At 34.3% G+C, this 56,205-nt stretch overlaps 7 protein-coding genes across 8 annotated transcripts; 4 read left to right on the forward strand and 3 right to left on the reverse strand.

Annotated features, from left to right (window-relative positions):
* Positions 1 to 523: 523 nt before the first annotated feature.
* Positions 524 to 28,943, reverse strand: LOC125822773 (pyridoxal kinase). 2 transcript variants are annotated; one of them, XM_049502230.1, is made up of 14 exons: positions 28,935 to 28,943; positions 12,268 to 12,334; positions 12,080 to 12,185; positions 9,493 to 9,586; positions 9,263 to 9,367; positions 8,758 to 8,841; positions 8,380 to 8,453; positions 7,601 to 7,665; positions 5,330 to 5,393; positions 3,434 to 3,499; positions 2,535 to 2,591; positions 1,480 to 1,524; positions 1,342 to 1,395; positions 524 to 886 (listed from the first exon to the last, which is right to left on the reverse strand). In XM_049502230.1, exons 2-14 carry the CDS (start codon positions 12,330 to 12,332, stop codon positions 746 to 748), a joined length of 1,020 nt encoding a protein of 339 aa, XP_049358187.1. In that variant the 5' UTR covers positions 12,333 to 12,334; positions 28,935 to 28,943; the 3' UTR covers positions 524 to 745. The 2 variants fall into 2 exon arrangements, with proteins under 2 accessions (XP_049358187.1, XP_049358188.1); XM_049502231.1 differs by lacking the exon at positions 28,935 to 28,943 and having other exon boundaries at positions 12,080 to 12,176; positions 12,265 to 12,331.
* LOC125822779 (7-deoxyloganetic acid glucosyltransferase-like) lies at positions 18,331 to 20,111 on the forward strand. Its single transcript, XM_049502236.1, has 2 exons — positions 18,331 to 18,865; positions 19,121 to 20,111. Exons 1-2 carry the CDS (start codon positions 18,364 to 18,366, stop codon positions 20,074 to 20,076), a joined length of 1,458 nt encoding a protein of 485 aa, XP_049358193.1. The 5' UTR covers positions 18,331 to 18,363; the 3' UTR covers positions 20,077 to 20,111.
* On the forward strand, positions 23,296 to 23,982 carry LOC125822777 (uncharacterized protein At1g66480-like). The gene has a single exon (XM_049502234.1). It carries the CDS (start codon positions 23,314 to 23,316, stop codon positions 23,806 to 23,808), a length of 495 nt encoding a protein of 164 aa, XP_049358191.1. The 5' UTR covers positions 23,296 to 23,313; the 3' UTR covers positions 23,809 to 23,982.
* On the forward strand, positions 25,732 to 27,877 carry LOC125822060 (7-deoxyloganetic acid glucosyltransferase-like). Its single transcript, XM_049501432.1, has 4 exons — positions 25,732 to 26,239; positions 26,327 to 27,269; positions 27,595 to 27,754; positions 27,866 to 27,877. Exons 1-4 carry the CDS (start codon positions 25,732 to 25,734, stop codon positions 27,875 to 27,877), a joined length of 1,623 nt encoding a protein of 540 aa, XP_049357389.1.
* A 1,806-nt stretch (positions 28,944 to 30,749) lies between the features above and the next one.
* Positions 30,750 to 31,074, reverse strand: LOC125822778 (uncharacterized). The gene is made up of 2 exons (XM_049502235.1): positions 31,016 to 31,074; positions 30,750 to 30,921 (listed from the first exon to the last, which is right to left on the reverse strand). The coding sequence occupies exons 1-2, from the start codon at positions 31,072 to 31,074 to the stop codon at positions 30,750 to 30,752; spliced, it is 231 nt and encodes a 76-aa protein (XP_049358192.1).
* A 1,864-nt stretch (positions 31,075 to 32,938) lies between these two features.
* Positions 32,939 to 33,385, forward strand: LOC125822061 (classical arabinogalactan protein 9-like). The gene has a single exon (XM_049501433.1). The coding sequence runs from the start codon at positions 32,939 to 32,941 to the stop codon at positions 33,383 to 33,385; it is 447 nt and encodes a 148-aa protein (XP_049357390.1).
* A 994-nt stretch (positions 33,386 to 34,379) lies between these two features.
* LOC125822770 (protease Do-like 7) lies at positions 34,380 to 55,088 on the reverse strand. The gene is made up of 24 exons (XM_049502226.1): positions 54,608 to 55,088; positions 54,420 to 54,490; positions 53,394 to 53,528; positions 52,801 to 52,859; positions 51,976 to 52,012; positions 51,304 to 51,429; positions 50,153 to 50,242; positions 49,203 to 49,268; positions 49,068 to 49,124; positions 48,916 to 48,981; positions 48,389 to 48,496; positions 47,129 to 47,209; positions 46,146 to 46,195; positions 45,788 to 45,953; positions 44,518 to 45,018; positions 41,794 to 41,976; positions 41,613 to 41,718; positions 39,009 to 39,179; positions 38,829 to 38,908; positions 38,498 to 38,725; positions 37,696 to 37,911; positions 37,393 to 37,550; positions 36,815 to 36,926; positions 34,380 to 34,873 (listed from the first exon to the last, which is right to left on the reverse strand). The coding sequence occupies exons 1-24, from the start codon at positions 54,894 to 54,896 to the stop codon at positions 34,697 to 34,699; spliced, it is 3,333 nt and encodes a 1,110-aa protein (XP_049358183.1). The 5' UTR covers positions 54,897 to 55,088; the 3' UTR covers positions 34,380 to 34,696.
* Between the last annotated feature and the right edge of the window lie 1,117 nt (positions 55,089 to 56,205).

Genomic DNA, 56,205 nt, shown 5'->3' on the forward strand with positions numbered 1-56,205 from the left:
CAGGTATTTCATACCTGACACACCTCATTTGGGAGATCCTTACCCAAGACCTAGTACTCCAATTTTCAACGTTTTCTCAAATTTCACCATTTTTACTTCCAAACACCCACTTAGATAAGAAAGCTCAGGTAGAGTCGTCTCAACTTGTGTGTAATTGTGCTGAACTCCACTTAATGAGAGAGGTTCTACTCGACCTGTTTGAGTGTGCCAAAGTGGAAGGTCTACACTCTACCCCAAACTAGGCGACTTTGGTGGTCTTCTCTACTTTCTAATGGAGTGATGGTCGATGTTGATCAAACCCACCATAACATGGGAAATGATTGTGTACTCGTGCCTCAGTTCGTTGATCCAAGAGCCTACAAGAACGGAGCAAGGTATCTATATAATTAAAAAAATACCAAAACATGTCCCTGTAATTTTTCTTTCAATTTTTAGGTAAGATAATGTATACAAGTGTTGCCCCTTTCAAGTTTTGCGAAGCACAGAATAGCCAAAAAGATAAAGCACAAACAAATGAAGGAGAAAGGGAATAGCAAAATGAATATAACGATTGCCATACCCTCTTTTCCCAGAATGCTCTTCTCAGTACTATCTGTTGCTATCTAATTATAAGTTAATGGGGGATATGACCGTCTCAGCAACAAGAGCTAAATGGTCCACTCTATTTATATTGTGTACAAATGAAACTGTTTCATTCTACTGAGACTATCCTAAAGGAATAAATAGACCAGACCACAACAGAATCTTAGTTGTATCTTTTAGCTCTATATTTAACTTCTGGGTTGCGGATGTCATCCAGGCTCTGGATCAACCGAATTTCCAAACTGCTTGATTGGCAGTCATAGCCAGCCTTTTGATAATCTGCTAGTGTTCTCAATAAAAGTGCCTGCATCAAGCAACAAAATTGGTTGATTTAAGAAAAAGAGCAAGCAACTAATGTTCGTCACAAGCATGAAAATTCTGGACAGTTGAATGTGCACTGTGTACACTACCCAAATTTTGACTAAATACTACTACGTTGCATCAAAATCCAAAAAAATAATAATTAGAAAACACATTATAATTGTTCTTGGCACAAGTCAAGACAAGCCGCTGTTTTAACCTTCAAGTATAAAAAAGCATGTGCCTATATTTTTGTTCAGTCCGGCAGGATGCTCATGGCTGTTTACAACAAGCTCCTGGATATTAGCATAGGTTTATGAAACAAACTCCCAAATCATGACAATGCAATCAAACTAGTTGGATGCTGTCATAATAACCTATTCAACATGCTGATTCAGTTTCCACGTTCAAGACATTACATGAGTGGATGTACACAAACAACAGGTTGCACACTAGTACCTGTACACTTGAGACAGCAAGCTCTGCCGCTTTGTCGAGGTCATTGGGATATTTCTGTATGAGATAAAAAATTAAGATCAGAGCAGATTATTGTGGAAAATAAAGCTCAGACTTTGTCTTAAGTGAGTCAAACATTACATTGCTCCATCCAAGCAACAAAGCAGTCGTTAAATCCCCCGTTCCCTGCAAGCATGCAATGTATATTGAGTAAATTTACCAGGGCTAATATGTATTGAGAAACTGATACAGGTGAATGAGCATTAAACTAAGAACCCAAAAACAATTTCTGGGATTTCTACATTGTTGTAAAAAGTGCACACCCACCAGCCTTGTCATTCAATATGAAAATTGAGTGGTATCCTGATACCATTTAATAAATAGGAATAATCCTTGTATAACTAATTAGCAGGATTTATCATGTTGGACACCAACAGAATAAGATGTATCTAATAACTAGATGCATAGCTGCCGGTGCCAGCTCTCTTTCCCTTCCTCCCTCTTAGACGGAGCTCACATCGCCCAATAACTAAAAGAACAAGCATTGAACTCCTAAACAATGAAAGAATGCTTGGAAAAACTAAAGTTTCATACATAGGATTTTTGACAAATTAAGAAGTTGGAAGTGTGGAGTTACTAATTGTATACATGGATTATGTACGGGCTTCCGAGAGAATTACGTTCTACCCATTGTTTAGAGGTGTTGGGTTGGATGCGCATATCTTTCACATCATGACAGAATTGGAACGTCCCTTCTGCACCCCTAAGTACGCATTAAAATTCACTTGTGAAGTGTAAGACCAAGTTACATGTGCAAGAGGATATTGAGTAACACATCATCCCACATAAATTGTCTAGACTTCAAAGGAGTTTATAAGAGTCTTGGCCGCTCCAATGATTGACTCAAATTTTTGGATTGGATGCTCAGATTTTTGCAAAGTAACAAATGTCGTTTCAATGTTTCTCCATGGACCTTACCCCACAAGAGAAAAATGATAAACATGTTGATGACATTACTTGTAATCTATGTGGGAATGTTTCTCTTTGAACCCCAGAAAAGGAAAATCTTTATAACCTGTATCAATTATAACAGCAAAGCACTAATTTATGCGATACAATAATTTCGAGGAAATCGAAGCAAAAAAATTTCCTTCCAAAGTCAAACTTCTTTAATTATCTAGTTGCAAGACACATACCGTGAAATATGCAGGAATTTTTGGTATCACAATCTTGAATTGCTCAGGAGATTGACCCTGTCAAATTAGATATCCGTATCATGGAACTTTTTAGTGAAAATAACACTGAGTGGCGGAATCATTCCTAAATAAAAACAGAACAGTGATGCTTAAAACTCAGAATTAACCAGTTTCGTGGGAGTAATAGTAGGGATAAACTAACTGCATCACAATCTTAAGAAAGTTCACATGCGAATTTCATTTCCAGTTTGCATGACGTCATAGAAAGGATGAAATGCTGACCAGATGATAAATCGAAATCCAATGTGAAATATTCCATTCAATCCCAATTTTAATTCGATTAGTTGGTATTACTCTGTCCATCCATTTTTACTTGTCAAGTATTGACTTGACACACCCCTTAAGGAGCAATAAATAGAATGACAATTTTACTATATCCCCTTTGGCTATAAGAAATTCAATGCTTTGATAAATGCATTGTGAAATGACTATAGTTAATAATAAGGGTAAATTAGGAACTGAGTGATAAATTATCTCTTGGTTTTCTAAACTGGACGAGTAAAAATGGACATATATTTTTAGTACAAGTGGATAAGTAAAAGTGAATGCAGTGAGTACTAGCCACTAGGAGGGGAAAGTTGAACTCTGAGAGTTTTAGTTATTATTTGGGAAACAATGTAGAATCACATGTCAACTTTGCTGTTGGATAAGACAATAGAGGAAAAACTGTATTGAGAGAAATAAAATTGGATCCACTAGACCTTTGCTTTAAAAATGTACTAAAATCTGCTCATTTAAGGAAATGACACTATTTTTTTGGGACTTACCATAAAATGAAAGTAGTACTACACTCTAGGAAAGTACCCGATATCAAAATGATAGACAATCATGACATTTACCTTTTCTTTCTGGTGACTGCCAATAAGGAGAAGAGTGCCATCAATGTTTATGCTAGTAATAACAACCTGACATGACATAGAGCACAAAGACCTGAATGATACAATACATGCAAAACAAAAAGCATAAAGGCCTGAACGATATTATAGAAAAATGCAATACTACAGCATCTAAATTCATTTTATCTTTTAATGAAAAAATGGGAATAAATTTTCCCTATTTTTCCCCTTCATATTAATTCCATTTTCTTAATATAAAGAATGTTTAAACATGCAACTAACAGTGGACAGTCACCTAGGCAACAGCACTAGCATAGTACTATGATTGATTTACCCTTTGATAATGTCATCAACAGTTAACTAAAGATAAGATATACAAAATACATAGAACTACAATGAATCAGTCAACTCCTCCTCAGTCCCTAAAAAGTTGGAGGAGGCTATATGCATCATCTATATCTATTGCGCTCTATTTAGGCCCATTTCATTCCACAAACAGAATATATATTGCACTCTATTTAGATTCACTTGTCTTTAGGAAAATATATATTTAGATTCACTTGAACTAAGTTGAACTTCTGTGACTAGCGTATCCACATAAAAGATAACAAAATGTATAATTGTAGCACTCCAGCATAAAACTAGCTTTATCCAACACTCAGAGCTGCTGATTGTTCCTTTTCTTCTCTTTTAAAAACCAATCACTACTTTTATCTGACACCAAAATGCTTTTTTCTAGAACTTCGTAATTTTTCATGTTTGAGTTAGAGACTATGAGCACCATACCAGATAAGAGAATAGTCAAGTTTAAATGAGTGACAATTGAGCATGAGCTCCAGGAAAAAATGATTAGAGCCACAAGCTGCTTAAGTAACAGCCCTTAAGGCTCATCAACCTCTTTCAGGTAATGCCACTTCCCCCTTCTGCCTTGGGAAGGAACAATTGAGATTAAGCATAACAAAAAGTGAACCCATCCTACACAAGTTCCAAGGTAATCCAAATTCAAAATTGAAGAAAAGACATAGTGGGTACTCAAAATGTGAAGATGGAATTGTGTAGGAGGCATTTTCACACACTCATGGAAAGCTTCAGAAAGAGACAAAAAGACAGGGGAAGGGAAAGTTATTTAAATGATCAAAAGCTAACATGCTTCAGAAACAAAAAATGTTTCAATTTTCATTTGTCAGTTGCTGAGGAGAATAGAGCGGTTGACCCAAAAACCACTTCAAAATTATCAGCCAAGACATATAAGGACTGAATCTTGATTCCAATTGAAGTTAATTTTTGTGGGACGATAAGTTCAGCAATCCTCTAGACCATATATTCAGCATTGACAGAGTTTTGAGTTTAGGAGCAAATTCTTACAGGAAGTCAACATCAGATATATGTTCATCTTTTACTACACAAGGTTCCCTACAAGAAGACTCCCATGAAGTGCTCCAAAATCAATAATCCAAGGCAAAGCATGATTTACTTGGTTAGATGATTCTCACTGGCAATGTGCCTTGAGGTTAAGGAGCACCTCAGGGTGCGTCATAGTGATTAATGAAATGGGTAAAAAAACATGAGAAACTAGGGGTTCAAATCTTAGTGGAGAGTAAAATAACACTGGGTGATTCTCCCCATCTTTCAAAACCTTGCTTGGCAGATTTACCTGGTACCTGTGTTGGTGGGAGGCAGCAGGTACCTGGTGGAATAGTAGAGGTGCACAAGTTATCCGAATACCACCATTGGGGAAAAAAAGTGCACTACGGTTAAGGAGAAGCGCTAAGGAGAAAAAGTAATTGCAAAAGTTAGATAAACAACGGGAAAACTTTCCTGCGAAATGTTCTTGCTATAAATATGACTGCATTAGAAAGCTTTCTAAGAGTATTTAGATCTCTAAGTACGTCAGGATACCTTTGATGGCCCAGCAGCATGAAGAATGTTGCAAGCTTCTTGCCCATCTTTTTCAGAAGTGATACTGTCAACAACAAAAAAAAAAAAAAACTTCCTTAGAAGGCAGAAGTATTACAAGAAAATAAATGAAAAGCACTAGATTAAGAGCCTGTTTGGATGGGCTTTTAAGCTGGTCAAACTGGCTTAAAAGCCAGTTTTTGACTTATTAGAGTGTTTGGCAATTATCAAAATGACTTATTTTAAGTCAAAAATGACTTATTTTAAGCTAAAAGCTAAAAGCTAGGGGGGGGGAGCTTTTTTTTTTTAAACTTAAAAGCACTTTTAAGTTAACCAAGTATATTACCTTTTTGCCCTTAATTCTTTTATACAATTTCCAAGTTGCCCATATTGAATTATTATTATTATTATATTATTATTATTATTATTATTCTTATTATATTATTATTATTATTATTATATTCTTATTATTATTATTATAATAATTATTACTACTATTACTACTATTACTACTATTACTATTACTAACTATTACTATTACTATTACTATTACTATTACTATTATTATTAAATTATTATTATTATTATAATTATTATTATTATTATTATTATTATTATTACTATTATTATTATTATTATTATGTGTATTATTATTATAATTATTATTATTATTATTATTACTATTACTATTATTATTATTATTATTATGTGTATTATTATTATAATAATTATTATTACTATTACTATTACTATTATTATTATTATTATGTGTATTATTACTATTACTATTACTATTATTATTATTTTATTATTATTATTATAATAATTATTATTACTATTACTATTACTATTATTATTATTATTATGTGTATTATTACTATTACTATTACTATTATTATTATTATTATTATTATTTTATTATTATTATTATAATAATAATTATAATTATAATAATAATAAATATTATTATTATTATTATTATTATATTATTATTATTATTATTATTACTATTACTATTACTATTATTGTTTTATTATTTTATTATTTTATTATTATTATTATTATTACTATTACTATTACTATTATTATTTTATTATTATTATTATTATTTTATTATTTTATTATTATTATTATTTTATTATTATTAGTATTATTATTATTATTATTTTATTATTATTATTTCTGAAATATGAATTTATATTCCTCTTATAAGGTGGTAAAGAAATATGTGAATGATAGAAAAATATTATTACTTATGGATGTAAAATATAAATTAATTTTTTTTTCAAGTATAAAAACCTTAAATTAATCAACTTTTTATCATGTTAACAGCTTAAAGGGTATTTCAGACATTTTGATAAAAAAAAGTGTTTACCAGCACTTATTTGCCAAACACATCAACAACTTTTTTTTCAACTGCAGCACTTTTATCCAAACACATAACTACTTATTTTAAAAATAAGTTCCAGCACTTTAAAAAGTTACTTTTTAAAAGTTACTTTTTTTAAGTCAATCCAAACGGGCTCTAAGTCCCCATTTGGATAAGCTTATAAAAAGTAACTTATACATCAAAAGCTAAAAGCCATAATTAGGGGATACCGTACTTTTGACTTATTTTATAACTTTTCTGGCCTAAAGATGAGTGCTTAAAAGCACTTTTTTACTTTTCCAAACGCCTCTAAAACTAAAAAAGTGTTTAAAAGCCAAAAGCACCTAAAAATAAGTTAATTCAAACACTTCCTAAGTCATTCTTCTCTATTTCGCAAAATGAAGTTTCACTCTTCTTTAACAACATCCAATAACATTATAAAACTAACAATAGTCAATTGTAACTAGTAAGAGTCAGGATAATACTGATATTAGTCGTCAAAAGTTTCTAACTATATGATAAGATTAAGAAGAAAGACAAAATCAACTGTGTTTCCATATAACATGCGCATTCACAAGAAAAGATACATTATTTAAGCAAGCTTCAAGTTAAAGCTTCCAAAACCTTTAAATACCTGAGGCATCGCATGAACGGTCTAGTAAGTAAGTAGATTAACCAGCAAATAGCTATTTCAAATAAAAGAGGAACCTTTCACATTTTACACACCTATAACTCTATAATCAACACTTTTTGACATACTCCCACACCCCCACCTCACCCAAACAAATGTCATTCCACTTGAGAATCAAGTCTACCATCATAAGACTACGTGTCTTCATTCAGCTAAAATACCCTGAAAATGCTATTTTCCTCTAGGGATAAGTAACGGCCCCTAGAAATGTTACCTGGACCCAGTCAACTGCTCTGCTTCAAACTGGTTAGGCGTCAGCACTGAAGCAACAGGGACAACCTAGTTAAAGAAACACAACAAATTAAACAACATCACTAAATGCTCCAATGCAGCCATTATTCAGTAACCAATTCATTATTTGGAGCCACTCTCACGTTCCGATCCTTAATGCATGTATATAATTGGATCTAAGTTGGCCTGTCTAGTCAAAAAATTAAAAGAAGAAAAGGAGGATTTTTCACATCCATAACAAGTTTTATAATCAACGTTCACCAACCCAATGCAAGTAAGAAAATTCCATAATGATACAAAATATAAATGTCAAAAGATCCACAAACTCAAAATAGTGCTATAAAACATTTTTGTTAAACAGGCAGTCTGGTGCACTAAGCTCCCGCTATGCGCAGGGTTCGGAGAAGGGTTGGACCACAAGGGTCTATTGTCCACTATAAGACATTAAATAAAGAAAACGCATTGCCTTTGCAAGTAAGATAGTCATATAATGTTATGGGCAATATACTGTCACGAGATACATAAACACAAATCAGTGCAAACGAAAATATTAATAATAAGACAGGCTCAGTCCCTTAACATGCTGAAGTTATCACAACAAAGCAGCTAGGAGCATACTGAGTGACTGAGCAGTAAAATGTTTGGGTCCTCATCCATTTCTAACCCAGGTCGATCAAAACAATGTTTATGGATGGATCCTTCTAACTGGTAGTTACGACTTATTCACATTGATGTTGTTTTAATAAAATTAAAAAGAATTACCTTCTCACGGTATACCATCACCAGCTCTGGAGGAACATATAGCTTACCTTCATCACCCATCACAGGATCACAAACTGTCGAAGAAAACTTAATTATACAGAGAATTGGGGGGGACAAACATGAAAGATATCTGTACAACTACATACATCTAGAAAGAGAAGCAATTTGGTACAACAGCCTAGTTAGTATCTATCTAAAATAGCATTACACCTCACCAGCAATTATAACATTGAAACTCACCTTCTCCTAAGCCGTAAGATAGTGGCAATGAAATAAGGAGACACTTGACTACATGAGGAAAACTGTAAATGCAGCAATTTGGAAAGAATTTATCTTCCTAAATGCAACAGAAAAATATGCTCCTGGGGAAATACTCACCAAATTTAAGTTTGGGGTTGACAGACCGAAGCTTATCAACGACTTTCAGTACTGTGTTCAAGAAGGAGACTGAACCAATATAACCTACAAGTGTTGGTCAATATAAGCATCTGAGCCCAACAATGCATTCCATACAAACAAAGAGGGAAAACAATGAGAAAAAGAAAAAAAAAAACCTGTTAATAGAAAAGAAGAAGGATCAAATTGAAAAGTAGTCTGAATTCTTATAATGGCAAATAAATGCAGCCCAAAATACAAGACGGATAATTGGATTGACACAAGACATAGCAGGTAACTAGTCTATGCAAGGTAACCAAAACTCTTTTTGTAATTTCATTTTATAAGTACTGGAAGCTGTAAATGGAGGAGCAGAAGACATTTTTTTAACTGCTAAATATGAAAGTTTGTTGACATTGTAAGTTCTGGTATCAGAGCCTTCAAGCATAAGCATGAATGTATGTCAAGAAAAACATTATGGAACAGGATATTTACTCATTCAAAGTACCTGTCAGCAGATGAGTATAATATAATAGACCATTGGCTTCAAGACCTTCTATTAATTCCCACAACTGCTCTCCATTTAAAACCTGGCCCTTAAAGGTTGGGTATCCTGCAGAGTTCTCGAGCTAATTAACCACAACATAATCCAGTTCACATGATTTTACAGGTTAACAGATGACCTCGCACCGTATTTCAGGCATCAGATTCTTGAATGAAGTGATATAAGCAGCTTGCCTGTGTGATTTGAGAACTGTACAGAATTGATTGGGTCCACATCATAGCCCAACAGTTGGAGGGGGAATACTGCTGACTTGTTGCCCACATATCCCTAAGTAAAAAGCAAAATTTGGAAAATAACCTCCTGATCAAATATTAATATACACAATAATGTGTGAGGAACACCAAAAGAGTATCAATAATCTAACATCATAAACTCATAGTCAATAGTATTTTTATTTTTATTTTTGACAAAGATTTCATAGTCAATAGTTAAAAGATCAAGGTTTTCTATCCTTCCCTTCCTTTCTTTTTTTACTGATAAGGTAAAGTTTTGATGATAAGTACTACAACAATTATACAAGAGATCAAGGTTTCTATTCTTCTGTGAGCATCATTTCAATTTAAAAAATCAACCACCATGCAGGTGGTTAATTAACACCTTGCAAGATATGGAGCTAAATGGATGTCAGCTCAAACTCCTAGAATGACCAAATGACTCCTAAAGTCATATAGCTGTAAACATGCTGACATTTGAATTAGTGGAGAATCAAATACATTCTGGGAACTGCTTACTCAGTGCTTGAGCAAAAACACTTAACGAAATACCAAAATCATACTTATCACTAAGAATGAAATAGAAAGAGATTCCATGTCAAATGAAGAATGATACAGAAGGAGATTTCATGTCAAATGATTCTTTTTGATGAACTCACTTTATTGTGGCAGAGATGAGGAATTTTACTGGTTTAGAGTTTATGTTATGTTGTACTATGTAACCAATTACATTCAAATTCTAGCAATGCAGAGACTTTCCTTACATCTATAAATACATCTAAAAATACACCCTAAGAACGGTTTTAACTTTTAACTGAACTTTTGACCAAGGAAGCATGGAGGAGCATAGAAAAGAGCATAGGAACCCCGGAATTCACTACTGCCCATCACGATTTGATTCAATACAGATCGGATTAATCATTGATTGTATTGTTTCCTCATTCTGCTTCTTCTATGTTCTTTCCTATTATTATGGAGTAGCTTGCTGTAGGGTTTTGACAGACATGGTGTATTCATAAATTATTGTGGATTTTAATTCTCATTTTTATGCTTGAACTCGATATTGGGGTTGAATTAAATTATGGCTTTGTTCATTATTTTATTTAATCGAAAGAGGAATGAATTAGTGAATATCTCTGCACTAACTTGATTAATTTGATTTATTATTTCTTTCAAGTAACTTAAAGAGCTTGTTGAAATCGTTGATTGAACCAAGAGGAAAAAATATTTGAAAGACATTTTTTCCTAAGATTAAACCTTACCCGTGTTTGTGCATATCTAAATTCAATGTGCTTTAATTAGTTTCTCATTTAAAGTTTAGATTTAATACAAAGAAAAATTTCAACCTTAAGACTACTCTAATTAACTATCGAATTCGTGAGAATCGATAGGACTAAACGTGTATATTGAACAAAATCACATCCAAATTATTGTCTTGCACCTGTAGTAATCATTGCTCTTGTGATCACTAGTCTTAATTTACATTATTAGTCGTTAATCGTAGTTTTCAACCACAATAAATTCAAGTTTCTATCCCCTGAATAATTGTTAGCAAGTTGTTTGATTTATTATTAGAACCAATCCATGTTGATACAATGTTAATACTATCCTATCCTTGGCTAGCAAAGCGTTCGGTTTATACTATGATTTTGCGCTCATCAGGTAACAATCTTAATCATGTATACTTATCAAGACAAATAGTAGATACATATTCACATTGAAACTTTTAGTTCACATAGCATGCACTGTACAAAATTAAGTAATCATCTCAAGTGCAGAAGATATCAGGAAGTACAAAAATTGGCCTCACGACTGGTAGCATGTGCTGCAATGCAAGCTATGATACTCGTGCAGGACATACTTCAACACTCAGTACTTGCACAGACAGGTATTTGTACAAAACAAGCGGGGGCAGATCTAAGAGGGGGCAAACCCTCGCCCTCTCGGCAAAAAATTACATTACATATAAGGTGTGTTTCAAAATTTTAGTGCATATGTATAGATTTTAAAATCCCCTCAATACAAGACTAAAGGTTGACTCAGTGGTTTAGAAGGTCAAAAATCACCATGAGGTTCCAAGTTCAAATAGCAGGACACTACTTTCTTTCTTTTTCGAACCCTTAAGTGAAAATCCTGAATACTACCAGTCTACCACTGAAAACAAGGTGGAAGTTTCTATCAGCAGGGGCGGAGCCAGCAGTATGTGATGAACCCCTTCGGCGGAAAATATTACTATTTATACATGGTTAAAAAAAAAAATTATGTATATACAGTAGATGTTGAACCCCCTTCGATTAGTTCGTATGTGTACTTCTTCATATTTTGAACCCCTTATTAAAAATACTAGCTCCGTCATTGTCTATCCGTATCCTAAACTATTTCACCTATTTAAAGAGCTGCTAACTATAATTAGTCTACATAGCACATTAGCTAGTTGTTCAAACTCTCGTGTCATAAAATCTGAGCAAATGCTAGTCTACTCACTCCAACTAAAATTGGGATCGAGGGGGCACTTATTGATGACCAAGCCAGGAAAAAACAGGGGTACCTGAACAGTATGCGACTGAATGCTGAGGACACGACCGGTATCCGATGGAATTGCTAACGCCAGGATCGGTGGTTGGGCCATGTGCAATTGCTTCAAGCACTTGGTTCTGCAAAATTACTTCAATTACTCCCAAAAATAATCACCCACACTACTAGTAATATACATACATAAAAGATGAGGAACTTCACCTGAAATTCGACAAGCTTCGGATTGAACTGGATCCAATTCGAGCGATGAGTGGAGAAACAAACATATATTATATAGAAGATTAAGCTTTGAAATTCAATGATGTTAGCATTAAATTAATACTGTATTATAGTCTCCAAACCCTGCAAAAATAGTGATCAAAAGTCTTTTTTGGGATTAAAATATTGCGACTTGGAGATTTGATATTAGGTAGATTCTCTGACTCAGTCTGTTAGGTGAGTCATGAGTGTGTTTAATTTGAGATAGAGATTACTAACGAATCAAATATATTTTAGGGTTGCGGTATATATAGGAAGTTGGAAATGAGAGGTTGCGTACGGTCTACGAAATTAGCCAACTCCATAATTTCTACTATGGTAAAAATTAATTTTGTCACAAGCGTTTTATATTAATCAGAGGATGACACAATTTTTTTCTTAATCAGAGGTCTTATGAATTTGAGTCATAGTTGAAAGTAGCACTTCTTATTAAATAATTTCCATGGCGTACGGTATTTAATTTGGGATTCTCAAATTTTGGGTTCAATAATTAGGTAATTGGTAGTTAAAAATAGATACCAAATATCAAAATTTAAAATTTCGATTCAGTAATCCGTAAATTAAACTTTGATTTGGTACAGTGTTTAGTGAATCGAAATTCCGTAAATTAAACTTCGATTTGGTACAGTGTTTAGTAATACTATATTGAAGTTATAGCCAATTGTATTACAAAGTTGATATTATTTCTCCAATTAATTCTATCTTTTATGTAGAGCCGTCAATATGGGCTAGGCATGTTGGGCCGGCCTGGCCTAACTGGCTTTTTAGCCCGGCCTAAATAAGTCTGCTGATTTGTAGGGCTTGCGAAATATAGGTAGGGCAAACCTGTGGGCCAATAAAAATTAATTAAAAAATATAATATAATATTAAAATTTAAAATAAAGAGATCCAAACTCAAAATCTATTTAAAGTTTTTTAGGAAATCACTAAGTATAGAAGTTGCATCCACCATGAAAATGTCCAAACACTTGTTGCTACTCGAAACTGGTTACATGGTTTTTCTCAAACTGGTAATATATTTTTGTGTACATTTAAATATTATAATTCTCAATTTAGTTATTTTTTAATATTTAACTAATTGAAACCGCATATAAATTGCAAATGACAATGAAGATGTTAAGACAACCTTCCCACAAGTTGATTTAGATATGCTTGATGAAGATGATCATGAAGTATTAGATACGTCATAGGTTTTATAAAGTGTTAGATACGCCATAAGTTTCATGATTTTTTAAGGAGTTTATTTTTTACTTTTTTATGGTTGGAATATTGTCATATTTTTTGTGCTTTATTGTGATAATTGCAAAACAGTTAGGTTAATATTTCTATTTAGATATTTATACTTTTACTTGAAAAAAAACTTAATAAATATTATAAAGATAATTTTATTTGTGGATTTGATTAACAAGTAGTAACATTAACACCATGTAATATTGTTTTGTCGATTTTTATGATAATATTTTTAAATTATAATTTATAATTTAATTTAATAATTATAAAAATATATAATGTTTAAAAAAGTGGGCTGGCTCGGCAAGCTTGTAGCCCACGTACTTGTGGATTAGGCCGACCGTTTTCTAGCCCACACCAAAAATGGGCTAGCCTGGCCTGACCCGTAAAATTTCAAAGCCTGTATGGGTTAGCCCGGATGGAGTGGGCTAGCCCATATTGACAACTCTACTTTTATGTGGAGACACGGTATAATAAAAAATCAACAAGTAAGAAAAGCAAATTAATATAACTAAAAGACATATGTGTTTGATTGTTTATGTTTATTCTTTAAGTTTCTTTTTGGACTTGTATTAATAAGCAATGAACATGTTAATATATGACATTCATTAAGTAAATAATTCGGTGAAATACCAAATATCAAGTGGTACTAATATCTCATACCAAACTCAAACTTAAATATCATAATTCTAAAATTTCTCTCAAATACCATACCAAATATCGAATTATAAAAAAAATTAATTTGGTTCGATAATTTAGTTTTCGGTACTTTATGCTCATCCCCATGCGCCATGAATCAAAATTAACCGGACCAAACATCGAATGAAAACTAAAAATAAAAAATAAATACATGCATTCCTATTTTACGAATGAAACGTATGTATATTTTATTATGAGAAAATCAAAAGTAGGTGACCAAATATGGTATACAATAGTATTAGAATTAATATACTGTTTTTTTTTAAAAAGGCTAAAGTATTATTATTCCCTGAACTTGAAGTTTTTTATTCGGTGTACACCTAAACTATATTCCGTTTTAATTACCTCTCGAACTTGTTTATTCTTCCATCACGTACACCTTTTTTATCCACCTGCTCCTATTGTGACTACACGCGCAACAGCTGGCAAAAGTGGTGATGTGAATTTCCACCTGGATAAATAATAGCCACCTGGATAAATTAATATGGCAAAAAATAAATATCAAACATTCATTGTTTAAAAGTTATTTTTGAATAAGGACTGATTTCGCGGAACTCCTTTTGGATTAGGGTTTTTCTAGACGTGAAGTTGGTCGATTAAATTTCAAATTTGTCTGAAATTTTTACCAAGTAAGTGTTAATCTTTGTTTCCTTTACTTTTCATTTACATTTTGCCCTATTTTTCGTTTAAAATATGCCAAATATTAAAGAAAAATGGAGATTTTATGTTTGTTTTTTTACCGTTGTAGCTTTATGATGCGGCAAAAAATCACTTCCTCACGCGCCTAGTAGAGTGTGTTGTCAATTTCTACACCAGGTGGACAATAAAGGTGTACGTGATGGAGGAATAAACAAGTTCGGGGGGGGGGAGGGTAATTAAAACGGAATATAGTTTAGGTGTACACCGAATAAAAAGTTTCAAGTTCAGGGGGGTAATAAATACTTTAGCCTTTAAAAAATGAGCAACTTTCACATATAGCAAACACAAAATTCATATTTGTATGTTATAGCAAAGTTTGCATAATTGCGTTCCATAACAAACATGCTATGACTAGGCTATTTCACTATACATATATACAAATGAAGCAACTTTATAATTAGCTAGCTCCTCTTCAGATTTGTATAATTTCCCTGGCAGACCATTTGTATAAATTGTTGTCGGCCTTTCGTTTGTATAAATCGTTGAGAGTCTCTCAATTTAATTTTATGTGTTTAAATATCTGTATAAAATTTGAATTTGTATACAATGAATCGAAATAAAACGTTTGTATATCAAATATTGTTCTCTCTCGCGCTTTATACAAACATAAATTATACATTGTATTTTGTATAATATGTGTTTGTATAAAGCGAGAAAGAGAGAAAGACAAAAGAAAACTGGACAGGGGAATATTTGTATTGTATAGTTATAAGTGTATAGGACAAAAATATATGTATTTGCATGTGTATATACAATTTTCTCTCGCTTTATACAAACAGAAACACAATTTATACATTTTTGTTTATTTAAAGCGAGAGAGGCGAGCGAGAGAGGGAGAGTAGCGAGCGAGAGAGGGAGAGTGGCGAGCGAGAGTTTGAGGGAGAGAGGCGACTGACAAACAATTTGCTACAGGGCACAATTAAATCAAAGTGTGGTTATACCATTTAATTTGAATTAATAGTTTGCAATTATGTATAATTTTCCCAAAAAATTTAAGATCTAATGGGCCATTTTATCATCGAAAAGAAAGAGAACGTACACGTACAACCCAAAATAAAACAAGGGAAAATTGTATATAATAATAAATTAATAATTCAAATTAAATGTCATAATCACAGTTTATTTAATTGTACCCATAGCAAACTGTTGCTATTTTGCCTCTCTCCCTGGTGAATTTCGCTCGCCACTCTCGGTAGTCTCTCCCTCGCCTCTCTCGCATTTATACAAATGCAAATGTATAAAATGCGTTTGTATTTGTATAAAGCGAAAGAAAATTATATATATACATATATTTTCGTTCCCCTCTCTCTTATCCCAGATCTCGCTCGCCACCTCAGTCGCCTCTCTCACTTTATACAAACAAAAATGTATATTGCGTTTGTGTTTGTATAAAGCGAAATAAAATTGTATATACAAATACAAATATATATATTTTCGTCCTATACACTTATGATTATACAAATAGAGATCTTCCCCTGCCCAGATTATACAATTGCTTCTTTTGTATATATGTGTAGCGAAATATACACATTAATAGTCATAGCAAACATAAAGTTTGATATGGAGTGCAATTATGAAAACTATAGCTATATCATACAAATATGATTTTTGTGTTTGCTATATGTGAAAGTTGCTCGATAAACAAATATCAAACAAAAGAAAAGAAAAGAAAAGAAAACACAGTCAAATTAAGAATTAATATACTCTGTATTAAATGAGACTATTACGTTTGGTCAAATTTTGAGGGGTTAAAACGTGCTAATTTTAAAAAAGTGAAGTGTTTAAGCAATTTATAAAGAGAAAAAATAAGTGTTTTTCAGAATAGTAAAAACTGTTTTTTTTTTTTTCAAAAATTTAAAAAGTAGTTTTTTTTTAAAAAAAATGCTTGATTTAGAAACAATTTAAAAAAGTTTGGTCAAAGATTAATTTCTACTCAAAAGTACTTTTTAAAAATTATTGATCAAATACAAATTACTTATTATCAAAGATATTTTCTTTTAAAAAACATTTTTCAAAATAAATTAGTTTTAGAAATTTGATCAAATAAATCATAGAGTTTTACTCAATAAGAAAAGATTTTGCAATGTTTCAAAATTATCCATATGATAAATGAAATATTAAATACAAAAGTATGCAGTTGTTGACTTTTTGCCAAATAAATGAGACCTAACATGACAGAGTATTAATAATGTCACAAGCGAAGCTACAAGTCTGGATACAAGGTTCAGCTAAACATAATAATTTTTGCTCAAATAATGTGTAGTCTATTTGTATTGAAAAGTTTATTAAATATATCCAAACATTAAATTTAAAATGCAATTATTAATTCTTGATGAAAATTCCATATATAGCAAACACAAAAATCATATTTGTATGCTATAGCTATAGTTTGCATAATTGCGCTCCATAACAAACATAAATATGTATATTTCGCTATACATATACAAAAGAAAACAATTGTATAATTTCACTAGACATATACAAAAGAAAACAATTGTATAATCTGCTTTAATATACATATACAAAAGATCAATTGTATAATCTGTGTTTGTATAAAGCGAGAAAGACAAAAGAAATCTGGGCAGAGGAAGATCGTATTTGTATAATCATAAGTGTATAGGACGAAAATATATGCATTTGTATTTGTATATATAATTTTTTCTCGCTTTATACAAACACAAACACAAACACAATGTATACATTTGTGTTTGTATAAAGTGAGAGAGACGAGTGAACGAGCGAGATGTGGGAGAGTGGCGAGTGAGATGTGGGAGAGTGGCGAGCGAGATGTGGGAGAGTGGCGAGCGAGATCTGGGAGAGGGGAATGAAAATATATGTATATATACAATTTTCTCTCGCTTTATACAAACACAAACGCATTTTATACATTTGCGTTTGTATAAAAAGCGAGAGAGGGGAGGGAGAGAACGAGAGTGGCGAGCGAGATTCACCAGGAGAGAGGCGAAATAACAACAGTATGCTATGAAATATAATTAAATCAAAATATATTTATAGTATTTAATTTGAATTAATAATTTGCTATTATATATAATTTTTCCTAGATAGTATCGCTAAAATGTACGCTAAGCATTTCTTCTCCACTAAAGTGACCCGAATCTAAGCGTAACCCTAACTCCCAACTCGTTACAGTCTCCTCACACAATTGAAACGAAAAAAGGAAAAGGTAAAAGGTAAGTATTTCTCGAAATGCTCCTTTCTTTTTCTTGGTAAAAAAAAAAGGTAAGGTAAAAGTAAGTGGCATTAATGAATTGAAGTAGAAAGAAGGTCCATCTATTGGGTGAGCATCTTTGAGAAATCTTTTTTGTGTCGTCATTGTTAAAAAGAGAACTTATTATTAGTAGCAAAAGAAGAAATATATCTATCTGTCTATCTTATCTCCCACTCGTAGTAATGGAGCATCACAACACAATAGAAGCAAAAATGTGTCCTCATGTGCTCCTCTTCCCTCTTCCAATACAAAGCCCTATCAACTCCATGCTTCAACTTGCCGAGCTTTTTTGCCTCGCCGGTTTACAAGTTACTTTCCTTAACACTAATCACAATCAACAGCTTCTCTACCGTCATACCAACGTCGAATCTAGATTCAGGCAATATCCTAAATTTCAATTCCGGACAATTTCCGATGGTCTTCCCGACGATCATCCCCGCTCCTTTCCTATGTTTGAAGACCTTATTAATTCCTTGCAAGCTGTGGCAGAGCCTTTTCTTAGAGATATATTAACAGAGTCCGGTGTCACGTGTGTTATACCTGATGGATTATTTTATTATGCAGTGGATATTTGTAATGAGGTTGGAGTTTCTGTTATTTCCTTTGATACTATTAGTCCTTGTTGCCTCTGGGTTTACCTCTGTTTCCCCAAACTCATTCAAACTGGAGATATTCCCTTCAAAGGTACTTTTCATTTTCGGAAAAAACTTCATCTTCTATTTTTGCAACTTGAAAATTTTGTCAAGATAACAGATATTTAAAAATACATTTTCAAAATTTAGAGTTTAGTATTACATCTAGTATGTTTCACTAGCTAGCTTCTTCCAAGTAGAAAACATCAACGAAACAATTTCATTTTACTTAGATGAATTTTTGCTATTTTATTTGGAGTTATGTTACTGATCATCTAACAAGCAAAAATTTACCTATGTTGTTAAGGAAATGATGATTTGGACATGTTGATAGAAAATGTACCTGGCATGGAAGATCTTCTCCGGCGTCGCGATTTTCCATTCTATCGCCTCACAAATTGTGCAACGGACCTCTATTGCCAACTTGCTCTCAAGGAAATCCAAAGTATACCTCGATCCCATGGACTCATATTAAATACATTTGAAGATTTGGACGGTCCATTACTATCTCACATTCGCTCTCATTGTCCACAAACGTATGCGGTTGGGCCGCTACACTTGCAACTCAAAACTAGGCTTGCTGATAAAAGAATGTCCTCTTCAAATAGTTTGTGGGAAGAAGATCACAGTTCAATTCAATGGCTTGATGCACAGCCCATAGAATCAGTAATCTATGTAAGTTTTGGAAGTCTTGCAACTTTGACAAAGGAGGAAATGTTGGAGTTTTGGCATGGGTTAGTAAATAGTGGAATCAGATTTTTGTGGGTCATGAGGTCCGACTTATTGAGGGAAGAGGAGTTTAGCCACCAATTTGTGAAGGAGCTAGCGGCCGGTTGCAAAGAAAGAGCCTACATAGTGAGTTGGGCTCCACAAGAGAAAGTACTATCCCATCCAGCTATTGGTGGATTTTTAACTCACAGTGGATGGAACTCGACCATGGAAAGTATTGTTGAAAGAAAGCCTATGATCTGTTGGGCTGTTTATGTGGACCAACGAGTCACTAGTAGATTTGTGGGTGAGGTGTGGAAAATTGGGTTGGACATGAAAGACATTTGTGATAGAGACAATATTGAGAAGGTGGTGAAAGATTTGATGGTAACAAATAAGGAGAAGTTGAAGAAATCGGTTGACAAGTTATCTATGTTGGCAGAAATTAGTGTTGGAGAAGGAGGTTCATCGTACAATGCTTTTGAATATCTGGTCGATGACATTAAAAAGTTAGGCAGAAGAGACAAGGATATCAATCCTAACTGCATAGGATAAACAGGGTAATGCTACCAATCATTATTTTGTAGACAAAGATTATATTATTTTCTTCTTCTTTTAGCGGATACTATAAGTTATTCATACAGGTACACTTGATGAGATAAAGCCCGCGTTAGCATGGGTCGAGCTCAATGTTAAGTGTATAAAATTGTATGTTTGGCCTTTTAAATAGGTTCCTCTTTAAAAATTGAAGTCATGTCCGACTTAATTTTTCGTGCTCAAGTATAAACTAGTATTTGATAGAAAGACTAGGCAGTCTCTTCATTGTCTTTCTCCTTTCCATGTTATTCCATCTTGGTAGTGATGCAAATACACTTCGTTTTGCGACAAAACAAGCTGGTCATAGATCTAGTCCACTTCACACACTTCTAAAATGTTATGTCCAACTTTATGACTGACTGGTTTGTTCTTAATTCTCAGCTATCCTAGTTTCCAGATTCCCTGTGATCTCTATAAATCTGGAAATCTCTCCCTGGGCTTTGATTTTGCAGTCCAAATCAGAGACCAAAAATCTACTTCTCCTGCCATCTCCAACTTTAATAAATGCATGTTTGGGAGAATACCTCTCACCCTTTGCTATTCTTGTTTCAATAGACTCATTCCAAGGGATGTGATCGTTTAAACTAGTCCCTTTATCCTGTTGTTGTCTGTTCTCTCAGAAACATCAATTTGGAATTGCAAAATTCCATGACTGCTTCTTGTCTGGTGTCTCAGTTTTGTGCCTGCCAAAATACCTCCTCCCTATCTTGGCCTTAGTTTCCATGCTGTAAGATGAATTAACTTCCCTCATCCAGAGAACCTTGTAACCAATTGTTCACTTTTGCTGGAACTTCAAATATTAAGAGATCACTGTGGTTTGGAATGGCTCTAACACACTGTTTATCAAGGCCAGCCTGCCTACCTCCAGAGGATAGATACCGCGTTTTCCATGTGGCTTAGCCTTCTTTTAAAAAGAAAAATCCACTACTTGATATTCATTGTAGTTGTTCTTTTATGTTTTGCTCCTAATAGCATTCCTAGCTTTGATTTAGGTATTATGCCTTAGGATTCCTGCTGCTGAATGTTTACTAAAGTTCACAGAGACATAGAATTGAGAAACTTATTAATTCCGATGCCCTCATTGACAAACAGTCGACAAGTGTATACATCATACCTTAAATTTCTATTATTCAACATGCTTTTCTATCCATTCATGAACAAATGTTTGAGCAATTAGCTTAACTTTCCTATTTATTTTGAAATCTAGATATTGTGAGTATGCATATTGGTTTTTGGGAATGTTGAGTTGTAATTGACAACAAATCTAGCATATACCTCCAGATGTTCATGCCCTTTCTCCTTACCAATGTATAAAGTGAGATGTATGCAGACTTTATCACTATCCTTGTAACTTCATTTTTTTTAAATCATGACATGAAAATCATTTATAACCTCAGCTAAGCATTAATAAAATGTGGATCTTCGAATATGCTCCAGGATATTCTAATCAATTCGTAATCACTTAATTTAAGACTTAAATATGAAAAATTAATTGAGATGTGCGTAAACTTATCCAACATTGTTATTGTTTAAAAAATATAATTATATGAAATAAGGAGCATTAGCTAGACTTCAGAACATGAAAAAGACTTAAAACGTTTTCAATGAGATCTTGAATACTTAAACGTATAAGAATTTTCCAAACATCACCACAAACGTCAGCCCATATCTTAAGACTAATTATAAGATCGTATTAACACCTTTTTATAGTATAGATTAATAAAGCGGAGTTGAACATGCCCATTCGCCTTATTTAGAGAGTTAATTTAGTCAAAGTCTAGCTATAAAATATCAAATCTTGAACACTCTTAACGAAATTGCAGACTTTGTCATTGAATACAGTGACTAATTGTGAAAAGTTTGTTTTGCTTTTTTTCTCCTTTGGCCTCACCGTATAAGTAACATCAATTGATACTTTCATTTAAATAGCAATTGCAAGTGTAACCGAAAAATCTTATCCTCCTCGGACCTTTTCTATGAATAAACAACATATTAAATTTTAAATTCTTTGTGACAGAAGCAAACATTTCCTTAATCAACACACAAAATTAAGGATTACGACTTTGAATTTAGAAACGCTCTGCTGTCGACGTCCAGATTAGCAATTTGGTTGGGACTTAATGATAATCTTAAACGTAAGGCCGTTTATACTTAAGTTATATATACAAACAATTTATTTAACATTGAGTATATAACATGTTATTTACTTATATATATTTTTTACGTTATCAAATAATGTTTACTATATACAGTTGCCAATTTTACAAGTAAACTAAATTAGAATTAAAACTCTATACATATAATATTAAGTCTTCCCATAAATCATAATCATACCACGCCAAAAAAGCATAGTCCCACTAGCCTTAGATTATCACAAACAAAAGAAAACTCAACTCCCCATTGCCCCTCCAATATGTCAATATTTTACAACAAAAAAAAGTCGGCTTTCATTTCTTTTCTTGCTTTCTAATCAGAGAGCCAGATAGAATTTTGTCGTGATGGAATTGAATAACTTCTTTCCCACTTCGTCTTTTACAAAAATATTTATCTTCCCATCGTAAGGTACAATCATCACACACACACAGTACAACACCAATTGTTTGGTACATAGGATAACGGTGAAATATTTCAAGATTAAATTTATAACGCATGATTTTGTGTGATAAATTAGTTCAAAAAATATAATTTTAAAAGAATTTGATCCACATATATCAAACGATCCCTTTATAGAATTATAGAAAAATCATATCATGGATTTAGTGGAAACGTTAAATAATTCATGGCGGGTCCATATTTGAATTGATAGGTTCAATTTTAGGGATGACTGTTGAATATTTAAACTAGGTATATAGTTCAATATTACTTTAATATTTATTTTAAAATCCTGAACACCCTTTGCGTTTTTATCATTAACTATAACAAATAACACACCCAATGAAATCTGACAAATACGGTCTGAAGACCATATCTCAAATTATTTTTAAAATTAGAGTTTTCAAATTTTAATATTTGAAATTCAGTTTAACCGGTTAATCATACACTAGATAGGGCACTAAATAAAAGCTTTTCTAGTACATTTCCACAAATTCACACGCACACGCACTAACAAAAAAGTTAGTTCGTGGTCCATATAATTATACCAAAATATAAGTGGAGGAACCATAGTACCAAAAAAAAAAAAAGAAGAGAAATAGAATGGGTAACAACATAGGAGGAAGTACGAAGAAGACAAAGGTGATGAAGATTAACGGCGAAATCCTTAAACTGAAGACACCAATAACAACGTCAGAGGTAGTTAAAGACTACCCAGGTCATGTTTTATTGGAATCAGAAGCAGTGAAGAAATTTGGGATTAGAGCTAAGCCATTAGAGGCAGAACAAGAGCTGAAGCCGAGCAAAATATATTTTCTTGTAGAATTGCCTCTGTTTCCTAAAGAAGAAATTACTAGTAATAAGGTTACAAGAAGGGTGAAATCTGATGTTCATATGAACGCACAAGATCGGCTGGAGTGCCTTATGTTAAGCCGGAGATCGGCTTCGGATTTGTCGATTTCGAAGCCGAGTAATGGAGCTGTTGTTCAGCTGAAGATGAAGCTGCCCAGAAGTGTAGTACAAAAGTTGATTGAAGAAAGCAGAGATGAAGCAGAGGTTGCTGAGAAAATTATGGATCTTTGTATGCACAATTCCTAAAACTTACGTACTAGTTTTTTTTGCATCTTTTTTGTTTGGTCGTCAATTACTATAAACAATAGGCTCAAAATCTAATTTCAAGAATTGCATATAGTTTTACAGAAACTTGTGCTTGTTTGCTGTTTATTTGCTGTTAGTATTGTTATAATTAGTAGTATTGATTTTCTTTGTTCACTCTTTTTTTTGTTTGTTTATTTAACATTTTTATTCTGTGTTAATGGATAGATTAGTGGTTTAGCTGAGGATTGAGATCATTTGAGACCATTCGTCAAGGATGACAAATATTCTTGTAGCACTTATCCATCCCACTTCTATTTTGTTTTTTTCTCTCCCTCCAAATTTATTTGATTCCACTACGTTAATTTTGTCTTTCGTTTTGGCCGTTATCATGGGATAAAAGGTATGTGTACATTTTATTTGTAGGATCATATTGAATTTATTATTATTGTTATTGTCGATGTAATTTATCAGAAACAAACTATTTATCTTCTTTATATAGGAAGGTGTGTATATTTGCAGATCTTACACGTGAGCTTTTATTCAATTTGATGTTATTGTTGACTTCTTGTTACCAAAACTTGAAAGAATCTATTTAATGCAAAAGAAAAAAAAACCAGTTATTTTTGGTATAATTACAAGGTCCTTTTTATTTGCATACTAGATTGTGTTACCAGAAAAATAAAATCCTTGTCTAGATTGCATTATCATCGGAAAAAAATAAATAAATCCCTGACTGGAGTATGAACGAAAAAATAACCATAAAAGAAGGTATTTTTCATGCTAAAGTAGATAAAACTTAATGGTCATAAACCTTAGAAAAGAATTGAAAACTTTGTAAATTAATTGAAGAATATACCTTTGAACTATGATAGATATGTGTTAGATATTTTAAGATGGTGTATATCTTTTATCATCATTTAATTTACTTGATTTTGTTTATTTTTTACCCAAAACTAAATACCCTACCCCTTTTTCAATTTTAAACCCATGCTTCAGTTTCAACCTTTATCTGCCCTTTCCTAAGCAAATTGTACTTCCCGATCCCTATTTTACCTATTGTTTTCAGCCGTATTGGTTGCAATTGGTCTTCAAAGCGAATTCATTTTAACAACAAATTCATTTGAGCTCGTGGTTTTTGATTCAGTGGCAGACCCATTTTAGAATTTAAAGTTTTGTTCGTCAATGGTTATAGTATTTTCAACCTTTTTTGACAACAAATGATCTTCAAAAGTTCTCATTCGATTGCAAACTCAATTTAAAGCTTGAAGCTTGTTCGTCAAAGGTGAGGTAGTATTTCCAATCCGTTTCAACAACTAATTGATATGAACCAATAATTAAAATCGAATTTCTTGTTTTTCATTGAAAACACATGCTACAGTACTTTTTTAAATTTTGGAGAATGACTGTAAATGAAGATGAATTAAACAACATTTTTTTCTTTGTTTGATTTAATAGGTTTTGGGTTTATGTTTGAATGGAGATAAAGGGATAACTTGTTTTTTTTAAAATGTCATTGTATTTTATTAGAGGATATTGAAAATGAATGGATTCTTTTAAAATTTTGAATAAAAATATAAATAAAATTGGCGTGTCCATCCGTTAGCCATGAGGTATACACAACTCAAAAAATGGACATAAAAATAATTTGAGATATATTTAATGGATATTGACACGTATCATTTATCATAATTTGAGATATACTATCTTTGATCGGATAAGAAAAATAAAAAAAAGAAGTGACATTAATAAATTGAAATAGAAACAAGGAAAGCTGCACCAACTCCATTTATTAATGGAATCCTAGGCGGAGTATCTTTGACAAATCTTTTTCTGTCGTCATTCTTAAAAAACTCTATCAGTAATAAAAGCAAAGGAGCAGCTATATATCTATCTTATCTCCCTTTCCCCCCTAAGGACGAAGTAATGGAGCATCACAACACAGTAGAAGAAGCAAAAATAATGTGTCCTCACGTTCTCCTCTTCCCTCTTCCAATACAAAGCCCTATCAATTCCATGCTTCAACTTGCTGAGCTTTTTTGCCTCGCCGATTTACAAGTTACTTTCCTCAACACGAATCACAATCAACAGCTTCTCTATCGTCACACCAACGTCGAATCAAGATTCAAGCAATATCCCAAATTTCAATTCCGGACAATTTCCGATGGTCTTCCCAAGGATCATCCCCGGTCGTCTCTTCTGTTTGGAGAGCTTATTACTTCCTTGCAAGCTGCGGCAGAGCCTTTTCTTAGAGAAATATTAACAGAGTCCGGTGTCACGTGTGTTATACCTGATGGATTATTTTATTATGCAGTGGATATTTGTAATGAGGTTGGAGTTTCTGTTATTTCCTTTGATACTATTAGTCCTTGTTGCCTATGGGTTTACCTCTGTTTCCCCAAACTCATTCAATCTGGAGATATTCCCTTCAAAGGTACTTTTTCATTTTTGCTATTGTATTGTATTTGGAGTTATGTTACTAATTTATGGCCAGCCATCTAACAAGCAAAAATTTACCTAGGAAATGACTTGGACGTATTGATAGAAAATGTACCTGGCATGGAAGATCTTCTACGGCGTCGTGATTTTCCATTCTATCGCCTCACAAATTGTGCAACGGACCTCTATTGCCAACTTGCTCTCAAGGAAATCCAAAGTATACCTCGATCCCATGGACTCATATTAAATACATTTGAAGATTTAGACGGTCCGTTACTCTCTCTTATTCGCTCTCATTGTCCACAAACGTATGCGGTTGGACCACTACACTTGCAACTCAAAACTAGGCTTGCTGATAAAACAATGTCCTCTTCGAATAGTTTGTGGGAAGAAGATCACAGTTCAATTCAATGGCTCGATGCACAGCCCATAGAATCAGTAATCTATGTAAGTTTTGGAAGTCTTGCAACTTTGACAAAGAAGGAAATTTTGGAGTTTTGGCATGGATTAGTAAATAGTGGAATCAGATTTTTGTGGGTCATGAGGTCCGACTTATTGAGGGAAGAAGAGTTTAGCCACCAATTTGTGAAGGAGCTAACAGATGGTTGCGAAGAAAGAGCTTACATAGTGAGTTGGGCTCCACAAGAGAAAGTACTATCCCACCCAGCTATTGGTGGATTTTTAACTCACAGTGGATGGAACTCGACCATGGAAAGTATTGTTGAAAGAAAGCCTATGATCTGTTGGGCTGTTTATGTGGACCAACGAGTCACTAGTAGATTTGTGGGTGAGGTGTGGAAAATTGGGTTGGACATGAAAGACATTTGTGACAGATACATTATTGAGAAGGTGGTGAAAGAATTGATGGTAACAAATAAGGATAAGTTGAAGAAATCGGTTGACAAGTTATCTATGTTGGCAAAAATTAGTGTTGGAGAAGGAGGTTCATCGTACAATGCTTTTGAATATCTCGTCGATGACATTAAAAAGTTAGGAAGAAAGGATATCAATCCTAACTGCACATGGTAATTCTACCAATTATTGATTATATATGCATGTCATCTTCTTTTATTGGATACTACAAGTTATTCATACAGGTACACTAGATGAGATAAAGCTAGCCCACACTAGCATGGGTCGAGTGCACTTGTTGGTGTATACATTTTTTTTGTTTTGCCTTTTAAATAGGTTCGTCTTTAAAAATTGAAGTCATGTTGGACATAATTTTAAAAATATTATGATACAGAAATATAAACTTATGCCTAGAAAAAGTGATTAGAGCGACAAACGTAACTATCAGCCCTGATCTGAAGGCTTATCAACCTCTGTTTCTAAAGAAGAAATAAGTAGGAATAAGGTTGCAAGAAGGGTGAAATCTGCTGTTCATATGAGCGCACAGGACCGGCTGGAGTGCCTTATGTTGAGCCGAAGATTGTCTTCAGATTTGTCGATTCCAAAGCCAAGTAATGGAGCTGTGGTTCAGCTGAAGATGAAGCTGCCTAGAGGTGAAGTACAAAAATTGATTGAGATGAAACAGAGGATGCTGAGAAAATTATGGATCTTTGTATGCCCAATTCCAGTCATGACAGTTAGTTTTTTTTGCTTAATTGGTTTGCTATAGGGTCGAATTTAGTTTCTAGAATTGCATATAGTTTTACAGAACTTCTGCTCTATCTGTTTATTTGCTGGTGATGTTGTTGTAAGTACTATTGATCTTCGTAGTTTCACTTTTTGGTAGTAAGGAAAACATTTTTCAATTTTTTCATGTTTGGTCGGTTTAAATGCTTAGAAAAATATTTTTCAAATCAACCTATTTTCCTCTAATTTAACAAAAATGACTTACCTCCAATAAATAATTTTCTTTCATACCAAACAAAAAAAGTTATTCAAATTTTCTGAAATTCCTTTTTAATCAAACACCAGGAAAAAAATGGAGACAAGAGCGGTTGCTCATATAGTAAACATCCTTAACACTGAAGTTGTGGGTTCGAGTTGGGATCTCACGGAGGTGTTAAAAAGAAAGAAATGTAGAAAAAATAGTGTCTTAATTTTTTGTTAAAAACTTTGTGCACTGTGTCAAGGTAGGATTGAAATGAATTAGAAGATAAGATTTTGGTGGGCACACAAAGGTAGTGAGGCTTCAACAATTTGTTTGCTGGAGTGGCCAGAAAGTTGGCCTATCCCCCATCAGATGGAACATGCAGGGATTTTTCTATCTCGCTCAGTTAGTTGTTTTCTCAAAGAAAAGGAAAACAACTAACTTTTCAGTTTCATCTAAGAAAATAATACTGTTCAGTCTCACATGGCTGAGAGAATGAGTTGTTGGTTTCTGATATGATACTCTTAAGCAATTTTAGTTTTTTTGAGATTGAGCTAAGAATTAATGTTCGTTTATGCGTATACGAGAGATTACTAAGAAAGGATTAGGTAAGTTTCATGCTTTCAATAAGATTTTCTTCAGGAACAGCACTTTGAAACTCTCTGAAATAAAATATAACCAGTGCACAAGAATCTTTTGTATACAGCAAATGAAGTGAAATTGATGAAAAATACCAAAACTCTGCAACTGTAAACCATTCTGTATATATATATTATTTGAGTTCTTTTCTTCTTTCCCTTCGTTTGCATCGGTTTATATAACTTAAATCCTAACATAATTACAACTATCAAACATATCCAAAGAAAAAGAGAGAGAGAGAGAAAAGAAACAGGTAAAAAGAAGGCAGAAGTACTGAAAAATTGATCAATCGAGCACGAGATTGCCATTAGCATCATATGAAATTTTGCCTGAAAATTCCAAAGGGCGACACTTTTCTCCTTTAATAATAGTCCTCTTCCATAGCGCGTTTTCGTCTTCCCAATTTACTTGATAATCATCATCGTCATCATCATCATGTTCCACTTTTTTCCTCCAAGATATCATTTTTACCATCAATAGAGCTTTACTACTTATGCTGCTCTCTAGCCTTTCTACTGGCTTTTTACCCCCAAATTGCACACTCTGCCTCTTCTTCTTTTCTCTCTTGTGAAAGCCGCCTCCACATAAAAAGGCCATCATGGATACTTTAACCAAGATTATTGATAGCAAAATGATCAAAAAGAAAAGTAAATGAAGTTTATGACAAACAAAGAAGAGAGGAACAATCAAAGGAAAGAAAATTCAATTTTGCTATGGTTGATTGCTTCCTATGGTTATGGCTTTATACTACTTAAGTAGGCAGAGTGGAATTACTTGTTTTCTACTATTACGTAGAAAAGTCAAGTCAATACTTTTACTAGTTGAACATTCAGGGAAATTCCTTCAAGGTAAAATATTGTTAGCATTTGCCTGTAGTTCCTACCTCAGTTGAATTCAACTATTAATTCTGTTTTATTTTTTAAAAAAAGTTTTCTTCGTAGAAAATGGTCTTTCATACCCATTTTTTTGTTGAAGGAGATCCTTTCTTTTTTCGTACTATAACACAATAGCATCACAATCTAATGTTTTTAGGCCAATATTAAAATTTTATGCCCTTTTATGGTCATTAAAAGTTCTATAATTATTAGTCACATTATTAGCCTCTGCATGACGTCCTCCTGGTTAATTCAAACTCAACACATATTAAAGGAATCATTGGATATCTCTTTGAGCCTTTTCACCTCGACAAAGTAATTTCCAGCAAAATTTGAAATTGTTTCTCTAATACTGTATAAAACAGGCCAAATTGGTCATTGCATAAAGAATGTGGCTGAAAATTGACTATGACTGGACTAGTGATATTCAAAATTAATGGATGTAGGGTTGCCGTGAGTTAAGTGTTAACATGTCAGGTTGACTTGACTCACTGACTTGAGTAGTCTCTGAATAAAAACAAACACTAGAAACATTTTCAAAGTAAAATTTTGACCACCCAAAATTTGAATGAAAAATAAAGACAAAACTTTGAATGACAAAATTGCCAATGACCAAAACATAACATGTGCAACGTTGAGTCCATTACCATGCCTAACATAAATAGCATATAACAAATCCATCTTGTTTACTACACCTACTTTGAGGTTTCCAATTAATCAGCAGAATTGGCAAACATTAGATCAAATATGTACTTCTGTTATAAAGAGTTTCACTTACTATATATATAAGCATAGATCAAATAATTTATCTAAAATTGTCTCTTTTTTTTTTTAATCCAAAATCCATAAACTCAAAATAACGTGTGTGAGAGAGAGCGCTCGGTCATACGCCGTGCTAAATACAGTTCGGTATCGAATATTGAAAGCAGTACTACTCAACGAACTTATGAAGTACTATTGGGGAAACTCTTCATTCTACATGTTTCTTATTTAATTTGTACTAACTGCTCAATTTTATAGATGTCCACATCAAGCTTATTTAACCCCAACCAAACTTGATACAAGTACACAAAAAAAAAAACCCTAATGCTTATTTAAAGCATCATACATTATATATTATTATTGTCACGCTACAAACAAAGCACCTGATCTTTGTTGAAAGGAAAATTAAATTAAATAGGAATAGAGTTGGTGACTGAAGGATAAATGACGGTTGCTGGATGACCCATAATCCGGCGTCCCTTGGAGTGACGGAACACATAAACCAGAGCACCAACCGGCCATTCTACAATTGCTGCCGCAGCAAATGCCAAGAAACCAAGTGTTGGCCCCACCACCTTGCACCTACATATATACAACCATTTCAAATCTAAAATATACACATTTTAATCTTTTTTTGTAATTAATTATGTTAATAGTCGAAAGTAATACTACTAACCTACAAGGATTGCTAGCATTGCCACACTGCACACAGATCGGAACTCCAACGAAACCCATTTTTTCGTATTAATTGGCTAATTAGACAGTCAGAGGACCAGCTTAAGCAAAGATGAAGAACAACAAAGCTGCGATGTTTGCAATGTTACACACAAATTTTACTAAAAGGAACATTGATACAAAATTTGAAGAAGAAGATTTGGGGTATTAATAGGATTGTATCGCAAAGGTGAAAGTATGGATAATGGCGGTGATGTTTATTTTAAATATCGAATTGGACACGTGTTGGTGTCTGAAGATGGAGGCAGAAGACACGTTTTAATTAACTGTAATCTACTGCCGCGTGTCCAACGTAAATATAACAATATCGAGGAGTTGGAAGTTAGTTTTCTTTGATTCTTTCTTCCTTTTAATTTTGTTTTTGTTTTCTTAATTTGGTGTCAATACTTATATTAATGTTAGAGTCTGATTAATTTGAACAGTTGCCAAAAAATATCACTAGGCTGCAAATTCATGGATCCATGTCCTCTTCAATATTTTCTTTCCCACCATTTTGCCCAAATTAAATTAATGACACATGTCATAAATTTAATTTAATAATTTAAATTTAAATCTAACCATGATTAACTGTGGAAAGCCTATGAAAGTAGACCTATCAAAGAAGAATAACCTATAAGCCAGAGAATTTTTAGTCGAATGCAGATTATTTTGTTCAATTTTTTTTTTTGGTTATTTACAAAAACAGTATCATGTTTAATCAAGTCATATATGATATATACTCCGCTCTTATGTAATAGCTTGCAAATCACACGGGAGACGTAATCCACACTAGACAAGTCCGTTGCGACAAGATTGAAAGCTCCAACATGAAAGTCCCAAGCCAAACCACTAGGTCACCCTTAAAGGTATTTTATTTATTATATTTAAAAGGTGATAAATTAAAATTATCCTTCTATTTATAATTTTTTAAGAAGTGTACAAAGTCAATAGTGGACAAATATTGTTGAAAAGAGAGTAGTACACTAGAACAATAGAAGTATAATTTGTAGCTACTTTAGTACATGGAATTTGACCTTTCACCTAAAGGCACATATAAAGCTAGATTCGATTCTCGTGAACTTAGAAGATTAATCTCCTGGCAACCTGATTAAAGGCGTTTTGTGATTTCAAGTGATAACTAATTGAGTCAATAATTACTTCTTTAACAAGATTAATCAACACTAATTTGCATGGAATAAATACCTATTAACATCTTAAGAATGTCATTTCTCAAAATAAACTCATAAACCATACAATCATTGTAGCCTTGGATTCCAAATAGAGACTGATGCAACACAAACACTTTTCAGCCACATGCACCCAAGCTACATTGATGCTCATGATAACTTTATATGTTATTCCTTCGTTTTTTTTAATATAAAGTTATGAATATAAATGTATAGGTTATTTATATATCACGGTATTAAGAAGATTTCAAATATAGCGCTACATATTATTTTACATGGTTCAATATATTATTTATATGACCAAAAAAAAATAACAACCATTTTTTAGACTTCGGAATAGAATAGATTCTAAAGTGTAAAAGAAAAAATGTTTCCTTTTGGATCAATATAATGAATTATACTATGGGGTCTCAACGTTATGTTGTTACATTGTAAGTAAAACTTATAACTGTTAATACGATATAAATAATTAACCTGATAGATTAAAAATAAAATAAAATTTGCGGTCAATGGGTATATAGCCTACAAGTCAAGAGTAACTTAAGTTAATATGCTTCAAAACTAATGGATTATTCAAAGTTAACAACAATAATTCTAAAACAACAAAAGGGTACCATCTTAATATTCCATTAGAGAGGCCACCATCAACTTGCATGGTCTTTATATCTACCAGAGTGTTCTCCATTTCTGATAACACAATGGCCACAAAATTCTGCATTTTTCCACCTTTAATCATCCTAACAATATTAACTTTCAGTTCTTCTGGAAATGCTCAAGTGTCTGAAGTAACAACTTCTAATCAAGGTGTTCTCTATGCTTCTCCACCACCACCAAATGGATGTCCCTATTCTTGCCTTCCTCCACCTACCCCTACCGACTGCCCACCGCCTCCATCTTCACCACAGCTACCACCTTCAGGGCAAGTCAACTACCCTCCGCCAATGGGGTATTATTTGCCACCAGGTGGAGACTTTTTACCTCCACCGATGTACGTGTATGGTCCTCCACCTCCTAATCCAATTTTACCTTACCTCCCATTTTACTACAAGAATCCACCATCTGATTACTCTTCAGCTGCAAGTGATCATAATTTGACAAGCAAGTTATTGCTACTATTTACATTACTCCTTATCTGGTCACAGTAATGCACCAAACAAAGGTGGCATATTCAATATTTTTTAGTACTTGGGACCAAGGAAGTTCATGTGCAGCTAGCGCTATCAAGTAATAGTACAAATACACCAACTCTTTCTGGGTAATCTTCTTTTACCAAGGTTACTTCTCTGAGAGCAACAGTAAAGTGGCAAGTACTCTGATTCTCAATTACTGTCTTCTCTTTTAACTATTTTTGGAAGGAGAAAGTTGAAAGAAAAAACATCTCCTTTTTTTCTAACTGAGTTCTTCCCCTAAAAAATTGTTCCTACTTATCAAAAACCAACAAATGGTTCTGTAGAGAAGATTTTGTCAAGTATTGGCTGTTTTTTGCCAAACCCAGCCTCCCTCCCTCCCTCCTTTTCCTTTTTGCCTTATATTTTAAGTATTTCATGAATGCACTGGCTGCTATATCTATAAATGCGTATAAGTTAAGCATGTAAGTATAAACAAGCAATAAACATATATATATTGAATTTAGAATCCAAATTAAGAAATTACTCAATTTAAAATTAATTAGAATGAGTAAAGGCCCTCATAGCAGCCCAGCATTTATGGTAAGAAACCATGCTGAAATAAAAAGAGGAAAAGCTCGAATGGTAATAAACTATAAAGAGCTAAATAAAAATTGCTTATTTGATGGATATTTTATCCCAAATAAAAATAATTTGATAAACCTTGCGAAAGGAAAAACATATTTTTCAAAATTTGACTGTAAAAGTGGATTTTGGCAAATAAAGCTAGCAGAAGACTCGGTACAGTTAACTGCATTCAGCACTCCTAATGGACATTATGAGTGGTTAGTCATGCATTTTGGGCTAAAAAATGCACCACAAATATTCCAAAGAAAAATGGATAAAATATTCTCTGATATATATATATATATCGATGGCGATTCAAATATCAATCCGCCCACAACTGACCAAAATTCTGGAGATGTCAGAAAGAAACAATACAACTCTAAAATATCATGCACTGGCATAAATAGGATCTAACACGGTCAGCTAAATTGACATAATAAATTCAGAAGAAAAGTGCTTTAATCCTATAGCTCTGGTGGCTAAAAGTAACCCCTAATTCATCGTTTACATCTTCAGATATACAATCATGTATAGCTCTAGAACCTATAACTATGTCTAAAATACTCCTAATTATTTCATCAGATAAATAGTAATTTACAACAAATAGGCAATGAAGCCAGAGATGATTTTGCATATATTGATGTTAACCAACAAACCCGGTGAACTTTCAACATGCTCTCCAATTATGCACTTCCACGGTAAATCTTAATCAGCCGAATCAATTCACAAAACACCAGAGTCCAAAGCTTTGATTGTTTTGCGTCGCCACATAGCAGTTTCCAGATCAAACCTCAACTCCCATGATGGCCAGTAGTGTAAATCCTGCTTCAATGTAAGTACTCGAGGCTTCCCATTCAGGTGGACTGTCCGTACCCGGACAAACTCTCCATGCTCTATTGTCTGTGAAAAGTTAATTAGGCATAAGAACAGGACAGTAACAAGATATCAAGTCAGAAACTTCAAGATCAGTAACAATCATTTTTGTAAGGTAATAGTATTGATATGTGCCAGCCAAAAAGCTCATGAAAGAGTTCATCTAAATTGTATGAGAGCATTACAGGGAGTGTAATGAAAGGAGAAAATCGAGCATGGTTTTCAGGTAGGGGTGATAAATGGCCATGTTGAGCTGGATTGGGAGAGGGGGGGTGCATAACCCAACCAACTTTACCCAATTTTTTTTTTAGGGTTTAAGCCTTTTTTAAGTAATTATCTCAATTTTGTCCAATATCATTTTGAATAAACCAATATAACTTCTGTTATTAAGGAGGACAAATATGAATACTTTTATACAAGAAAATATCCAAATTTACATGTTTCTATTGGAAACAAATTTAAAACACACCACTTTTACATTTTCGGGTCACTAATATTCCGGCTATTAGCATATCATCTCATACAAGTCCTTAATTCTGGAAAAGCTTCATCATGAAATAGGAAGCTTATTAGCTTGGTCAAAATGGTAATACAACGAATTTCACAAATAAAAATATTTCAGAACGAGATCTAGATTTAACCATGTATTTTTTTTGTTTTAAAATTATACTATGTTATATTTCATTCAAGATGTATTTTTAAAGCTTTTGGAAATATTGAAACTTATTGTGTGATTAACTTATGATTATTGTTTGCACTACATGACAAATGTGATGCCCTAATGCAGTGAAAATTGTACAACATCAAACTTATAAAATACACAGTGGTGAATGCAAAATAGAGATACCGGGATCATCTAAATCCAGTATTTCCATTGTAGAGCATAAATTTATCCATAAAAAATTGTTAAAATTGCCACAAATAGCAAGTCTGAACCCATAATTTTATTAATGCAATTAATTAAATACTACAAACTTTATAGGTTGAACCCACAAATTCAATATCCACATACGAAGATCATGGTACAAGAAAAGTGAAAACATAGAAAAAATCAAAGTAAATCTCACGCTCCGATTAAGGTAAATCTTAAAAATGAGTTTGAATTGGGCTAGTATTGGCATAAAAAGGAGATCCCCTTGAAAAAGGATTGTGTTGGGGGAGTTGAAAATCAAATCAATACAAAATTATCTTATCGCTAACTCATAACATTTTGGATAGGCCATCAACTTCTGGGCCATATTTGACACCCCTAGATTCAGGCTCGAGAATGTTTCTTTATATTTTTTGGTAACTAATCATTGTATTAATCATCAAGTGGCTTCAATTAAAGAATCATATAACCAAACAACAAACCGTATGAGTTATCTCAGATGTAAACAAAAAGACTAGAATATTTGTAGTAACCATATTGCACCAAGAACTAAGCAAGAATATAAGATTGTGTTCAAGATTAAGTACATTATCATTTTTCTCTTAAAATTCTAGTTCCTATCTTTCCAAATGCTCGAAATATGGAAGCAGGAATGGTATACCATTTGGAGATGATCAATAAGGATCTTATAGTCTGTTTGGTCAAATTTCTAAAATCAGCTTATTTTAAAAAGTGAGAAGCAGTTTGTGTTTGGCTAATCAAACACTTTTGAGCAGCAATTAGTGTTTGACCAAGCCTTTAAAAAGTGCTCCAAAAAGTATTTTCTCAAAAGTGCTTTCAGAAGTAGTACTTACGGACAGAAGTTACTTTTAAGCATCTCAAAAAATAGTTTCTGCTTCTCACTTTTGAAAAAAAAAAAAAAAAACAGTTTCTGCTTCTACTTAAAAACACTTTTTTTTCTCCTATAGCTTGGCCAAAGACCTTTACTTTTGAAAAAAACATTTTGGGCTTGGAGAAACTTGGCCAAACAGGCTGATATTCATAGCTCTTTCCATACACATAATGTATACAAAGCATCTCAAAATAACAAGTCATACCTTCGTGACGTCAACAAAAGCATCCAAAGAGGGAGTTGGTTTTCCATTGACTTCAACTATCCATTGAAGAGCATAAAGACCATACCGATGTACTGGACTTCCATGACACCACCTGAGAGTTACTTTAGGCGTTAATAATAGTGGCATATAGCTAATAGCCAACTCAACAAAAGATACTCAACTGCCCTCTCTTTCTTTTACATGAGATGCATTACAAATACATAATGAAAATTAGAAAGACTCAATCAGCCCTTCATCAGAACAAAGAGTCCCCTCAATGCCTGCTGATCAGTGATAACCCAGGAACAATTACAGCAAACTCTTTTTCTTGAAGTTAATAAATTATGACGAATCCAGTAAACGATTCCCACCATAATATTCCTTTTAAATTAAGTCTTGAAAAGGAGCAGTAAAGAAAAAATGTGTCTTAATTTGGATTTGATTCTTCCTTTTACAACAAATGCATACAGGAAACTTCTTTTCCTTTTTCCTTTATTTTGCTGCAATTTTCTCAAGAAACATGCTGCCAACTTTCTTGACTTCTAAAAAAAGCTTTCCACAGTCTAGCAATTACTCACCTTGCTACATATACTCCATGGCCTTCATCAGGAAGAAATCCAAGTGCACGTACTGCTGGATGAGGATCTTGGACGATACAACCACACCAACTTATTGCACGACTTGTTCCATTTCCATCCCTCACATCTGTTCCCACAAGCAGTTCAATTTCCTGGCCCTGAGAATTCATCAAATAACTTGGAAGAATTTAAGAGAATGAAGAACTAACTTAAGCAGGACATATGACAGTAGTAAAGTTCTTTTGGTCATATATGAGGAAAATGGGGAAGAAAATGTAAACGCGATTTGCCTCAGCAGCTCACCTGACGAAAGATTGTCAAGTTAAGTCTTCCATCGCTATCATTAGACCTGTCTAATGATTGGCATGCATGTTCGATGTCACGAAAGCATGTAACTGGCTCTTTATTAATTGCTAAGACCATATCGCCTTGTTCCAATAAATTTTCAGCTTTAGATCCAGCAAAGCAACCTTTAACTCGCAATACTTGGCGTCTCATGGGATCCTTCTTTACGAGGGCCTAGAAGGTATAATATGTATCAAGAAAAGGCTTACATCAGACACATGGTGCACCCATTTCAAACATCTTCTGCAGATTATCTAATTTGTTTTGTAAGCTCACCAGGCATAAAACCAAGTACTAATTATAAAACGGGAAGAAACAGGAACTTAAATAGTCTATATTTAAGAAACAAGAAACTAGGGAAAATAATTCGAGTAATCATAGATGCCCATGATCAATGATCAAGTTGCGGATCTCCCATCCAACCAAAATCCAAACATATAAGAAACTAGATTATCTTACCATTATATTATCGCCTAGATCTCTGCTACTAGATTATATTATCGCCTAGTTCTCTACTACTTGAGGATTGATATTAAAGCTTTAAAGAGAGTTTGAAACCTAATCTGACCAAAACAAGCCTAGGTTGTTGGAAAAAGATTTTTAAAAAAAACATCTAGTTTATAAATGTGTTTTCGCTAATGTCTTTTTAAATTAAAGACAATAAAAAGAAAAAATACACTCGGGATAAGATACGGATAGAAGGAAAAGCAAGAACAGGAAATGACAAACCAAACAGATATATCCAGAACTAGTAGTTTACCTGGATCCAAGTATCATTGAGTCCAAAACTTCGAGCTTTGGAAAGCAAAGTAGGGTAAAGTTCAACTTCCAATATTCTTAACCGAGGCATAGGTCTTTGCAAACCATTTATAAGACGAGGAGGTCCGTCGGCACCGGAAATAATCTTGCCAAGGACTTGGCTTATGGTATAAATTGGAATACCTCGGACAAATTGGTGATCTTCTGACGAACTACAACCATACTTGAGCTAAAAAACGGAAGAAGCAAAACCATTTAATTAATCAAAAAAGAAGTTCTAAAACTAGTTACATCCAATTAACAAGAGAGAAGCATCAGTTGGGAGTACAAACCTGCGTTGAAAAGCTTCCCCATAGAGCTTGAACCCTGCCACGCTCATCAGTCAGCACACCAGAAAATGTACTTCCAAAATCTGAAATGAGAATCGTATGGAATCAAAGAATGCCCAAAACAAATGCCAAAACTACTATAGAATTAGAGAATCAAGAAGGCCATAAGTGGGAGAGTGTTACCCGTGTCAAGCTCAATCACTTCCATGTTTGTTGCTCTGTAACGTGGACAATCAGCAGAACCAATATTCACAGCAGCAGATGGGTTGGTCACAACCGATTTTCTGGAAGTTGCCTGTAGACTTCTGCTCAATCCCACAAGATACACTGAATCTCCACGACGAAGAGCAGGATCTATTGGCAACAAAATTCAAAATTTAGACAAACATTAATAAAATTATTAACGGATAAGACAGCCATTTTCTGGAAGACATGATAACTAGAGCAAGTTAATTGAACCTACAAGGGTTCCACTTGCCACAATGGTAATTCAAAGATATACCATTCATCGGTAAACTTTAATTACATTGGAGCAGGGGCTTCATTTTTATATATTGTTCATATAGTCCATTAAGATTATAAAACAATCCCATATACATTTTCGGCAAGAGAATAATCAGTAAGGATTACGGAGTGGGAAACCATTTTTATAAACTCGGTTACAAGACCATTACCACAATACGATGTAAAAACAACAATATAGTGAATAAGAGGAGAAGACAGATAGTGCTAAAGCTGGATTATGTTCTGAAACAACAAAGTATATTATGATCAGAGCTGGATGTTCAAAACGCCATTCAATAGCTAGGAGCTTTTCTAAATGCTCCCGTGCAGGCATCTTCTGACAAAGGAGTACATCTAACAGCACACGAGAAGCAATTGGAATGGAAATTGATGAAGTAATAAGTGAATACGTGTCTATATTCATTGTACTAGAATAAGGAAAATCATATAGAAGTTTTATAGGATACTAAGGATATTAAGTCTTTACTTGTAGCATATTAACTTAATTTGAATAGGGATTGATTACCTTCAATATTTGTATACAGCCTTAGACTCCTATACTAGGACTCTAGGAGTGATAGGATCAGGAATGAAACTATCTAAGACAAAATGACAGTAGCCTCTCTGGTGGACAACATGAGGGAGGAGGGGCTGAGATGGCTCAGACGTGTGTAGAAAGATGAGCAGATGTCCCAGAGAGGAGGTGTGAGATGTTGGCCAAAGAAGTCTCGGGGAAAGGTGATTAGACAGGGCATGGCTCACTTCCAACAAACTGAGGACATGACCCTGGGAAAACAGGAAGGTCGAGGCTAATGATAAATGTTAAGTAGGTTGAGCTTTGTCTAGTTCCCTTATCAGTATTGTAACTATTACTCTCATACTATCTTATTCTTTGATTATATTATTACATGTTGTTTCCTTTGCTTCAGCTATCGTATTATTTGTCATTGCTACTGTTCTCATCTTCATTGTTTTCAGCATGGTTTCTTCGCTATTGTGTTTGTTTCACATACTTATTTTTTTATATGCTTAACTTGAGCCAAGGGTCTATCGGAAACAGACTCTCTACTAGTGTTGTGAAAGGCAATCGCCAATGGCAAGAGGCGAGGTGACCCTTTATCGCCCTCTAGCTTTGTGGCGAGGCGATCTTCAAAAGGTGATGTCATGGCAAGAAAGGCATCACCTTTTGTATTTTCTTTTCAAAAAAAGGCAATCAATTTAGGGTTTTAAAAGTTCTAAGGTTTTTAGGGCTTTCTTTCCAAATTTGCACGATTGCACTCTTAGACTCCAACTACGACTCCAACTAGTCGACTCGACTAGACTTCTCCGGTGACCGGCAAGACTTTTCCGACGACTCCAAAGTCCAACCAATACGTATATCTTCTTTTCTTCTTCCACTGTTTCTTTTACTTTCTTCTTCAAACTTCATAGTTACTTCTACCTCTGTTTTTTTCTCACTGTTTTGACTTTTGTTCTGTTTTTTTCTCATTCAAGTTCTAGACTTTTGGTATGTACTATCTATTTTCAGTTTTCAAATTGAAATATTCACTAATATGTTGTTGCGATTGAGATTTTGATTATTTATACATGCAAGTGAATATTTTAATTTTTTGGTATTAACAGGCGCTGCACTACAAAAAGGCGAGCGCCTCGGCCCTCGCCTCGCGGCGAGACAGACCCTTGTCGCCTTTGGCCGTCCAAAACAATGCTCTCTACTTACTTCAAGGTAAAGGATAAGGCTTTCACACACCACCCTCACCAGACCTCACTTGTGGTGCAACAATACTCCTTAGACTAAAAACAGGTGCCCCTTGTCTCCAAACAATCATTCAGGCGCCATACCTCTCTTTAGGATCATTTAAGCATTATTCATATTTCCAGTGACTAGAAATCGACTACCAACTCCCTCCTCTACACTTCTGATTTATTGTCATTGTTCTGCCAATTCAAGTTACACCGATGATGTTCTAAAAATCAGCAGTACTAAATATCTTTGTGATGATTGAAAATAGATTCATTTCCATGTATAATGCAAGAAGCACTTTCTTTTTTATCATGCCCAGCAACTTCAACCGGAAGGAATTCAAGGACCGTTTTCCTGTTTGGTGATTGTGCACTAGTGAGATTTTAGTGTCAGCTTTCTACGTTTTCAAAATAAACAAATTGTTTCAGCACTTTAGTTTTGAAGGAGACATGTTTTAGTAGCAAGTTAATATGTCTACTTTTGTGGTGAACTACAAAAAAGACAAGCATAAAGAATCAAGAGAGGAAGTTCCCACTTACCAGGAAGCAGTTCAGCAGCACGAACAGCAGAAGCAGCAGCAGTTCCTAGAGCAGAAGGATCATATGCAACCAGAGCAAAATTATGGACAGGGTGGAGGAAAACTACCTGAAAATATTACCGACCTCCTCAATAAAGTTTTTTATCATAGCAGGTATAAGTGTTAACAACAATAGTTATTACCTCTCCAGGAATCTCAATAGGAAAAGCAGCAAAAGATAGCATTATATCAGAAACTGATACTGCAACAGTGTTTTTGTCAACTGCAACCAAGCCCATGTTGTGGGAATGGTATACGATAGCACCAGTTCCAAAAAAATGCTGTGAGTGAACTCCATCAAGCATGCATAACGATGGTACATGGACCTGCAATTCCGAATAATGAGAGGCACACCAAATTCAGATAATGGAGATAGGAATAACCACAGAACCATACATGTCTAGACATACCTTTCAAGTCTCAACTGCAACAATTAGTATGATTTTTCATATTACATATTTACGAGGAGAACAAACAACAATCTTAACCAGCAGTTTGTAACATTATTCAGCATTTTCTATGTTCTACAACAGGGTAAAAGAAAGAAACAAAACGAATGATTAAGATTTGGACCTACAAAACAAACAATGACTGCGATAGATTCAGATCTTCACTAAGTGCAAACAATACGATAGGTGGCCAATCTCTAAGTTAATAAAGTACTCCCTCCTTCCCATTTTATGTGAGGTAGTTTGACTCGACACGGAGTTTAAGAAAGAATGGAAGACTTTTAAAACTTGTGGTCCAAAATGAATGATAGAAATTTGTGTGGCCGTAAATCATTTCATTAAGGGTAAAATAGACATTTTATAGTGAAATTGTTACTTAATATGAAAATGTGTCATTCTTTTTGGGACTGACTAAAAAGGAAAGTAAGTCATATAAATTGGGACAGAGGGAGTAACTTGTTAAGATGTCCCACATCGGTAGAGGGATGGGAATTTGGCCTCCTTTTATGGACTTGGACAAACCTCCCCTCATGAGCTAGCATTTGGGGTTGAGTTAGGCTCAAGTGTCATATCTTTACATGATATCAAAGCAAGGCCATCTCACCCAATGTTTGGGCCCAAAATAATCAAAAAATTGCCCAAAATTACCCACGCACCACATGCTAAGCATTGGGCGTGAGGTGGGGTGTTAAAGCAAAAAGTCTCACATTGGTGGTTAATAAGGGTGGAGTCCTTATAAGGCTTGGGCAATCCTCCTCCCTTTGAGCTAGCTTTTGGGGTGTAAGTTAGGCCTAAGTCCTAATTTAAGAGTCAGGCCCATCCCAATTTGTTGTTCACCGATGATGGGCCCCCATTTAGAAGTGTTCACGCTCCAGTTGAGGTCTGGGCGTGCGGGGGATTGTTAAGATGTCCCACATCGGTAGAGGGATGGGAATTTGGTATTCTTATATGGATTTGGACAAACCTCCCCTCATGAGTTAGCTTTTGGGGTTGAGTTAGACCCAGGTGTCATATCTTTACATAACTAAACATTCTAGCATCATATATATTTGATATCTTCAGGTATCCTGAAAATTATCTATTAGATTTTCCTTTTTAAAGTACAATGAATCTAGACATGTATGAATTCACACACATATTATCTTTGATATTCTCACACAACCTATTGAATAATTTTGTCCAAAGAAGGATCCCACCAAAAGGAGACATTCCCTACCAAGAAAAAAGGTGGCATACCCTATACACATACATTGCACTTACCTAAGTTGTGCGGACTCTTCATTTTTGTTGCCGCACCCGTGTCAACATGAAACGGGTGCGGATGCGGGATACGTGTGGGATTTGGTCAACCCACATTAGATACTTTGACCAGAGTCCATGGACTAATTTAGGGGAAATTTGAGATTTTGATAAAACAAACGAGGAATGGCATACCTTCAATATTATAGTCTTTTTTGTCTCTTTTTTAGCTTTTCCTCTTGGTCAATATTCGTTGTTTCATGTTTCAAGCCAGAGTTGGTGGAAGGTCTTGAATGACTTTCTTTGTCTTTTTTGAGGGGAAGAACCAAAGAGCTTGAAAGAAGAATTTGAGGGTCTTGGGAAAGACAACCTAGAAGATCTTTCATAATTTAGAATATCTTTATAGCTTAATTTTATAATTTTCAATTTTTAACCGAATCCCAGCACCCATATCCATATCTGGATCCGTAACCCCGAATCTTAAAATTTAGATTTTGCCGAATCTGACCCTCGGATACCCGCATCCGAGTCCGAGCAACTTAGGCACTTACTATTGTGCTTAGAATGATAAAATCTTCTCTCTTTTTGATGAAGTGATTGTTAAATAACTGGCATCAAGAAGATGCTGAAAACAGTACAAAGAAACTAGGGGAAGCTCCTAGAAACAAAAAACATACAGAGAGAGCATTGAACCATTTTCTCTTTTTCTTTGAAAAGTACTTAGATGATAGAATCTACCCCCAATTAACCACGGAGAGAAAAGGATTTGGTTTGCAAAAAAGTTGTGCATACATTACAATATTGAGATTGTTATAAGATATAGCGCACGAGTAAATCTGAATTTTCTTTCAGATGTTTGATTCATCATTATCAGAAACTGAATGAGTAATCAAAATCTTTGGGTATTACACGTTTATTGCTATTGCATGTGGATCAGATAAAAATAATACACCCTTACAGCATTACTACGGCGGAGACTGAATATGCAGAAGCAAAAAGAAAGGAACCAAACAACTGATAATCAAAGCATGGTTTAATGAAAGGGGTTATTTCTAAATACTGGTAACTCAATAACCCCTATAGACCAATGTTTATTATGTGAAACTGCTTAGGAAATAAGATCCCACTTCAGTAATGCAAGTAACACAAGAAACAAGCATAGGTGAAAACTAAAGTTACCTCGAACATAACAAGGGTAGGCTCTATTGCACGCTCAGCAACAGAGGCATTATTGGCCACAGGAGCAGCACCTTGATCCTCCACGGCCCCAGAGTCATCAAACCTTTCCTCTCTATGTCCATTTAAAGAGCGGCCAATTATTACATCACCAACCGCAGATAAGTTTTCTTCCACCCTCCGTTTCTTAGTTCCAGCATCAGAATCATCCTGATTGTTTAGTCCCACTGTAACATTATCACAACTAATCTCCGTACTGGTAACTCCATCCATTGATTCTTGGCTGACTTGTTGAGGCCTAAGATCCATTGCACTAACCTCAGTAGCACAAGAAGAAACACTATGATTTGACAAATCTTGTTTGCCTGGATGAATGCCAGAGAATAGAAGTGGAGACTCAGGTGGCAAGGCAAGTTTCACAGTCCATAAACCAGAGCTGTCATCGCGTTTATATATCTGAGGAGGTGCATACCATTCATGGCGGTCAATTGTGACCAGTACAGACTGCAGCAAAAACAAGTTTCTATGAGAAGGCCTTGGTACAAAGAGATGATAAAAGCGCCAAAGACTATTCTATATCTACCAACAAGAAGAGTCAAATTAACATCCATAATATCTGCAAAAACTACACACTTTTCATTCTTTGGGGATTCTTTTTGTGAATATATGTTTCTGACTACTACACCTTCACAACTCATTGTGTTACTAGGCCTGACGTTCAAATGGTTAACTACACTAGAAGACTAAATCACAAGACTGACAATGTTACATGCAGGTGAAATTTGTGATCATCTATATCATACACCACATCAAACATACAATTCTTCTGATAAAATCAAAAACCATTAAGATAAATCCTAAAATCGATACACAGATTCAAGTTTTCTTGCCATGATCCCAAACTTTGGGTGACAACAAAAGTTGACATGTTATTAAATTTTCCTTCTGATTTGACGCCGCTCTCAAAACAAGATAAACTCCTGCTCTGAGACATAAGTAGTAGCCGACTGTAGATCCACTAGGATCCATAGTTTTTTACCGTGGTTTACGCAGAAATAGTAAAGCCAACAGAAGTCGGTATTTGTGAATCTGTATACCAATTTAGAAGTAGATGGAAAAAAATCATCATGATTTGCCAATAAACAGGAGGAAATGGCAGTTGAGAGCAAGAACTACAGATACAGGTGAATAAAAAGAGGAAACAATTGTTTTCTGGAAGATATCAAAGCACGTGTACAGAAAATCAACATAAGAAAAGAGGCACTACTAATACCTTTTTCCGGTGACGATCATTGTAGCTTATATACTCCAATGGTACTCTTGCACTCCTAGACAACTTGGATAAAGCAGAAATTAATTCTTCAAGGGTTGATATATCTTCCCCAGCAAATTTTTTAATGATGGCATGGCGAGGAACTCCTGCTCTAAATAGCATATATCTACAATACCAAAGAAGTTTATAACTGTCAAACATTCTTTTTCCAGTAAAATACTCCTAAAGATAGCATCAATGGAATTTTTTACTTAAACCAGAAACATTTTCGAATACAAACTGTTAGTTAAAGCAAAATAACATAAGTCAATGACTGCAGCACAGCAATTATCTAAACAAGGAAAGAAGATGTACAGACCCTGTTTCTGCCACGTAGACAAGACCACAGTGAAAGCGGAAATTTCGAGCCTGCATTAAGAGAGGAGGAGAGAGAGAGAATAAAGCAGAAACGTGAGCTTCAATCATACTCAACAGATAAGAGACAAAATATCAATGAGTCGAATGTGCAAAAGAAGGGTCTTCACTTAAAAGTTCAAATACAAACTACATGACTAAAACTGCAGTACAGGGAAAACCTCTTTATGCGGGAAGACAACCAGAATTCTATCCCTCATAAAGTATCGGCACTGATATGGAAAGATGGGAAAAAAGTATTTCCTCGCACAGGAATTGCAAGTTGAGCAACAAGACATTTATAAAAAATCTTAACTAGCTAAAAAGTAACCAAAAAAGTTTGCTTGGAGAAGTTTGAGAACTATTTAAACGAAATTGTCAACCAAAAGAACCTAACAGATTGCAAAAGCCCTGAACCATCAAAGTCAAATGGTACTCTAGGCACGTGTTACTTTTCAACTATCAGACGCCTGACTACAAGCACCCAGGCATAACATGTACATACCAAAAAAAAAAAATGGTTGCTTCTATTGTGCCTACATTCAAACCCGCTTGTTAAGCTCATATAAGCAGCAAAACTAAAGACAACCATAAAAGCATGGATGAAACAGATAAAATCCACTTTCCAGTTCTACACATATAGTCGCATTGTCTTCCAGAAAGAGAACATTTGAGTATGAACAATTGGCGTGGTCAACAATATCTCACATGACCAGAAGCAGACTGCTAAATTTCTTTCTCAAACAAACCTATTAGCAAGATAAATAGGGGAAAAGTCACAAAACATAGCATCTTAACACCAATTCTTCCCTACTGACTGGTTATAAGTTCATTTGACAAAGGAATGAGTATAATGATTAGAACTCATTTTAGAAGGATTAACAGATAACCAATGTTGCTAAATACACATTAAAAATTGTACGGCACTAGTGGAAGAATCTTGCAAACCTGTTGATAAGAAAGGGGATGAATAACTGCACCACTGACTTCCAAGAAGCGGTCAGGAGTAATTGAATGCAAATCCTGAACCTGAAGGATACACGAGCAGATGAGTCATATTGACAGCTTTAACCCCTTTCTTCTAATAAAATTTAGTTACTCCTTGAAGAAATGGGCACTACAGTTCTCAAATAGAAAACCGCTCGGCAATTACACTGAAAGAGAGAATCGAAATTGATCAAAGATTTCTAAAACCAAACGAAAAGGGAACGAATAAATCATGGATCAACTAGGACCTCCACCATAGCTAAAAGATAATATGCCACTTTGCAACTGAATTTTGTGACAAAGCAAAATTACCACAGGTAAGGTTAAGCGGGACCACATCAATTATGAGTGGGCAAGCTTTTGTATCTTCTTCATTTACCATTACTATTTACAAGTTCTTTCCTACTGGTAGTATGGACAAATATGACAAAATAACAAAAGAAGAACAAAATCAGAAACAATACCTATAGGTATAATTCGGACTGTTATTGCTGCTCTGGGCTATTGGTAACTCATCTGTCCACAATGTCTAGAAAAATTGGACTCTAGATAAGCATTGGTAACTCACTCACTAGCAGACAATTCATTCATCATATTTTACAATTATCCCGTGTATTCTCAAGGATAGGAAATGTGATCGGCCATTTCGATAAGCAACAAATATCACAATAATTATGATTCAACGAGATTGTTAGAATCCTAGGAATATTCTATAGCATGTGTAAATATAGTAAGTAGCTTGATTTACGCCTAGATTTACTCTAGCATGATTTGTATTGATTAGGTATTGATTTCCTTTCCTTTTTAGGACATGTCTACTTAGCTATTGAAACCCCAATAGCTTGTGGGAATAATCAAGTTGAGTTCTCTCTCAAACTCTTGTCTTCTCTTCCATTTAAATCACAAATTTGTTGACCGAGATCTCGCCTACATTAAGCATCATACAAGTTTTTGTTTGGTTTGATAAGGTAAAGGTTTATTAACAGAGTACCAAGAGTTATAAAAGACTGCTGGGAATATCCATGCAGTCAATGACAACATCTCCCTAGCAAGCATCATAGAAGTATATAGGCACCTGAATGAATTAACAAATCATGCTAAAACCAACCCAAAGGCTAATTGAGATGAACCAAAATCCTAATCATTTTGACAACTATGCTGTAAGAATATAACCTTCTATTTTAGAAATCATAGAAATTTCAACATTCAAGGAACACTCACCAATAGTTCCACTGTCATAGGGGTTCCACCCCTTTCTATTTGAAGCTCAACTTTCTGCCCAACACTGTCATCAAGTAAAGTCTCCATCTTCAGGAACTGAGTAATCACCTGAATGAAGCTTATGGAAGGAAATCAGTTCTACGAACCATCAAATGAATGATTTTCCAATTATATAAAGAAGCAATTGCCAGCAATGTTAAGTTTATGTATTCATCTTGGTCTGAGGAAAAAATTGGAGAACTAGAACTATCTTTTGCCCATGTAACACACTGTCAAGAGGAAGGATAGATAAGTGCATGACTTTGTTAAATTAGGCCCCTCATTCAGCCTGGTCCAATGGTTGGTTCTTGAAAATTGAAGTAGTTCTGCAGAATCTAGATGCAGTGATAGAGGAAAAGAGAGCGAACGATATGAGCCAAACAGATGTATTTAATCAAAGTTCCAATAAGTAATGCAGAGAATCAGAGCACAATGAGGACATCAAAACCATCAATATAAGTTCCCTACAACAACAAAGCCAGACTAACCTCCCCATTCATACGAACAAGCACATCACCAGGCTCCAAATGATTGTGAGCTGGGCCACCAGGTACCTGCAACAATAACAGAGAAAAAATTAAGTGTTGATACATAGAAGTATAGTACACTGTGTCAGGACACTCGAAAGAAGTGCACTTACCACAGAATCAACGACAAGCATTCCAGTCTCACTGGGTGGAGAGGAATTGCGCACCAACTATTCAAGTAAAACTTCAAAAGATTATGTATCATTATATTAGTAATAGAGCTTGTAACAATATATTTTAGTGCTTACCTGCTCTGTGGCACTAAGGAGGCCAAGCCGGCGAGTTTCATCATATCCTTTGTGGAGAAAAGTTACCTATATGAAAAACATATATACCATTAACCAAGTATACTTGTGAAATTATGTGTTCCCTAACTTGACCTATCCTGTTTTCTCTTTGATTTGAAATGGCATGCTCCATAATACACGTATTAATGTCTGTTTTGGGGGTTAAAGAAGCTTGTGCAAAAGAAGATATATATGAGATTAGAGAGAAGTTCCTCATCTCTCTTAGACCTTCTGTCTCTTATAAACTACTGTAGTTTTATATTCGAGTAAGCTACATGTCTCATGGATGCAGATGCAGAATAGCGGTCAGCCAAAGAGAAAGACTAACTCATAAAGGCCTCACGAACCTTTACAGAATAAAACCCATTAAGATCATCTCAGAGGACTCATGTACAATTTATCATGCAAACACAATCTAATGTACTACCATCCACCATGATGGACAATCTGGAAGGGAAGGAATTCTAGGTGTTTTGAGAATGTTGAGAATGGAGTGCAGAAGAACAAGTTGAACTTCATCTAGCTTTTGTGTTTTTGGAATAATCAGATTTACTCAAATGATACTGTTCAGTCTTTTTCAGGTGACAAAGGAACCTGCAGCCTCTACCCTTTGGGTGCGCACATGGTAAAACCTCAATCATGTGCAATAGCTCAATCAAATGATATTGTTTCTATTATTGATGATGTTTTAGATTCAATCTACAGTAGAACTTGAGAGTCCTTATGTAAATAGAGTTTCAGTACATGATTCATTTGATATATAGATACAGCTACCAGTTTCAAAAAAGAAAAAATAGATAGTGTCTCACAATAAACAAAATTGAAAGAGCGATCATTCACAGAAGCAATCACTTCACAGGGAAACAAAGTTTAAAAAGGTACTGTAATGGAGAGAAGCAGAGCTAACAAACCTGAAGCGTACCACGATGAATAGTAACAGCCTCCCATTTATTTGTGGTAAGATCCAATCCTTCCTGTAAGAATTCCAGTGCCCTGACAACCTATAAACACAATAATAATTATACAAGTGTTTGTGGTTTTTGTTCTCAGGAGTTAACCATGTTTTTATGTATGTAATTTGCATCTCCTTGATGCCTTTCAAATACAACATCTTACTTCATAAAAAAAAATTATACAAGTGTTTGTGTGTCCGTTAATTAATACTAATTGATTTCCTTAATAACAGAGAAAGTTCAGACCTTAACCAGCAATACGGGTTTGGGGGCAAAAGATTCCGGGAAACAGAAAATGTTCAATGCCAGCAAATAAGGAACCAACATGACTCATCAAGGCAGTTAAAGATTTGAGAAGGAAAGACACAATCAACATAAACCCTTCACTAGGAAAATAAGATAGACAAACACACAGAATATGGAAAGCTTGTGACCATCTGTACTCCCATTTTTTGTAAGAAGCTAATCATAAAAGGAAAAAGACTATTATCACATAGTAATTGCATATAGAATAGGCCATAAAATAGAGTGAAGTCATGCAAAAAGAAACTTAAGGTTTCAAATTCCCTCAAAGATATCAACCTACTTCAAGGATGACAAATGAGTAATAGCAGGAAAGAACCATAATAGGAAAAAGAAATAAAATTTTCAGTGATTCAATGAAATAAAAAAGTTGGATCCTATAACCCATAAGAGTACAAAGAGACAAAAAATGTTATGGAGATACATACATGCGACCCTGCATATCAGGGACAAGTGCACATTGACAACAGAAAACCCAGAAGAAGGAAAAGTTAAAAAAACTGATCAAATAAATGATATAGTTTCCAATATAAAAGACTTAGGAACAGGCAGAAAATAAATCAACATGAAAATAACCAATTCCAGAGAAATATAAAATATTTACTGTTTGCCCATTCAAGAAGTCAATAAAGACTTTTGCAATGCTATAGTGTTGTTGGAAAACAATAGTCTCTGACAATACTTCTCACTAGTTAAGGTAAGAAAATTCAAGTTTAACTAAGGGTCAACTGTCAAATGCACACTTCCCACAGTTCAGAAATAGAGCATAGAGAGGTCTTTAACAAAGAGAAGATCAAAGAATGTACTCGTTCTAATGGCAAGAAAAATGCAGAAGCACTTGATGACTTGCTTCCAGCATTCAAAGCGACAGCTTTCCCTTGCCAATTTATTACAGGGGAGCCACTTGAACCACCTTTCGTCCCAGAAGCAGCCTGTTGGCAAAGAACACAAAAGTAATTCAATAACTATAGTCCTGAAAAGTTGGGGTAGAAGTGTGTTGATGACCTAAAATAAATAACCTTCTATTTCCCTCTATAACAGCTTTTAGCATATAGATGAGGTGGATTCACAGAGTAGAGGGAACATTTTTATTTATTTTCTATCTACCCCCCCCCCCCCAAAAAAAAGGTTATCCTTCAGCTATCCTCGTGTATTTGAGTATAAATTTCCACTGGTCCCTATAACATCCTAGCCATCATGCATTGTGTCGCCTGTCTACATTGATTCAAGAAGGTTTATCTTCCTATTAGCGACCACTAGTCTATGAATAACTTTTGTATTCGAACCCCCTTCTTACAGACATGGTATCATAGATTTTTGTCCGTGCATGCTCCTTTAGTGTTCTAAGCCATTTCTTCTTGGCAAGTTACATGTTTGTCATATATATGATATAGTGCACTCTGAACAAACAAATGGAGCTAATTTATCAATTATGAGGGCTAAAAAGCTCAAAATTTTCTATTACAGAATACACTTACTTGCATGTAGAATGTGTTGAAGTCATTGTATCCATCCCTGCACCAAAAATTGGAGTTATCAAAAGGAATACATTGTGCTACCAAACATTTGCAATACAAAAAACAAAGTGGATTGCAGCACAAACACCACGGAGATGATTTCATCAGAAAATCATACAGAGGAGATTCACCATAACACTAAAAACATGACTTCCTATACAAATGAAAAATGATAAGTTCATAGTTTTGTTATTTTAATTTAAAACAAGATCTTTTTTTATGACGTTAAAACAAGATCATTTTAACATCCTGAAGCTTTAATTAGCTCATTGTATTTGGACAGTAAGGAAGTTCCCGACATGCAATAACACAAGCAACAGTCTACATTACATTGATTTTGAGGTAGGGCAATGCTAATGTGACATAATCATTGCACCCAAAACCAATAAGAGGAAAAGCAACACCTTAAAACAGCAGCAGGCAACAATTTGTGCTTAGCACTCAAATATGTAAGAATTTAATGCTAATAATCAGCCTCATCACATATAAGAACTAAAAAGCTCATCAATAGGAAAATCTTTCCAATTGGCTGCACAAAGCAAAACCCACTCTGATGAAAGAGATAGTAGACCATCAAAAAGCAGCACAGTATGTATACAGAAGCATGTTTATAAGGTCTTTTGGGTTATAAAGAAAAAATGCTGAAAGAATGTCAAACACTTAATGAGATTCTTATGGCCATATCATTAAGGGGAATACATGAAATCTCCAGGGTGACTGAACATTTTAGGTAGACCATGACGACAACAACAACAATTACAACATTTTAGGTAGACCACGACATACTTTTTATAATGCGGAGCATCTCTGTCAAGTCGAGCAAGGGTTCCAGCTAAAATAGACACCTGCATAAATCCAGATTAAAGCAAAAAGAAATAGGATATGAAAATTTCTTAAGAAAATATAGCCCCTCAAAAACAATCAAAAGGATGCAACGAAAGGAAAGACAGAGCCATATGTCAGCATTCAACAATCAAAAGCATAGTTTACAAGCAGATTACACATCAAAGAGTTATGCATCCCCTCTACACGTTTTAAGTGATATCAGGCCTCCAAAGTTTTTCTCGAGTCATAATGCCTCCATCATGGGCATTTTTCGACAGGTACGCCACCTCCATCAAAGTTACTAAGAGTCGGAACACTCATTCCAGAAAGTTCTAACCCATTTACTGATTCTTTGAAGATGCTATAACGAGTAGGCAAAGTTTCATTTCATTCCCTTCTGATCAATTACAGGAAACATTAGTCATAATGTGACTGAATATGACAAGTTCAGTAGAATAATAATGTAAAAAGGTCCTTTCATGTAAAAAGTATTCCGCTTGGATACATCATTCATAAAGCAAGGTAGGGCAATGAATAAAACCTCATCCACATACCTTCTCTCCACTGTCATTACCAACAACCCTGATTTCTAGTCCTACACAAGCATCCTCCGGAGCAAGGGGAATCTCTTCATAGCTCAAAAATTGTATTGCAGCAGGATCATAACGGAAGAATCCGAAGTCATGAACCTAAAAGGCGATCAATAAGTTTCACTCATGACAAAATAAATAAGTATGGAATATGATTGTCAAGTATGCTTCAGCAATTCTCAATGTCCCTATAAACCTATGTATAACAACAAATAGGAGTCAACACAGACATATTTCTTCTGCGTCATTTTGTATGGTACACTTAACTTCTAGTTTTTTTCATAAAGAATGACACATTTTTTATATTTGAAAACTCTTAACTTTTAAACTTTCCATGTTACCCTTAATGGCATGTGCTTATAGTCATAAAAATTGTCAAGGCATGTAAAAGGCTATAAGTTCTAACGGTAACTTTGGTATGTGGTAAAAGTTGTTCTTTCTTCTGTGTCCAGTCAAATATTGCCTAATAAAATGAAAATGCAGGAGTATCACTAAGTGTTTCTATTTGTTATGGAGACCTTTAGTATACTACTGGATTGGGTAGTGGAAGGAGGAGTTATGACTTATCATTTGTTAAACAGATATGGCTATGGGTGTGAGTACCTGAAATAGGCACGAATAAAGTGTCCGAGCCATCGTTGCTTTCATAAAATTTCAAGGGACCCGAATAAAAGTAAAGGAGTGAATGCTTTGATCCAACTAAAAAATATACACAGACAATTACTCAGAATTGTTGAAAATTAACTCATTTTCAATTAACAAGGTGAATTCAATCCATTGTTATTTTAAAATGTGTAATAACTAACATCTAAGTTTAAAATCTAAATAATTCAATAACTGGCATCTTGAAAAATGTGTAAGTTGTACACAGTTATTTTGTTAGTGAAAGTATTGAGAAACATCTCAAAAATGAGAAGACTTGCATTATAAATTCAGACGAGGAATACAAAACTGAAAAGATAGCAAAGACGAGCTTGAAAATGAACTCACAGGGTCTCTATAAATGGGATAGATTGGTATCTCTTCACGGTTCACAAACATAGCTTCAGCCACCACGGGTCCTAGGAAGCAAATAAACAATCAGCACTTCCATCCGACAAAGAACTGAACTTGAAAAGATATATTTTTAATTTGCCGACTTTTTAAGTTACTAAAAACAAATTAATGCTTGTTATCACCAGGTTTTACAACATGTCGATTTGTAAGAATAATCCCGCGACGCTTATCAACGACGAAGCCCGTAGCATAACTTGCACCAGCAGCCTCGGTGTCAAATGCTCGGCAAGCATTGGTCCGGAGAACGACGACGGCGGGAACCACCATGTCAAGAGCCTTTCGCCAATCTTCTGTGGTAGCGAGACTCTCCTTGAACGGAGGATCTATATCCATAGACAATTCCTCCTTCATTATACTCGATTCTGGTCCCAATGCTTCCTCGGATCCTAACCTCTCCAGGGAATCGCCCATTTCGAAACCCTAATTTCCCTCTCGGAATATCAATGACGCAAAGACGAAGTTCGAAAATGCTACTTATGATGCAAAGATATGTTGCCGACTCCGATGGAAGGGGAGAGAATATTCCGGCGAGAATGAAGGATGTTGTTCTCAACGAGTATTAGAAGATCGGCGGCGAGTGCGTAGTTGAATTGGCGCTGACAAGTGCTTTATTCAGTCATTCGTCTTTCTTTCGCCGATGTTTTATGTACAGAATATCCAATTACCAAAAAAACCCTCTACTTTTTGTTTTCTTCACGTGGGTTAAAATCCCATTATCTGTATTTGGTAATCCGTAATCAAGAAACGATAACGGTCTCTGTGTAATGACCTCGCATATATAGTCCCTTAAACCTGTCAAAACTTATCAGGTAGACTTCTTGAATTTGTTTATGTGGTCATTTGAGTCCCCTCGTGATATTTTGGCAAATAACTGTAAAAAAAAAATTTACAATATTTCTTTTAAGATATCTTACAAAATCACTCGAATAAAATCATAAACTTAAAGAAATAGCAATAGACCGGGAGTGCGGGACTAATGATATGCAATGCCAAGCAATAGTGCGGGACTAATGATGTGTAGTATGGGGGCAGAACAGATTGAAATAAATTTTTTAAAAAGAAAAAAGGGTTTGATATACCCGTCAACTTTGTCATTTAAAGTTGATATACCCCTCGTTATGAAAGTGGCTCAGATATACCCCTAATGTTATACAAATGGCTCACATATACCCTTTTCCTCTAACGGAAGTGAAAAAATTAATTCAAGTTTAATTTTTTAAATATTTTTAAAAAATATAATCTCATATGGGTATATTTAATCCTCTTCAAACATATATTATTTTTTATAACTCTTTTTTTGTTTCAATGACTAATTTATATTTATTATTTTGATGGTCAAATTTATTTAAGTTTCGCTAATATTCTTGTAAAATTTATTACAGATGACCCAATTTTTTTCTTCAAATACAAAAACTAAATTACAATATATCCTAAAAAAATAGTTTTAAATTATAATATAGCAACAAAAAAAATTAGTTTTAATTTTTTTTCTTTATACTAAAGAATGAAAGAAAACAATAAAATAAGAATAAAAAACTCAAATAATGATAATTAAGAAGTCAAAAAATAATTTATGTCCGAAAAAAATATAACATACCTTGAAATTTGCTAGAAAAATCATATAACCCTAAATGATTTTTAAAAAAAAATCAAAAGTCAAAAATATAAATTTAAAACTAATTTTTTCACTTCCGTTAAATGAAGGGTATATGTGAGCTCA

Source organism: Solanum verrucosum, unplaced genomic scaffold, assembly GCF_900185275.1.
Source record: "Solanum verrucosum unplaced genomic scaffold, falcon-dt-bn FXZP01000103.1, whole genome shotgun sequence".
NCBI lineage: Eukaryota > Viridiplantae > Streptophyta > Magnoliopsida > Solanales > Solanaceae > Solanum > Solanum verrucosum.

Excerpts from the sequence above, each read along its gene's own strand:
- LOC125822773 (XM_049502230.1), bottom strand. The coding sequence starts at position 12,332 with ATGTTTGTTTCTCCACTCATCGCTCGAATTGGATCCAGTTCAATCCGA. Across the intron at positions 3,500-5,329 it reads ATGCTGCTGGGCCATCAAAG|GTTGTTATTACTAGCATAAA; the intron begins GTATCCTGACGT and ends ATGTCATGTCAG. Across the intron at positions 2,592-3,433 it reads GCAGTCACCAGAAAGAAAAG|GGTCAATCTCCTGAGCAATT; the intron begins GTAAATGTCATG and ends CTAATTTGACAG.
- LOC125822779 (XM_049502236.1), top strand. The coding sequence starts at position 18,364 with ATGGAGCATCACAACACAATAGAAGCAAAAATGTGTCCTCATGTGCTC. Across the intron at positions 18,866-19,120 it reads TGGAGATATTCCCTTCAAAG|GAAATGATGATTTGGACATG; the intron begins GTACTTTTCATT and ends TATGTTGTTAAG.
- LOC125822777 (XM_049502234.1), top strand. The coding sequence starts at position 23,314 with ATGGGTAACAACATAGGAGGAAGTACGAAGAAGACAAAGGTGATGAAG.
- LOC125822060 (XM_049501432.1), top strand. The coding sequence starts at position 25,732 with ATGGAGCATCACAACACAGTAGAAGAAGCAAAAATAATGTGTCCTCAC. Across the intron at positions 26,240-26,326 it reads TGGAGATATTCCCTTCAAAG|GAAATGACTTGGACGTATTG; the intron begins GTACTTTTTCAT and ends AAATTTACCTAG. Across the intron at positions 27,270-27,594 it reads ATCAATCCTAACTGCACATG|GAATAAGGTTGCAAGAAGGG; the intron begins GTAATTCTACCA and ends AGAAATAAGTAG.
- LOC125822778 (XM_049502235.1), bottom strand. The coding sequence starts at position 31,074 with ATGGGTTTCGTTGGAGTTCCGATCTGTGTGCAGTGTGGCAATGCTAGC. Across the intron at positions 30,922-31,015 it reads AATGCTAGCAATCCTTGTAG|GTGCAAGGTGGTGGGGCCAA; the intron begins GTTAGTAGTATT and ends GTATATATGTAG.
- LOC125822061 (XM_049501433.1), top strand. The coding sequence starts at position 32,939 with ATGGCCACAAAATTCTGCATTTTTCCACCTTTAATCATCCTAACAATA.
- LOC125822770 (XM_049502226.1), bottom strand. The coding sequence starts at position 54,896 with ATGGGCGATTCCCTGGAGAGGTTAGGATCCGAGGAAGCATTGGGACCA. Across the intron at positions 38,726-38,828 it reads GGGGAAGCTTTTCAACGCAG|CTCAAGTATGGTTGTAGTTC; the intron begins GTTTGTACTCCC and ends TCCGTTTTTTAG. Across the intron at positions 37,551-37,695 it reads ACTTGACAATCTTTCGTCAG|GGCCAGGAAATTGAACTGCT; the intron begins GTGAGCTGCTGA and ends ATGAATTCTCAG.